General features: G+C 39.3%; 1 pseudogene; it reads right to left on the reverse strand.

Annotated features, from left to right (window-relative positions):
• Window positions 1–14,284: 14,284 nt before the first annotated feature.
• Window positions 14,285–44,549, reverse strand: LOC125831915 (uncharacterized; annotated as a pseudogene).
• Between the last annotated feature and the right edge of the window lie 27,540 nt (window positions 44,550–72,089).

A 72,089-nucleotide genomic window follows, 5' to 3' on the forward strand; every position in this document is an offset into this window, starting at 1 on the left:
CTTGAAGCAAACTTATTTATTTAGCTACAAATGTTTCTTCAAATAATTTATTGTGGCTAAAAGTTATTATTACTATGAATCTAAGGCAGATAATATTGAATTGCTACGATATTATATTATAGTGAAAACTCTATGGCTATTTCATTTAACTATAGCTACAATAGTATATAACTTGAAGTAAAAGTATTTATATAGCTACAATATATTGTGTCAAATAACTTATTGTGGCTAAAGGGTTACTATTGCTACAATGACTTTTATCGCGTGACAATAACGTATAATTAGCAATAGAGCTTTGTTGTAACAGTAAAATTATAGCTATTTAGGTCATTATTGCCACAATTTTTAGCAATTATAGCAAAAGTAAGGATTTAGCTTTATCAATTTAATTGTCGTGGCTGTGAAATTTGACGAATTTTTTGATAGCCACAAATTGTGAATTTTTGTGGCTATTACTAAGTAATAGCTACGATTTTCAAATTCATAGCTTAGATTTCATAGCTATAAATACATTTTCTTGTAGTGGCATATGGGACATACTAGGACCTTTCTAAACCTTGTGTTGTGAATACCATGTTTGTCATGACCCAAGGTACACCCTATGAGTAACATGACCTATAGAACCCCAAGAACCCCTACGCAAGACACTTAGAATACATAAAAAGATAATAGAAAATCAAGAAATATAAAATAGAATTCATATCAGAAAGAGTTTATATAATGAAACGGAAGTCTACATAGTCTTAATAGCCATCCATTACATCAAGAGTGACCGAGACGTAACCTTGACATCACGTACATTATCTGAAAGTAAAGACTAAAATCGATAAAAGGTTTGGTCCTCGAAACATGAGAACTTATCACTACTAAGTACAATCAGGGGACTCCGAGCCACAAGGATGAGAATCTGTAACGTTGGACCCTTCATCATAGAAAACAATATAGACAAGAGTATGTGTTAGTACAAATATGTACCAAGTATGATAGCAATGCATAGAGATATAAATCATTCTAAAAAAGGACCTTTTCATTCTCATGCAAAGGCAGATTTAAAGTCATAAGAAAAAGGTTAGAAAACATCATAATAGTCAGGGTCAAATGCAAGTAAATCTTCTCTTTTGAACACTTGGTAAATACTTCTGTAAGTAACATTAGTTCTTCTTTGGTGTGGGAATTAACCTTAACCGACATAGAGACCATGTTAGTTATAACATGGAATACGGTGTTTGATCCACACGGAAAAGGGGTGTTCTCACTTAGCAAGGCAAGAACCTCAAGTTCTAGCTTATGTGGATCCACTAGCTAATGTCTATCTAAGACAATTATGTCTATCTAAGCCAAGAACCTATGGTGGCAGATAGGTAAGGGAAAAGGATATTGCAACTAGAAACCCAGCGTCAAGCTACGGGAGAGCTTCCATCTCAATATCCTCTCGGTACTAAGCATAAATCCCACAGAATAATCATAATTCTTTAATGACTTATCTTTTACGGAAGGCACTCCAAATCATCAATCCAAGCGAACTTTCATTAGAATAGCTCCTAAATTTTATTCTAATTAGTTTAGAAAACCTTTCAACCTTTAAGAATCCTTATGTGAGAAAATCCTTTCACATGCATGTATTGATTATTATGTGAGCAATCCATTCACAACAATAACAACAAAATATAAGCTTTACTCTTAAAGCATCTTATCTCAAAGCAATCCTTTCACAACACTCATTTTCGGCACTTTGATAAAAAACATGCACATCTTCATAAACTTCTTCTATCATGGCTAAAATCCCACATTATCATCTTAGCTTAGAAAACATGAGGTATGCATTGGTTAATGGGGATTCGTCTTAAAATCACGGGATTATATAAATGCATGCTTCATACTTCATAAAACAATCAAATAAATCAATATTGAAAAGAACCCATAACATAGAGGAAAACTCTAACATCCATTGGGAAATTCTAAATTCAAAATTGTGGAATTTAGGAATTCTATGGAGGAGAGGACTCCATAGATGAATACTATCATACCTTAGTGCTCAAATCCCACAAGCAACGTGAATTGGAGACTTGATCTTGAAACCCTAGGTTAAATCCTTCTTCTTCTTTTAGAGAGAGAAATATTTTAGGGAAGATGAACTTGTTCTTCTCTTTGGTAAATTGAGGGAATAAATTAAATGGGTGATTTTGGCAGGTAAAACCCTTTATATAGGACTTTGGGTTAAGGGTAAAATGACATGATATTGAATTAAAACAATTTTTAAAAGAGTCTAAAGACCGTGACTAAACAAGCTAATGGACCTACCTCACGATGACCTTCACGGTCTATCAAGGGTTCCACGGTCCGTGAACTGGGTCATGAAGAGGCCCATGACTGAGGGTCTTCACTGTGCCACTTCCACGGTAGCCTTGACGGCTTATCAAAGGTACGCGGGGAGGAACACCTTCATGGTGGGTCAATTGACGACCTCTACTATGGCCCACCAACCTTACCATGAGACGTGTAGGCTTCCGTGGGAGGAGCGCTGGCCCTGGTAGCTTTGAAATCTTTCACGTGCCCCATAACAGGTTATGGTCCCCTTCATGGCCTGTCAAGGGCTCCATGGAGGTCTCATGGCCTAGCTTTGGGCTGTTGACTTGCCTGATTTGCCCCTTTTCTATCCTTCTATATTTTAGGTGTTACATAAACCCACCGTCTCCTGAACTTCAAAAAGTAGACTCAACTCTGCAGGTGTGATGCTTGGCCTTAAAGCCCATCATTGGATTTATGGTACATCATCTTTTCTATCATCTAAAGTTCAAAACTTTGGGATTTCTTTGCAAGTGTGACGGTTTACCTGGTGGCCCTTCATAGGTATGACAATCTATTGGGCTTGCCGTCAGATCTCTCTCTTGGTTGCACTTAGTTTCATTTTGCTTTCTTTCTCTACTTGGCCGATTTCCGGTCTAACACAGTAGAAAAATTATGAAAAGACATTATTGTTATTTCAGAACTAACAATTATTCATAGTTAAAAAGTATCAAATGGTCAGATGTTGGCACATTAGAATTTGAAAGAAAAAGGAAGAAATATTTTTTTAAAAAAAAATCTTTAATCCATTGTCTATAAAAGTAGAGATAGCTACAAATAATTAAGAGATAAGTGTCAAAAACACACCTAAACTATCCATTTTTTTTAATTTCATACCTAAACTATTGGGAGAGTGAGTTTCATACCTAAACTATCACTTTTTAGTTTGAGAAACACACCTCAGTGGTGTGTGTAATGCACTTTCTCTTTTATTTGAAAAAACCTTGACACATGGCATTCTATACGGATAAAATATTCCACCTTGACAAAAATTAAATAATAAACTATTAATATTAATTAAAAATTAATGATTAAAGTATTAATATCCATAAAAAAAAATTTAAAAAAAATTTAAATTAATTTTCTTACCTTACTCAACCACCTCCTCCACGTACCCCCCCCCCAAAAAAAATAATTGATATTATTTTATTTTTAAAAATAAAAAATTTTCCCCATCCTATTAAACCCTCCGCTCCTAATTTTCTTTTTTATTTTACATTTTTCTCATTTTGTGTTAGATATGCACGCACATTTATTTTTAGAAAAAACATTTCTACAAGTGCACCGAATATAACATAAATAAATAAAAAATTAACATGGTCTATGTCGGTTATGGCTACTTTTCCCTATATAATAAAGATAATGAATGAGACATGAACTATACTATGCCTTTTTGGTGAGGTTTGCTTAATAGGAGTGGGCGTATGGGATTTCACTTTTACATTGCACAAGTAGACTTAGTAGGATGTCATGGGATGATTCCTTTTTATTATGATGGGATTTGAATGCATTCAGGTGTGTTGAATAGATAGTTGTTATGAATGACATTCCTTATAATTCAAGTAATGTACATGACTATTTCCTTTTTTAGCGATATTTCTTATAATGAGGTCTAAGAATGAAGTGCTTAACTAAGGTAGCTTCAAAGGAGTACTTAGTAGGGTTGGTATTATGGGATGCCAACCATACATTGCAAAAGTGTTTCTTAGGGGTTGCTTATGTGATGATTACTTCATGATGACATGATCTTGGTAATTGACTTTGTATTCTTTTATGATTGGAGGCTATGTATTGTGAAGATTGGGACGTGTATTATATTGATGTTGGAGACTATGCTTGTTATTATAATGATATCTCTCATGTTATAATGAAATGTATGTGAGTTGCCTTATTGGTTGCATTCTCCAACTATTTCAAAGATGATGTTCAAAAATGGCATATAGCATGATTTAAAATGAAATGTCCTTTTTTATGCATGTTTTAATGGTTTTGTGCATGGCTTCCATACTTAGTACTTTTTGTGCTTACCCCATCTTTCTACAGTTTCTATAAGTGTAGGCTTTAGAGATATTGGATTCCATCCTCGTGGCTAGGTTAATAGGAGATCAAGAAGAAGAAAATTGGTGAGTCCTCATTGTATTCGAGGGCTCAACCATATGTTCCTTATGTCTTTACCTTTATGTTTTAGACTTTTTGTAAGGGTCGTGTCCTTAAAGTTGTATTCAAGTGTTTTAATTCAATGTTGTAGATGGTTTGAGACATAGTTTCATAGATTCTCTTTCATTTTACAAGAGACTTTGATTGTAAAGAAAAGTTTTAAATTCCGCTCTATTTTCCTATGTTTTCATGTTCATATATGCTATGAGGCCTGTATGCGACCCCTTTGGGGTCAAGTACTCTGTGTTACGTCTAGGGGGTACCCCTGATCGTGACACATTTAACTCCTTTTAGAATCAACAATTCATATCATAAGATCCACCTATGGGGAAATTAGGAATTACATGGGTTCTTGAGGGAATTCATCATAAATCAACAATAAATCATCAATTCCATCATAATTCATCCTAAATCAGCCATTAAAACGGTTTTGAGAAAGAACACACAAGATTGAAACCAAACCCTAACTTTGGAGAAGTTACTAGCTTTGAAATTGAATTTGAAGGGACTCCTTCAATGGAAATTATCTTAGGATGAAGACTACCATACCTTGGTAATGAATCTCCAACGAATTTGACTGAAATCCCCTTGAATCTTCAAGCCCTAGCTCCAATTCTACTATTCTTCTTCTTTGGGTTTTAGAGAGCGAAATATTGTGAGGAGTACAATGCCTAGGCTACCATGAGCCACACCACGATCCGTGGTCCCCTCCACGAGTCGTGGGGGTTGTCGTGGTCACTAGGACAGTGTCCTGGGGAGAGTGGATGGTTTTGATCCTCTCACTTGGCCCTTTCCCTTAACTCTTGTTGTTAAGCCTCATGTTTAGGCTCTAGTTTAACCTACTATTTTCTGGAGTGTTACATTATCTCCCCCTTGGGAGCATTCATCCTCGAATGACGATCTAGACACCTTATGAAATTAAAGACTCGCGACTAGCAGCCCATCATGTATGAAAGATCAAAATAATACACAATTAAAAGGAGGAACATCAACTCCGTCTCAAAACATAGTCAATGCAATTTCAAGGGAGTAGGAACTACATCTATCAACCATTATGCATGAAATTCAACATTACTCATGTTTGTAGGAGGAGCTACCTTCTTCAACAAAAAAAATCATGATCAACACAACATAATGGAGCCCATATGCAATTACTCTCAAAAGCATACTCAAGCATGTTCATTTGCACATCTCATGACGTCAAATAGGCAACTCACACCAAATGCACAACAACATGAGGAACATAGATCATGAAAGCTCATTTTCTCACTAAACATGATTTTCATCAATAACATGCATACCATAAGGAAATCATGTAATAACTCATTTACTCACTTGACTCCCAAAACACTAAAACTCAAGAGAGACTACTTTAACTCAAGCTTGATTAGGAGTAGAAGGAAAGATATGAGGGTATCGAGACTTCATATCTGCCTCGGCCTCCCAAGTAGCATCCTTAACTAGATGATTTCTCAATAAAACCTTAACGGAAGCTACTTCCTTGTTTCTCAATCTCTTGACTTGCCGGTCAAGGTTCTCTACCGGAACCTCTTTATAGGAAAGGCTTTCATCAAATCCCAACCTTCTAGGGGAATAATGGACATCGAGTCCCCAATACTCTTTTTAAGCATAGAAACATGAAATACCGAGTGAACCAGGGCCAACTCATTTGGCAAGTCCAATTCATAGGCAACATTCCCAATACACTTCAAAATTTGATATGGGCCTACAAACCGGGGACTAAGTTTTCCCTTTTTGCCAAACCTCATCACATCGTTCATGGGTGAGATTTTCAAATAAATGCAATCACCAATTTGAAATTCTAACTCCCTTTTCCTCACATCGGCATAAGACTTTTGCCTACTTTGAGCTGTTTTCAACCTCTATCTAATGAGTCGAACTTTCTCAATAGCTTCATCAACCGATTTGGGGCCAATAAGAGCAATATCACCTACTTCAAACCAACCAATATGAGACCTACATCTCCTACCATACAAAGCTTCAAAAGGAGCCATACTAATACTTGAGTGGTGACTATTATTATAGATAAATTCTATCAATGGCAAGTGGTCATCCTAATCACCTTGGAAATCTATAACACACGCCCTCAACAGGTCTTCTAAAGTTTGAATGGTACGTTCCGCTTGACCATCCATTTGAGGGTGGAAAGCGGTGCTGAGCTTCACATTTTTACCAAGCCCTTTTCGGAATGACTTCCAAAAATGTGAAGTAAATTGAGTACCCCAATCCGAAATGATGGACAAAGAAACTCCATGTAACTTTACTATCTCACTTATGTACAACTTGGCATAGTCTTCCGCCGAGTAAGATACCTTAACGGGAATGAAGTGGGCTGATTTTGTCATTCTATCAACAATGACCCAAATAGAATCATGTTGCCTTCGAGTACGAGGCAAACCCACAAAAAAATCCATATTCACCTCCTCCCACTTCCTAGTGGGAATTGGTATATCTTGCAAAAATCCTCTGGCCTTCGGTGCTCAACCTTAACTTGTTGACAATTAGGACATTTGGCTACAAATTCTGCAATATCCTTTTTCATACCATTCCACCAATAAAGTTCCCGTAGACCACAGTACATCTTGGTGGCTCCAGGATGAATGGAGTATCTAGAACCATGAGCCTCTTCTAAAATTTGCTCCCTCAACCCATCCACATCCGGAACACACAAACGACTTTGGTACCTAAGTACCCCATCTCACCCTTGGGAGAAAGCCTCAACGAACTTGTTGAGTACCAATTCTTTCAACTCCATTAATAAAGGATCAAGGTCTTGTGTAGACTTCACATCTACCATAAATGATTATTCGGAGCCACTATGAACTGTGAAACCACCCTTAGGATACTCTATTAGTTGGACACCTAGCTGGGCCAATCTATGCACTTCACGGACCAATTCCTTCTTCTCATCCTCCACATGAGCCACACTACCCATGGATAATCTACTAAGTGCATCATTTACTACATTAGCTTTGTCGGGGTGGTAAAGGACACTCATGTCATAATCCTTCAAAAGTTATAACCACCTTCTTTGTCGGAGATTCAAGTCTTTTTGGGTAATCACATATTGAAAACTTTTGTGATCGGTGAAAACATCTACATGGACGCCATATAAGTAATGCCTCCATAATTTCAAGGCAAACACAACTGCAGATAATTAAAGATCATGGGTCGGTTAATTCTTCTCATGTATCTTAAGTTGCCTTGAAGCAAAGGCAATCACCTTACCGTGTTGCATGAACACACACCCCAATCCCACTCTAGAGGCGTCACAATAAACAACAAACCCATTGGTACCCTCCGGTAAGGTCAACACCGGAGCAGAAGTAAGCCTATCTTTCAACTCTAGGAAACTTTTCTCACAAGTCTCCGACCACTCAAACTTAGCTTTGTTTTGAGTCAAAGTCGTCGACAGAGAAGCAATGGAGAAAAACCCTCAACAAACCTCCTATAGTAACCGACCAAACCCAAGAAGCTTCTAATGTCGGAAGGATTTAGAGGTCTAGGCCAACTCTTGACCTCATTCATCTTCTTAGGATCTACCTCAATACCCTTGCTTGACACTATATGACCAAGGAAAGCTACAGACCTCAACCAAAATTCACACTTCCTAAATTTTGGAAAAAAGTTGTTGGTCCTTAAGAACTTGCAATACTATTCTCAAATGGTCAACATGCTCATTCTCACTCCTTGAATAGATCAACATATCATCAATAAACACTATCACAAACATATCAAGATATTGTCGGAACACTCTATTCATTAGGTCGATAAATACCTCCGGGGAATTTGTCAACCCAAATGACATAACCACAAATTCATAGTGACCATATCGGATCCTAAAGGCCGTCTGGGGAATATCAACCCCTCTCACCCGTAGTTGGTGATAACCCGAACTAAGATCAATGTTGGAGAAACAGCTAGCCCCTTGGAGTTGATCAAACAAGTAATCGATTCTCGAAAGGGAATATGTTTTCTTTATGGTCACTTTGTTCAATTGATAGTAATCAATGCACATTATAAGAGATCCATCCTTCTTTCTAACAAATAAGACCGGATCACCCTAAGGAGAGATACTCGGACAAATAAAACCCTTGTCTAGCAAATCCCTTAATTGTTCCTTCAACTCCTTTAACTCGTCCGGAGCCATTCTATAAGGAGTAATGGAGATAGGTTGCGTATCTGGCAAAAGATCAATGCCAAAATCTATTTCCCATTCAGGAGGAATGCCGGGCAAGTCATCGGGAAAAACTTCCAAAAATTCATTCACCACAGGGACCGACTCTAGAGAAGGGGTTTCAGACTCAACATCCATCACCCTAACAATATGGTAAATGCACCCTTTGGAGATCATTTTCCTAGCTTTGAGACAAGAAACAAATTGACCTTTAGAGATAGAATTTTCCCCTTTCCACTCTAGAATTGGCTCATTTGGAAATTGGAATTTGACAACTCAGGTCCTACAATCTATAGAGGCATAGCATGCATGCAACCAATCCATACTTAAAATTACATCAAAATCAAGCATGTCTAACTCTACCAAATCAACTAAGGTGACTTTATGAGATAATGAAATAGGACAACTTCTATAAACTCTTTTTGCCACTACCGAGTCACAAAGCGGGGTAGAAACCGAAAAAGGTTCTAATAACACTTCGGAGAGTATTTCAAACTTCATGGACACAAAATGTGTCACAAAAGATAAAGTAGCACCGGGATCTAACAAGGTATATACATCAATAGAAAAGACTTTTAACATACCAGTTACCACATTCTAGGAGATTTCTTGGTCATCTCGGGATCCAAGAGTATAAAAGTAGTTTTGCTTTTGGGCATTGGAGTTTGAACCGCTTGGAGGAGCTTGCTTTCCCTCTTTTGCCCTTGCCGCAAGTGTTGGAAAATATATCATATTGTGGCCACTCTTTCCACAACCATAACACCTATCCGATCCAACTAAGAATTTGCCTTCATGTTTTCTACCACATTTTGCACAATTAGGCCTAGCAACATATGAACCACCACTATCGCCCCCTCGAGGCTTAGGGTTAGGCACCTTATCATTATTGACCCTTGGGGGAGAATTAGAGGAGGCTTGATTGGAGAACCTTTGCTTGAACCTTTGTTGACCTTGCCCATCAGACTTAGCATTGGAGAAATTCCCTTCACTGTTCTAGGTCTCTTCACTTCCCTATTCTTGTTTGGAGTTTTTCATCCTCCATTTGTTGAGCATACACCATAAGATGGGATGTATCCATGTTATTATGAAGCATATCCAAACGACATTCTTTTATTTTTAATCTAGACACACCCGTCACAAACCTATTCATCTCATCCCTAGGATCCGCCACCATAGCCAGAGCATACTTGGACAATTCGGTAAACTTTAGAGAATATGCTTCAACACTCATACCTTCTTGACGAAGGTTGATAAATTATTCCACCTTGGCTTCTCTGTTCTCTCGGAGAAAGAACCTATCAAGGAATGCCTTCTTAAACACCTCCCAATCTATGGGACCCGCTCCTACCGACTTATTCTTCTTCCATTGAGTATACCATACTTGGGACACACCTTCAATCGGTAAGAGGTTAGCTCCACTTTCTCTACCGAAGTCACCCCAGAGCATCAATTATCTTGTAAACCTCTTCCATAAATTCTTGAGGATCTTCTCCCACTTTGGAACCAAAGAACATAGGGGGATTCATTCTTGTGAAATCTCTCAACCTTGAAGCCACGGAGTTCATATTAGGGTTTCCATGAGCTCTAACATCCCTATTGGTTTGGGCCATCATGGCTTGAGCCAATGTTACAAAATCCGACCAAATCTCCATATTTTTCATAGTTGATACGCTCAAATTACACCTCCCTAAAGAAATACAAGTGATTGTTATAGAGTAAAGAACCCAACTTGGATGTTGGGGTCAATCCCATTAGGAATATGGTTTAGACTTAAGCTTAACTTATGATTATATTCTGTTAGTCAACGTATTTCCGAAACAAGTAAGTAAAATGGGGGGAGGGGGGTTGTGAGACAAATAATTGATTGTTGTCAAGTAACAAGTGAAAAGGATTCAAACTTTGTTGTTATCAATGAGAGAAAGTAACTAGGGTGTACGTGTTCCCCATAAGCTCATAACGTGGTAATCTTAGTAATAGTAATCCTTTCCTAGTGTATTACATGCAAAGTGATAAGTTAGGTATCTCTAATTTCTTGGTCCGACAACTAGAGAGTTGCATCCCGCACCTTGGTCCGGCTACATGTGTATAATTTACTAACCCTATCCTTTACCTCATATTAGACATCATGTATGGCTTAGTTTTTCACCCTCGCACCAATTGATATTAGACTATTAGATAGTATCACACTAAATCTATGTTGATAATTCTTTTCTTATTAACTACCTCCTTGGTCCGGCAAGTAGCAACAAGGTGAGTTCTAACGTTTGCAATCGCTAAAAAGACTTCTAAACGAAATAATTATCAATGCATGCAATAACACTATTCAAGAATTACTTAGTTACTATTCATACTTTGTTAGTTGCTCATGGTTTCCACAACCCTAGTTGTGGATTTAGTTACCCATAATAGCCAAAGCACAATTCATATTTTTAGATGAAGAAATCATGAATTTACGTAATAAGTAGAAGAAACCCAAAATCTCAACTTGAATTTCAAAGTCAAAATCTTCAAAATGAACTTAGAAAATCAAGAATTGCTAAAATTGCAAGTTAATCTCCAAAGCCAAAAACTAGAACTAAAATAATAAGGTCTAACCCCCAAAAACGAGGTTTACATGCCCTATATATAGAAAAACAAGTCCCAACTAAAAGGAAAACTAAATAAGGAAATAAAGTTTCTGGACGCGATTGCAGTTGACAACACTGACCTACGGACCGTGGACTGACCTACGATCTGTAGGTCCCTTCCGTGGTTTGGGACTTAGGCAATTTTTCAGAAGCTTGGAACTCCAACTCTTAGTAACGAATGACGGCTCAACAGCACGGACCGTGACTCGATCTACGGTCCGTGGATCCTCCTCCGTAGTTTCATACTTAGACTTTTGAAATCAAGTACTGGAACCCCTTTCTCTAAATTATTTGATAGAGCTGCAGGATGTCCCGTAGGTCAACCTACGGTCCGTAGTTTGTAGTCGTGGTTCCACACTTAGTCAGGAATTCCCTGATTTTTCCTTCAAGCTTTGCCTGTCCATCTACCTTCACTATCTACGGAATGTGACTGGACTTACGGTCTGTAGGTCACTTCCGTAGATGCCCTTTTTGGCACAATTCTTCAACTGTGTCTCGATACTTCCACGTTCGAACTTATTTCCTGCAAACATTATAAAAACACATTAATACCAATACAAAATGGCCCTAGACACACACAACTCTTAAGTGAAATGTATTAAAAATACCATAAATTCACGGTATATCAACACCTTCAATTAAATTAGTTGTTTGTCCTCAAGCGACGCATTAAGACTCTAAACGACACTTGTATAGAAGCAGGCATTCAAGCACAAGGAATCACATAGCTTTCTATCCCGACTCTCTTTTTGAATGCAAATCTTTTCTCTTAGACTCAACAAGCTAACTCATACGAATCAAAATATGACAAAGATGACCAATCAACACACAACATACATTGTTTCACTATCACCAAGGTACCAACTTTCCGACAATGTAACTATTGCCCTCACTTCAAACGAAATCCTTCACACACATAAGATATGAATTTTTGAATTTTAGGATTCATTCAACACTCGTGCTCAGAAGTGACTTCAAGTACAATTAGTGCTCAATACCATAAGCTTGCCCTTATTTTCACTGCTTAGCTCTCCAAACTAGTTGCTAGGATCACTATAGGACTTTTCTTAGATTGTAACGTAGGCTCAGGGTCAGGTGTGGTACATTTAGGTACTTTTTAGTGACTCTCTGTCCTCCTTGACATTACATTGATTATTTACCTTTTCCTTGGCCTATTTTTGGCAACTTTTCACCTCAATTGCTTTCCCTTAACTCTTTTCAACCAAGGATTGAACTTTTGACTTTTTGACTCTTATTTCTCATTTTCTTCCTTTTCTTTTTTCTTTCTTCTCTTTTATTTCTTTTCACACTTTTCTTTTGCTTGATTTGCACAAAGTCACATCATCTTTCATACTTTTTCCTCTTTTCAACACTAAACTCTTTTCATACCCTTTTTCCATTTGGTTTTCTTTTTCATAGCCACCCTCAACTTATGCATTTTGCATTAGTTGAGGTGAACAATGTTCGATGTCGGACCAGGGCCAAGATCAAGGTAACTTTTGGGCTTAGCCACCCTCAACTTAGGCTTTTGGCCTAAGTCAAGGTGCACATGTCCAAGGAGGGACCGAGGACAAGAAAATGTTTTTAAGGGAAGGTGAGTTAGGTTAATCAAAAGAATTGGCCAATTTTAGGCTCAAATATTTGGATCAAAAGGGAATAATGCTACCATTTTGTTAGATCATTTTAGGCTTAAGTGGACTAATTTGAACAATGGACTATGATCACTTCCTAACTTCTAGCCAAGATTATCCTAGCAGGACCAACGGGGCATGTTTTAGATTGACACAAAACTGTCTGAACAATCAACCATTCTCACACACTTTTGGCACATAGTTTCATTATCAAACTATCAAATTACCCGGTTCAAGTTTTAGCTGAAGTCATGAGATCAAGTTGGTTCTTTATCATGTCATACTCAGAGCCAACACATTCAACTCATTATAGCCTATAGATTTTAGAACATATCACAAATTTTGGACGGGTATCATTTTTCATACTTAATTATGCCATCGTGCTTCATTCTTTCTCATGATTCTACACATACACTCCTAACACATGCCGTCTCAATAGATATTAAAATAGTCTCTTGCGAAAAAAAAACACAGGCAAGAAAACCCCAAGAGAGGATTATGAGTTGCGTTACTCAGACTTCACCCTATCACTCATAATCCATTTACCCCACCCCCTAAAAAATAGAGTGCAATTGTCCCCAATGCACAAAAAGTAAAGAGTAAGGGATTGGGTGAAGCAAACCTGTGATGCATAGAACCAAAGACTCATCAATAAGTGGGTGGGTCCAGTTTCCGGGATCCCACTGGATAAACACTTTGGCCACCCTCAATGGTGCCCACATCATCTATCACAACACCTTTAGTAGTGCTATCAGTCACTCTAACCGCACCATCAGTGGTGATCTCATCATCTCTCACAGCAGCCACAGCCTTAGTGGTGGGCCTAGAACTCGAGGCTCCAAGAATACCCTTGTGAACCCTCTACTGGCGCAAGTCCTTTTCCACAATAGAGGCTTTCATAGTTTGCTCTCTCTGCTGGCTCTACTGTTTCTTAATCTGTGCATCCTTTGTAGCATCAAAAGTACGACTGGAGCGGGGCCTCTTCCCTTGGGAACACGTGTGCTCGAGCTGCATCACATTCTCTCCGAATAGAGTGTCTAGCACTGTATCATCAGCCAGTGCAGTAGGTGTAGACTCTGGCTCCTCTGTCAGTGGGGCAAGAATGGCACCAAGGTTGGCCCGGAGATTGTCCAACTCCTTCTGGAAAGATGAGAGATCTATGGTGGGGGCTAGTCACTTGAGGACTCTCAACAAAAAGGCATCCAGGCGCTTATGAACGACCTAGACCTTCTGGTCTATCATGGTCTCCATCCTCCGCTCCATCCTATCCGTGGACTCTGCAATAGACCATTGCATCCATGGCTTCACATGTTGGAGCAACGTAGCTATTTGAGCCTCCAATTTTTGAACTCGCGCCAAGGGCAGAACAACAGATCCTGAAGACGGGGTGGCTCTGGATGACTAGGGGCCTGACTGGAGGCCTGAGATGGGGAGACTGGGGCATCATCAGTGTGGACTGGAGGGGAAATGTCCTCACCCTGCAACGGCTCCACATGACCTACTAAATCTACTCCTAATGGTGGCACCTCAATCTGTGGACCATGTCGTGGGGCAGCTAGATTGGCCTCATCCCAAATAAGGCCTATGTCAAGGGTTCCGATCGCATGTACCAATTTGTGACAATGTTAGATAGGCACCTCAACATCCCTACACAACTAGAAGATCATACATTGGAAGGGTAAAGTAGTGGTAGACCTGAATTCCCTCTCATAGATCTCTGCCAACAACATGCGGGCAAAGTCTATATCGAACCCAGCTACCAAAGTTGCAATAATCACCGCTCTATCCCAAGTAAGCGCATTATCAGCCTTAGTGGGCGATACCCTATTCCAAACCAAAAGCTAGAAGAACTGGGCTAGCAATGTGAGAGTGGCCTTCTTGATGCTTAAGCCCGGGGTGGTGACCCACTCTACGCGTTCTCCATCAGTAGCAATGTATTGTTCCAGCCAGTGTATTACGTTCTCCCTTTTCTCTACACTTCGTTGAAACTCCCCACTCTGCATGATGTCCCATCTGAAGTCAAACTTGGTTCTATTGAGTGCCTAAGTGCGGCACCGTAGAGGAAATGGTGGATGGTGTTTTCAGATATATACACAGAAAACCCACACACTAGTGTTACCGTGAGTGGTGCCTGGGCTCTGGGTTTGGCATTTTTATGAATAGAGCCTCGGAGGGTGGCTGCGTATGAAGCATAAAACTCCCTTACTAACTCCTCACTATAGGTCCCAGGGAGTCGAGCAATTCACTCGCATTTGTGTTGCTGAAAGAGCCGATGGATGTCGGGTATGGTGTGGAGGCTCCACGTGAGAACCCTGTGCTCCTTTGTGATAAGTCGGTCCATCTTTTCTTTTTCGTTTAACATCCTAGCATCCCTGTATATTTGCCATTAACCCTCAAAGCACCATCTGTTAGGCTCCTCAGCAACCGGAGCAGGGTCGGTGTTTGGTGGCGCTGGAACCTCCCTCGAACTAGTAGCCTCATCAGAAGAGGCCGCCCTGCCATGTGAACTCGAGCCTATTGCAGAACCAAAAGCAGTCTCGGAAGCAGAGTGGGACACAGAGCCGGAACCAGACCTAGTCGGTAATCTGATCAGTGTATCCTTCTCATCAGACTGGGAGGTAGTGACTACGTCGGTAACCATCTGTTTGGATTGATTTCGAGTAGTCCGGGGTGTTGTGGGTGATGTTTTTCTAGTGGTGAGGACATATGCAGGGTCATTAGTATCTTCGTCGATTAGCCAATGGGTTGGTGCCGTTGATTTGGATATACCTTTTGCGGCGACGGTGAGAGCTTTCTTCGGGGCCATGGTACCTGTGGAGGAAGAATTAGTACCAATATAAATGAAAAACACACTCAAAAATATTTTAGAACAAAGAACGAACCAAACGAAAAACTAATTTTTTTCAGACAGTGGTTTCAGTGGCCACCTACGGTTCGAGGATCCCCTCGTAGGTCAGAAGTCCCAAAAAAATTGGGCTCTGATGGGAACCACGGATGTGCAGAACTGTCCATAGATTGATCTACGGACCATAGTCCACCTCCTTGGTTCCACACTTAGTGAAATATCTATGTGTCACAGACCACAGACCTAATCTACGATCCGTAGACGGGGTCTCGTGGATCAAGTCCGTGCCAGGCAGGTATCCTACATGCCTCATGTTTAAACCAATTTTCGACAATTTCAATCATTTGTCCTAAGTCTAATCATGCATTTCAAAACAATTTATGATAATTTGTCATCCCTAGGGCTCCAATTACTCATTTTTCAACATGTATTGCATACAAAACTAGGAAACCTAGGTCGAAACTTTCATTCATACCAAATTTTCACCATGTTATTTAATTACTAAGACTACACAATCACTATCTATCATCCCATGGGTATTTCTAACATACAATTCACGAGGAACACATAAAATATCACACCCAAGGTCAAGATCCACTTCCTGACTTTCAATAATAACAATGAACCGAAATTCAAAGTGAAGGGGAAGTCGATTACCTTACAAGCAAAGGAAGTGGGTGATGGTGTGATGACTTTAGACTTCCAACAACTTCTTACTAGCCTTTTCACCGAACCCGGACACCGGAACCTCTGAAAAATACGGAATGAAGAGATTTTGGGAGAGGGGTGAGTGAATTGGGAATATGAGGGAATGAAGGTGGAGTGATTTATGGGATATGGTGGTAATATGGAGGGATTTTAGGAGAGGGGACGTTTCAAAATGGTTGGGCGGAAGTTTTGGTAATAGGGAGATGTTTAAAAAAATGAGGGGTTTTATTAAAAAAGGTTTCGGGTCGGGTGAGACAAAAGCTAGGGTTTGGACCCACGAGACCCCGTCTACGGACGGTGGGTCGACTTACGGACCGTAGATGGGGTCCGTAGGTCACTTTCTTACTTCGACAAATTAGAGATCCTACCTGGGATCTACGGACACCATTCACGGTCCGTGGAACGAACCACAGACCGTTGATGGGTTCCGTAGACCTCTACAACAGACATTTTCTGCAGATTTTTGCTTTTCGTCCCTGCACATTTAGCAACCGTTAGGCCTTTATTTTTATATTTTCTGGACACTTTTTAGACATGGAGCCCATGCTATATCTAGCCAACACTAAAACAAAAATAAAACTTCTTCCTAAAGGAATACAGAAAGGCAAATAAACAAAGAGAACTACTAAACTGAAAAGAAAATCCTATAGTTGGATAGATTGTACATCTTGGGTTACCTCCCAAGCAGCGCTTGATTTAACGTCACGGCATGACGCAGGCCTCTTGATTACTCAGACTTCATCAAGATAGTAGGCCTCAATAACTTCATGCACACTTTTCGCGTTTCCTAGATAGACCTTGATCCTTTGCCCGTTTACCTTGAACCTTGTTCCCTCACTATTCTCATGCTCGACCGCTCCATGTGGGAGCACTTGCGTGACTAAGAATGGCCCGGTCCACTTGGACATGACCTTGCCCGGAAACAAGCGCAACCTAGAGTTGAATAGAGGCACAAGATCACCCACAACAAATTCTCGCTTCTCAATCCTTTGATTATGATACTTCTTCATCTTCTCTTTGTACAAGGTTGAACTTTCATAAGCTATTAGGCAAAACTCATCAAGCACATTCAAGTAACTCATTCTCTGATTCAATGCGGTGCCCCAATCCAAATTTAGCTTCTTTAGCGCCCACATAGCCTTATGCTCTAGCTCTACTAGCGAATGGAAAGACTTTCCATATACAAGTTGGTAGGGGGACATACCTATGGGAGTCTTGAATGCGGTGCGATAGGCCCATAGAGCATCATCAAGCTTTCTTGACCAATCAGTTCTATTAGCATTCACAGTCTTTGCCAAAATTTGCTTGATCTCTCTGTTGGACACTTCAACTTGCCCACTAGATTGCGGATGGTAAGGAGTGGATACAGTGTGGTGGACGCCATATTTGTCAAGTAACGTGTTGAACAACTTATTACAAAAGTGGGAACCTCCATCACTGATAATCGCCCTAGGTGTACCAAATCTGGAGAATATATTCTTTTTCAAGAATGCGGTGACACTTTTACCTTCATCGTTGGGAAGTGCAATTGTTTCCACCCACTTCTACACATAATCAACCACAACAAGAATATACTTCATCCCATGTGAACTCACAAATGGACACATAAAATCAATTCCCCATATATCAAACAACTCTATCACCAATATATGATTCATAGGAAGCTCTTCCCTTTTTGAAATTCCTCCTTCTCTTTGGCAACAATCACAAGACTTGGTGAAATCATGAGCATTTTGGGGGATAGTGGTCCAGTAGTACCCATACTGCAGAATCCTATGCGCAGTCCGAATACCACTATGGTGCCCACCAACAGGCAATGAGTGACACTCTTCTAGTATACTCAACATCTCAACCTCGGGCACACATCGAATAATAATCTCATCAGCACAACTACGGTACAAATAAGGCTCATCCCAAAAGAACATCTTTACATCATGCATACACTTCTTCCTTTTGTGAAAAGACAAATCTGATGGCACCAGATCACTTGCCAAGTATTTAGAAAAGCCTGCGAACCAAGGAATCAGATCATGAGAAGCAGTCAATACATGTTCATCTAGGAAAACATCATTAATTTCAGCCCTATCACCAAGCTTGAGCATAGCCTCTTCCTCCAATCTGGACAAGTGATCGCCAACCTGATTTTCTGTCCCCTTTCTATCTTTCACCACAAAGTCAAACTCTTACAACAACAACACCCATCTAATCAATATCGGTTTTGCATCCTTCTTAGCCATCAAATACCTCAATACGGAATGGTCAGTATGCACTACTACCTTAGTACCAAGCAAGTAGGATCGAAATTTCTCAAATGCAAAAACCACCGCAAGAAGCTCCTGTTTAGTCATTGTATAGTTCTTTTGAGCTACATTTAGAGCTTTGCTGGCATAGTAGATGGGATAAAGAATCTTCTCTCGCCTCTGCCCCAATACCACACCAAGAGCCACTCTACTCGCATCACACATTACCTCGAAAGCTTACCCCTAATCCGGTGAAATAATGATAGGTACGGAAACTAACTTTTCCTTCAACTCTCCAAATGCTCTCAGACAAGCATCATCAAAATCAAAGTTATACTCCTTTTCGAGCAGTTTGCATAATGGATGTGCAATTTTTGAGAAGTCCTTGATGAACCTCCTATAGAAACCTGCATGCCCAAGAAAACTTTTAATACCTTTCATAAAGATAGGTGGTGGAAGCTTTTCTATTACCTCAACTTTCACTCTATCAACCTCAATACCCTTCTAAGAAATCTAGTGACCTAGAACTATCCCCTCTTTCAACATGAAGTGACATTTTTCCCAATTGAGCACAAGATTGCACTGTTCAGACCGTTTTAGTACTTCGGCCAAATGGTCTAAACAACGATCAAAAGAATCACCTACCGCAGAGAAATCATCCATAAATACCTCAATTGTATCCTCCACCATATCAGAAATATCGACATCATACAACGCTAGAAGGTCATTGGAGCATTGCACACCCCAAATGGCATCCGTTTGAAGGCAAAAGTCCCATAAGGGCAAGTGAAGGTGGTCTTCTCTTGGTCTTCCGGAGCTATAGAAATCTGATTGTAGCCTGCATAACCATCAAGAAAATAATACCAACCCTTACCAGCAAGTCGATCCAACATCTGATCCATGAACAACATAGGGAAGTGGTCATTTTCTGTCCAAGCATTTAATTTTCGGTAGTCCATGCAGACTCTCCAGCCAGTCACGGGCCTCATCGAAAGAAGCTCATTTTTTACATTCGGAACCACAGTTATCTAACCTTTCTTGGGCACACACTGAACAAGACAAACTCAACTACTATCTGCAATGGGATAAATAACTCCAGCATCCAACCACTTGATGATTTCTTTTTTAACTACCTCTTGCATAGGTAGATTTAATCTTCTCTGGTGCTCAATACTAGGCTTGTGATCAGGCATGAGTTGGATTTTATGAGACCAAATGCTAGGAGGGATCCCAATAATGTGCGCAATAGTCCACCTAATAGCCCTTTTGAACCTCTTCAACATGGAAACCAATGCTTCAACTTGTGTCATATTCAAATCTGCCACGATGATGACCGATAAAGTACCATCTCTCCCCAACAATACATACCTCAAATGTGATGGTAGAGCCTTAAGCTCTAATTTTGGAGCCTCTTCAACAGAGGGTCTTGTAGGTGGAGAGTTCCGATTCTTCATGTCTAGCTCTAATCTCTTTGATTTTGAATGGAATTCAAACCTATCAAGTGCGACGACCAATTCATCATAGTCTTTAATACCATTATTTTCAAAGTTCATCATTACCGCTGCTAGTGCATCAACACCCAATCTCTCTTTAATAGGCACCTCAGAACCACTCTCTACAATATGATTCACCACTGATACCGACTTGAGCTCACTACTCTGCTTCATGGATCTGCAAATATTGAAAGTTACCTCTTCATTATTCAATCGGAACATCATTTTCCCATTCTCAATATCAACCAAGGCACGCCCAGTGGCAAGGAATGGTCTCCCTAGAATGATGGGAACCTCAAAATCAACCTCACAATCAAGTATCACAAAATCCGCCGGAAAGATAAAAGACTCCACTTTTACTAGTACATCATGGAGCACACCAATGTGCCTCTTCACAGTTCTATCGTCCATGAGGAATCGCATCGCAGTCGGTTTTGGATCTCCTTAACCCAACTTCTTGTAAATAGACAATGGCATCAGATTAATGCTAGCACCAAGATCACATAGTGCCTTAGCAAAATGCAACAACCCGATGGTACACGGAATAGTGAAAGCCCCAGGATCCTCCTTCTTCTGCCCAAGGGACCTTGTAGCAATAGCACTACAATGTTGCAACCTATCATCATCTTCAAAATTCACAACCCTTTTCTTTGTCACCAAATCTTTTATAAACTTCGCATACCCAGGCATTTGCTCTAGAGCTTCTATCAACGGAGCATTGATGGAAAGTTGTTTCAACATACTAATAAACCTACGGTATTTGCCTTTTTCAGTCTACTTCACTAACCTTTGTCGGAATGGAGGTGGAGGTCTAGGCATGGGGACAACTTTCTGGGTTATCTCCACTTCCTTCTCTGTCGCATTCTTGGACTCATCAATAACCTCTATCTCATCATCATCTTTAGTAACCTCAACTTCTACCTCAGATGGCATGGGTGGATCAATGGTCTACTTACCCCCTCGAGTAGTGACTGTTATACAATGCCCATCATTCTTTGGATTTTGGATGGCGTTGCTAGGAAGTGTGCCGGGCTATCGTGGATTAACTGTAGTGGACAAATGATTCATCTGCTTCTCAAGTTGCTTGATCGACACTGCATGGGCATCAACTTTTTGACCAATTCCAGACACGTCATTTCGCATCTCCTTCACATTCTCATCAGTTGAATCAAACCTCTTTATCATCTTCTGCATCATATCCTCAATACGTGACATACTACCCCCCAGCTTCCCTATTACCAGATTCCTGATTTTGAGGAGGAACATATGGCCCACCCCTATCGTTTCTGTTGCCATAGTTGTTCAGTTTGTATTTGTTGTCGCGATTATAGTTCCCATCTTGGACATAATGACCCACTCAGTTGTAGTTGCCATAGTTCCAACCTTGGTTTCCCAATTATCCAAACTGGAACCTTTGGCATTGTCTCGGAAACCCCCCGTCTAATCATTCACTGCATAAGTATCCTCTTCATTGTAGAACTCCTCAATCGGTGGTGGATTTTTAGTCAAATAATTCACACCATTCATATTTTTGGTACCTCTGCTCACATGCTTTAACACCTGTTTTATTTAAAATATATATAAAGGGAAAATGACTGAGTTTTCGAAAAACTGATTAAACTTATGGTTTAAGAGAAATCGGGTTTCCAAAAGGACAGAGTCGCCACTTAATTTTTAATAAAAAAATCAAGAAAAAATATAAGGTTTTCAAAAGATTTAAACAGATAAAATCAATTAAAAAATAAAAGGGTTCGGAGTTCAATGTACATTCTGAGAAGGTGTTAGGCCCTCGGAATGCCCGCTAACTCGCGGTTGACCGGCGATTTGACTAAAAATGATTTTGACTAATTTTGAAATTTTGACTAAGTAATAAAAAATTCATCACGGCTTTGACTAATTTTGAAAATTTAAAAGAACTCATTTATTTTGACTAATTTTTGAAATTATAAGTAGGTAAAGAACTCATTTATTTTAACTAATTTTTGAAATTTTAACTGAGTAAATAACTCTTTTTATTTTACCTTATTATTTTATTACTAATAAAATTTTCTAAAGGGGAATAGTTCATAAAATGTCAACAAGACTAAAAAAAGGGAAATAATATATATATATATATATATATATATATATATATATATATATATACACTTTAATTCGAAAATAAAACGAAATGACCATTCTTGGGAAATTTAATTAAATTAAATCATAAGATAATCGGAGTGTTAGTCAAATACAATAAATAGGAGAGGGAGAAGAGCATTGAACTTGGGCCTTTGACCCAAATTCCCAATCTTAATAACCTGTCCTAAATCTAAAGGTGGCCCAAAAACGGGTCTGGGCCCATTTAAATTCAAAAGGCTGCTGGTTGTTTTCATTTGGGCCTTTGAGGTCAAATTTGCTTGGACACGTATACAGCCTTTATATGGCCTTATTTTCATGGTTGTATACAATTAAGACATCGCTCATTTTCAATTCTTGTCGAACACCTGTACATCGTCTTCCACCTGTATTTCTTTAAATTTTCGGAAACCTGTAAATTTAATTTCTAGTCTTGCTTATCCTTCGGGAACCTGTTCTTCAATTTCTTTAACTCGAAAATGGAGTTGACTCGATCGAGAAAATATAATTAGGCCTCTAAGGCCCAATCAATGAAATGCAAGGAAGATGAGTTTCCAAGGACTCGGAGAGGCCGGTTCATACATGGAAAAGAATGAAACAAGATAAACATTAGTAATAGAGCACACTTTAAATCTATGTAATGCAACCAAGACATATAAAATAGAAATAGGGCAAAAATGCATGTGCTTAGTTTATTATACCATGGTCATACAAGAATGACAAAGAAATGCATACAATACTTGAAGAATCTTCATTCAGATTTAATCTAACCTCACATGACGAGATAACACTAAATGAGGGTCATAAATAAAATATATATATATATATATATATATATATATATATATATATATATAAGGGCAGTGGTCACAGGGAAAAGGCGGCAGGCACAAATATTGGACAAGAACAAGAAAAGCAATTATCAATTTGGACAAAAGCAAGCTACTGGAAATGTCTTCTATCTAATACTATTGTTGGAAGAAAAGTAAAAAACTTAACAAGAATAAATTCACGGGTCCAACAACACTGTAGGAGAAAAAAAAAATAGATCAGATTTTGATTAAGGCTAACATACAAGTATGACTACAAGCAAAAGTTAAGCTACTGCTTTGCTAAAAACGTAGGACAACCAAAATTTATTTATTTTATTTTATTTTTTCACAATCAATTGAAACTTTAAAACTTGATAGGATGCATGACGGAAGTGGAGTGAAAGGAATACAATCAAAGCAGCTCGGAATGGGAGAAATATGGGACAAAACACATTGACCCAAGTTGACCTTCCAACCGTTATTAATTCATTTTTTTTAACTTAGTCAAATTAAGATGGACTCGAGATGATTCGACTCAACATGAAAGGTGATGAAGCCTATACAATTAACGCTATCATGAATGAGATTTTAAAGCTGTAAATAACTAATATATGAACCATACTATTAAAATGAATACAGTCCTAACAGACACCCTACAAAGAAGATGTAAAACTACGCAACCTATATGATTCATGTTGGCAAAACGAGTGAAACAAGCACTGTGTAACGGACTGAGAGAAGCAACATTCTAGACCCAGAAGTTCCACGATCACACTAACCACATCCAACTAATGAGATTAACCATGAAATCATGAGAAAATAGCAAGGAGAACAACTCAAAACCATACAAAGAATCATCGAGACTTCCAAACAAATGAACCAAAGAACAATAGATAAACAAGATACTGATACATTACTGATTTTGCAGTTCACAGCAAGTCAAGATGTTTTCAAACATCAGCATTTTAAGCAACTTACATCTCTCGAGCAATGAACAGCCTACATCTAAAAAGTGTATGACAAGAGCAGGAATGAGGTTTACCTTCTTAGGTGCAGCAAACTGGACAGCAACGAGCAGGATGAGCTCTTTCGACACCACTAAAGCGATTCCGAGAACTTAAATGAACAGGCGAAAACCAACGATAACAAAGATTGAGCAAAAAATCAAGATTTCTAGTCCCTTTGTGCCTTCGAAAGCTATGGTTCAAGTATGTTTCTCCCTTTCTAGTGCCGGCTAATCTTTAGTATTTTTTCTACCAGAGAATATCCTTATCAAAACTCTATTTTTCAACCCCTTTTTTAAAACCTCCTTTCTCCAAAAAAAAAAAAAACCCCCCCAAACAGTGACTAGGAAGAGAATATATATAGGGGATTATTAGGGCATATTTTGGGGGGAATCGGATGGAATCCGGATGAGAATCCGCTCCATTCGAAATTCAAATTTCAAAAACTTTCACCATTGAAGGGAGGCATGCTTTTTCTGAAATTTTTGCCCTATTCCGGAAGGAGAAAGGCCAAATCGACGCCTCAAATTGACTCTAATGTCCTTGAGATGCCACGTGGAGCGATCTCACGTTGGCAAGGACGAAAACGCGTGCTTGATGGCTGGAAACGGACTGCTGAAATCGCACAGTGGAGAGGGACGTCGAAGCTGAAGACGCTGTACAGGGGATATGTACTGTTTTGGTACTGTAATGTTGCTGTTGCGTCTATTTTTGTTTAGAGAAATTAGAATTAATGAAATTTGGGCCGCTGAAATGATGAAAGAAATGGGTTTGGGCCGGGATTCGGAGAAAAATGGAAGTGGGGGAGTAAGGCTGCTGCACGTAGGTATTGCTGATGGTTGTATTGTTGTATTGAGAATTATAGTGGGCCAGGTTAATGCTGAAAATTATTGGCTGGAAGATTTGGATTTAAATTGATTTAAAAAATAAAAAATAAAATATGGGTTTGAGGAATTTGGCTAATAAGCTACAATTATAACCGAATTGAGTGGTCCATTGCATTACGACTTTAGCCAATGAATTAGGAATGTAGCCAAATCGAATTCATTTAGTAAACTCGGCTAGTGATTAAACAAGACGAATTAATATAAATTAATTAATGAGCTTCTTAATTTTAACAAAATAAAATAACTAACTTAATTATAAACTAATTAATTCAAAAGTGTAAACTATTATATAATTAAACCAATTAGTAAAACATTTAAGGAAGAATAAATAAAAAAAAATCTTTTTGAGGTGATTTTCAAATATTTATAAAATGTATTAATTATATATGAAATTATCTAAAACATATATAATATATAAATTATTTTTTATTTCATTTTTTATAAAAAGTGACAAAATTATTTAAAATAACTTGAAAAATATTTTGAAATTTATAAAGTCAATTATTTCAAATCATTTGGAATTTTAGAAGCTCGATGATTAATTTATATTGTGGAGGTTCAAAATTGGGTGTCAACAACTGTCCCTCATTTTACTTGAATTGATACAAGAAATTCGAGGAAAATGAATTTGACTAATCCAATTTTGACCGATCACATCTTCATCTTTTCTGAAAAAGGGATCTTGGTACGGACTTTAGAAATTACGGTCGAACCCCAAAAATGGGTTTCCTACATATCTCAGGCAATATGAGAATTCAGGCCACTTGTAGTTCGATACGCCTGATTTGACGCACGATTTTGAAAGAATTCAAAAGTTATTTCGATATCGAATTATGAAGAGACCGAAACACTTGGGAATAAGATTTAAAGGAGAATGTTGGAACACAGCCGAGTTTTCAACAATGATTTCGCCTACTTATCCTCAACTCAGGGAATCAGGCTGCTTGTAGTTCAACTCAATCGGTTGAAAAGGAAATCTATTATGCAAGATAACCTTCGGTTCAGAGAAATGACAAAGTAAGTCGAGTATGAAAAGGAGGCTTGCAACCTCTTAGCCATGAATGCAGAGCTCTTCACATCCATAAGTAAGAACTTACACAGACATAATTTCCAAAGCTCTTGGTGCATTGTCACTCGGATTGGAAAGCCGCTTCCGGTAGAGGCCAAAAATTTCCGCAAGCGAAACTGAAACCGACAAACCTAAGAAAAACCCACATGCCTTCTGATAGGGGTGCGGTTTGATTGTGGTGGAAGTCGCTCCTCTACTCGCGTCCTAAGAGTTTGACACTCCTCTTTGGACTATGTCCCAGTTCGCCGCTAAGAAAAAGTTTCACGTTGTGCTGCATCCTTTTTGATGTCGTCTGCACCTGTGGTTTGTTTTGAGAATTCATCCTCTTGGATGCTCTCGACAAAGACTGAGATAAACTCATTAGCATAAAAATACAATTCAAATGGGAGACAGTGTCTTTTACCGTATTGACACTTAATTGTTCTCTTTGAATATTTGACGTCAACTCTATCGGGTTTGACGTGAAGCAAATAAAGTTTGTGTCTTATATTTGCAATATGATCTTCAATGTAATAAAATAAGTTGATGTAAATATGTTGACAGTTCTCTTGACGTCGTTGTTGATAATTCTCTTGATGTCATTTTGTAAAGAAAAAATGATGCAGTCGATGTTGATCTTCTTGTGATGGGTAAATTTTCTCTTGCAATGCATAACTTCTTTTCCGCGATGCATGAATCCTTCTCTTGCTATGCATGAATCTCTTTCCCGCGATGCATGGCATTTTCTCTTGCTATGCATGGTTGCTTCTTCTTGCTATGCATAAATCTCTTTCCCGCGATGCATGACTTCTTTATCTTGCAATGCATGACTTTTCCCGCGATACATGAATCCTTCTCTTGCTATGCATGGTTCTCTTTCCCGCGATGCATGAATCCTTCACTTGCTATGCACGAATCTCTTTCCCGCGATGCATGACTTTTCTCTTGCTATGCATGGATTTCCTCTTGCAATGCATGACTTCTCCGTGATGCATGACTTTTCTCTTGCTATGCATGGATTTCCTCTTGTTATGCATGGTTTCTTCTTACCGCGATGCATGACTTCTTTCTCTTGCAATGCATGATTTTTCTCTTTTCTTCTCTTGTAATACATCAATCTCTTTTCTTGCTATGCATGACTTCTCCTCTTGCAATGCATAAATCTTTTCTCGCGATGCATGAATTCCTTCTTCCGCGATGCATGAATCTTTTCCCGCGATGCATGAATCTCTTTCTCGCGATGCATGACTTTTTTCTCTTGCTATGAATGATTTATTTCTCTTGTAATACATGAATCTCTTTTCTTCTCTTGTAATACATAAGTCTCTTTTCTAGCTATGCATGACTTCTCCTCTTGCAATGCATGACTTTCCCGCGATGCATGATTTCTTTCTCTTGCTATGCATGACTTCTCCGTGATGCATGACTTCTTTCTCTTGCAATGTATGATTTCTTTCTCTTGCTATGCATGAACCTTTTCTCGCGATGCATGATTTCTTTTGATGATGCCTCCCTGATACCAAATGAAGATAATGCTTCACCGAGCAACATATGTGATCTTCTGGGTATTTTTTGGGTAGCGGTATCGTCTCAATCGACAATATAAATAAAAATAAATGACCCTCGGAATAATGGTATCATCTCCTTTGACAATACGATATAAATGACTCTTCGGGTAGTGATATCGTCTCAATCGACAATATAAATAAAAATGACCCTCGGAGTAGTGGTATCATCTCATTTGACAATACGATATAAATGACTCTCTGAGTAGTGGTATCGTCTCTTTCGACAATACAATATAAATAACCTTCAAGGCAAGAGTTTATCATATCTGATAATATAATGCAGATAAATATCTTCCAGGTATCTTTAGTTGCTGGAAAATAATAATATTTCTCTCTTCAAGGTTTTCATTTGTCCCATCTCCGAACATAATTGCATGTTCGTTATGAACCTTGTCTTGCTGAAAATTTGAATAAATTAATGCTACTCATATTCCCAATTCTTGGTATAAGAAGCATGAAATATTTCCTGCATCCACAGAAAAGTTGTCAATTTGGGGAGCTCTTCACCCTTTTGACTTCTCCATATTCATTGAATGGAAGAATATGACGATCTTGAGTCAAACCTATAGACCTGCATCCACAGAAAAATTGTTAGTTTTTTACAAAATGAACTGATCTGTGTTGATCTCTTCGGTTGTCTGCTCCTTGTCTTGCTATCTCCGGTTGATTTCTCCGATCTCCCGCTTCTTGATAGATAAGACAAAACATTTTTATGTAAAAATAATTGAAACATGTAGGAAAAGTTTTAAGAAAAAATAGATTTTCAAAAAGTAGCATTTGGAAAATGTCACTGTCAAGTGTCATGTCACGCCAAGCTTAGTGGACGCCATTTGGAGTTGATGTTTTGGGATTTATCTGATTACTTGTTGGGAAGTATTCAAAGTTGTCCTAAACTGTCGATAGACCCAGTTAAAATTTTGAGGCTATCTCAAAATTTCTGTCCCAGTTAACTGTCTTGGTTTGTCTTCAGTCGTTGGTGAGCAAATCACAGAATTTTGAGATATTCTTAAAAATTCTGTCCCAGTTGCAAATATCAAAGTGACTTTAGTCTTGACTTTGTTGGAAAGATCTTTTCCTCGAGAATTTTTGAGTCCCTCTCAAAAATTCTGTCTCAGTTTCTATTGTGAAGAGAAATAGAAATCCTTACAGGAAATATGACCGAGCCTTTGTGGCGCCTACGTATCCCGTTGAGGCAGGAATCAGGTCAAACGTAGTTCCCCCTCAAGGATTAACAAAAATATGAATTTTACAAAGAAATTGACCGAGGCCGACATAGGCCGCCCTATGTATCTCATTCTTGAAAATTCAGGTCGAACGTAGTTCAAACAAAAGAAAGCATTAAAAAGGGATAAAGGGGTGACCGAGGCCGACATAGGCCGCCTACGTATCTCATTCTCAAGAATTCAGGTCAGACGTAGTTCATTACAAAAGAAAGCATTAAAAAGGGATAAAGGGGTGACCGAGGCCGACATAGGCCGCCTACGTATCTCATTCTCGAGAATTCAGGTCAGACGTAGTTCATTACAAAAGAAAGCATTAAAAAGGGATAAAGGGGTGACCGAGGCCGACATAGGCCGCCTACGTATCTCATTCTCGAGAATTCAGGTCAGACGTAGTTCATTACAAAGGGATAGATTCTAAATAATGCGATTACAAGCAAATAGAACGATTACACGGAAATAACAAAAATACAAGCTGAAGTTTCACACATAATATCTCTTGACAGCATCTGAGTTGATCGGCTTCAGCCATTCAGTGCCATCCATCTCCGACAGGACTAAGGAACCTCCAGATAATATTTTGTGGACCATGTAGGGTTCTTGCCAATTTGGTGCAAATTTCCCTTTATACTCATCCTGATGAGGAAAAATGCGTTTGAGAACTAACTGACCAATTTCGAATATTTTGGCTCTTACTTTCTTGTGGAAAGCACGAATCATTCTCTGTCGATATAGTTGTCCATGACAAACAGCAACCATTCTTTCTCATCAATCAGTGTTAACTGATCAATCCGCTTGTGAACCCAATCAGCATCACTCAATTCAGCTTCTTGGATGATTCTTAATGAAGGTATCTTAACTTCGGCAGGTATGACTGCTTCTGTTCCATATACTAGCAAATATGGAGTAGCTCCAACTGATGTTCTGACAGTCGTTTGGTAACCCAACAAAGCATATGGCAACATCTCGTGCCAACCTCTGCGATTATCAATCATTTTCCTCAAAATCTTCTTTATGTTCTTGTTGGCGGCTTCTACAGCTCCATTCATTTGGGGACGATAGGCGGTTGAGTTTCGGTGAGTAATCTTAAATTGTTCACATATCTCTCTCATCAAGTGACTGTTGAGATTCGCTCCATTATCAGTGATGATGGATTCTGGTACTCCAAACCTACATATCATATTGTTGCGAACAAAATCAGCTACAACTTTCTTGGTTACCGATTTGTACGAAGCTGCTTCTACCCACTTGGTGAAGTAGTCAATGGCAACCAAAATGAATCTGTGTCCGTTAGAGGCGGCTGGCTCTATTGGACCAATGACATCCATGCCCCAAGCTACAAATGGCCAAGGTGAGCTCATGGCATTGAGTTCATGAGGCGGCACTCGAATCAAATCTCCATGCACTTGACATTTGTGACATTTCTGCACAAACTTGCAACAATCATGTTCCATAGTCATCCAAAAATAACCAGCTTGAAGGACCTTTCTCGACAAAGTGAGTCCATTCATATGAGTACCACAAACTCCGGTATGTATCTGTTCAAGAAGTTTTGCAGCTTCACTAGAATCCACGCATCTGAGAAGACCTAAATCTGGAGTTCTCCTATAAAGGATTTCCCCACTTGCAAAGAAATTGAGGGCCATGCGGCGTATCGACTTCTTCTGGTTGGACGTTGCATTCTCAGGATAAGTCCCGTCCTCTAAATACTTCTTGATGTCAAAATACCAAGGCAACCCATCTGGTTCTGCTTCAACATGTGAACAATGAACAGACTACTCTTTTACCTCTATATCTACTGGATCGATATAACTTGTATCTGGATGTTTAATCATTGAGGTGATGGTGGCAAGAGCATTGGCTAACTCATTTTGTGTTCTGGGAGTGTGTCTGAACTCAATTTTACGGAATCTTTTTCACAACTTCTGTATATACTGCACGTATGGTGTGATCTTTGGATTCTTCACAGCCCATTCACCTTGAACTTGATGAATTAGCAAGTCTGAATCTCTGATAACCAACAACTCATGAATATTCATATCCATTGCCATCTTCAGACCGAGGATGCAAGCTTCATACTCAGCCATGTTGTTCGTGCAATTAAATTGGAGTTTGGCTGCCATAGGATAGTGCTGACCGGTTTCTGACACTAAGACCGCTCCGATTCCTTTCCCTTGATGATTCGCCGTTCCATCGAAGAATACTCTCCATCCGGGGTACGCTTCAGAAATATCTTCACCCACGAATGAAACTTCCTCGTCAGGAAAATAAGTCTTGAGCGGTTCATACTCCTCATCAACTGGATTCTCTGCAAGATGATCGGCTAAGGCCTGTGCCTTTATCGCCTTCTGAGTCACGTACACGATGTCAAATTCACTCAAAAGCATTTGCCATTTAGCCAACTTCCCGGTCGGCATTGCTTTCTGGAAAATATACTTCAACGGGTCCATCCTGGAAATAAGGTATGTGGTATAAGAAGACAAGTAATGTCTTAATTTCTGAGCAATCTAGGTCAAAGCACAACATGTCCTCTCCAACAGAGTGTAACGAGCCTCGTAGGGAGTGAATTTTTTGCTCAAGTAATAGATGGCTCGCTCTTTCTTCCCAGTTTCGTCATGTTGACCAAGCACGCATCCCAATGCATTATCTGAGACAGACAAATATAACAATAATGGACTCCCTTCTCGCGGAGGGACCAACACCGGTGGATTGGACAAATAGTTCTTGATAGCATCAAAAGTCGTTTGACATTCTCCGGTCCACTTGGTCGAGGCATCTTTTTTCAATAACTTAAAGATAGGCTCACACACCACAGTGGATTGAGCTATGAACCGACTGATGTAGTTCAACCTTCCCAAAAAACTCATCACCTCTTTCTTGGTCTTTGGAGGAGGTAATTCTTGGATCGCCTTGATCTTGGAAGGGTCAAGCTCAATGCCCCTCCTGCTCACTATAAATCCCAACAACTTGCCAGCTGGCACTCCAAAAGCACATTTGGCGGGATTTAATTTCAAATTGTATCGGCGTAAACGATCAAAAAATTTCCTCAAGTGAGTCAAGTGATCCGAACTCTCGCGGGACTTGATTATGACATCATCTACATACACCTCGATCTCCTTGTGAATCATATCGTGAAAAATGGTCGTCATAGCCCTCATGTAAGTAGCACCGGCATTTTTGAGACCAAATGGCATCACCCGATAATGATATACACCCCAAGGCGTGATGAAAGCTGTCTTTTCTGCATCCTCTTCGTCCATCAGGATCTGGTGCTAACCCGCATAACAATCCACAAATGACTGCATCTCATGCTTAGCACAGTTATCAATGAGGATGTGAATGTTTGGCAATGGAAAATTATCTTTCGGGCTAGCTTTGTTGAGATCTCTGTAGTCAACACAAATTCTGATTTTTCCATCTTTCTTGGCAACCGGAACAACATTAGCTAACCAAGTTGGATACTGCGTCACTTCCACTACTTGGGACTCGATCTGCTTTGTAATCTCCTCTTTGATCTTCAAACTCAACTCAGGCTTGAACTTCCGAGTCTTTTGTTTTACTGGACCGAAATTTGGATTGATTGGCAATTTGTGGGACACCATATTTGTGCTTAGCCCTGGCATGTCTTTTAAGACCAGGCAAATACATCAATGTACTCCCTAAGCAAGCGAACCAGGTCTCTTCTTTGAGCTTCCGTCAGATGGACACTGATTCTTACTTCTTTAACACATTCCTCATCTCCGAGATTCACAGTTTCGATTTCTTCCAAATTTGGCTTATGTTGATTTTTGAATTGTCGAAACTCTTCAGCAACATGTTCAGGAACCTCATTTTCTTCTTCATATTCCTCACACTCATCATCACCTGCCTCATTTTGTACACTCAGTTCATGACACGACATGACATTGGCGGGTTTTAAATTAATATTACTGAAATCATAAACAAACAAAGTTAGGAAATAAAATATAAACAGATAAGTGACAAATTTTTATTTTTTTTTTAAAAAAGAAGCTTTCATTTAAATTGCGAAAAGACAAGCACAAACTTTAGCCATGGCCGAGGGCCATTGCTTTTTTAAACATCACAAGGGAATTTAAAAACTTCAAACAAATAAACTGCATAAATGGTGGGTCTCGGGCCTCTTCTGAACTACCACCGATTTTAAAATAAACAAAGACACATGTCTTTTCTACCCAGATGAGCGGGAAATCAGGAGTGGTGTGGAGGTCCAGTTTTGCAATCGCTCCTCAGGCTCTGCATCATGGATGCCTGATGTCCCAGCCTCTTCCTCAATGACCGCATCAATCTCCTCAAAAAGGCTACAGATTCCTTCCCTGATACCATCATCATTGACCTATCCTCGCACCGGGAATGACTGGTACAGATGAGGAATTGGCCTGGCCAATGCTTGATCAACATTCTTGTTCTTCATCTCTGCTTCGTCATCTGTTGGGACATATCCCAAACCAAACTTTGCTCCTTTGGCAGGAATTTGGATAGGCTCGACGATTCCTTGGAGATGCTTCCCTAATCCAAAACCTGGTTCGAAACCATTCTGGAGCATAACAGCAGCAATCATCTTGTACACGGCAAGCATAGGAGGTTGCGGAACCAAATCATCACCGGTGGCATTTACCAGCTCCACCGTGTAGAAATCACAACCTCGAGAAACCTCGTGAACGACCGGTGCATACCCATTGGAATGACTCCCCTCACCATGAATGACCAATTCCTGATCCTTCCAAACAAATTTCATCAATTGGTGAAGGGTAGAAGGCACAGCCCCAGCCATGTGGATAAACGGCCTTCGCAGAAGCAAATTGTAGCTGGTATTGATGTCCAACACCTGAAACTCCACATTGAATTCTGCAGGCCCCATCTGAACATCCAAATTTACTGCCCCTATCGTGTCTCTTTGTACTCCATCAAAAGCTCTCACATTGACCTGGTTTTGTTGAACCTTTCCCAAGTCGAATTTCAGCTGCTTGAGAGTTGAAAGCGGACATATGTTGAGACCGGACCCATCGTCGACCAAAACACGATTTATAACTTTTTCCCGGCACTTGATGGTGACGTGCAGAGCTTTGTTGTGCATCCTCCCTTCAAAGGGCAACTCTTCGTCACAAAAGCTGATTTGATGTCCCCGAATGACCTGGTGTATCATGGCTGCTAGATTGTCGCTGTTAGTACCCACAGGCACATAAGTGTCATCCAAAGCTCTCATCAAAGCCTGTCTATGCAACTGTGAACTCATCAATAAAGCCCACACAGAAATCTGAGCTAGTGTCTTCTCCAAATGCTTCACAATTGAATAATCTTTCGGTTGCATCTTCCTCCAGAACTCTTCGGCTTCAGCTTCACTAATCGGCCTTTTAGTCTGATCCTTCTTCTGCCCCCCTTGAGCTAACTCTTCAGGTGTGTAGCACCTGCCGGATCTGGTCTTACCTTGGGTGGCAGCCGTTTCAATCACAAACTTTGGTTGGGTAAGAGTTTCCCGTGGCACCAAGGCAATAGCCTTCTCGGGTGTCAGAATCACAAACTCTTTCTTCTGTCTGATGCTCAACGAAGCTACAGCCCTTTCCAGTTCATCAGGAGCAATCGGAACCATTGCCTTTGTCATGCACCAATCATCATCTGTCTCTATCATATTGATAGTGGCGCCTCCATGATTTGGTAAAGGATTACTATTGACATTGGGCGCAACTGTCTGAAGAGAGACCACATTCTGGTCGATCAGGTCTTGAATCTTATGCTTTAGGTTGATACAGTCTTCAGTATCATGTCCAACACTGTTGGAGTGATACGCGCACCTCTGATCAGGTCTGTAAAACTTTGAGCTAATGTCAACCGGCTTGGGACCCACTGGGTGAATATATCCTGCCGCAGTTAATCGCTCGAAAAGCTTTGCTCGGCTTTCAATAAGCGGAGTAAAAATTCTGGCAGGCTTCTTCTCAAATCTAGGACGGGGGGGATCGTAATTTCCTTGTTGAGGAGGAGGCATTTGATGATAATTTGGAGCGTTTGGACGGGGGGCTTGATATCTGGGATATGAGTTGGTTTGGTAGTTTGGTTGTGAAGCTTGGTAGTTCGAGGGGGTATTTTGGTAAAGTGGAGCTGGGGTTTGGTACATTGGGGGAGGCGTTTGGTAATTTGTCTGAACGTTGGCACAGTTGGGGGCGGCATTTTGGTAGTGATGAGATGGAGTCTGGTAAACTGGAGGGGGAGTTTGGTAGATAGTAGGGGGAGTTTGGTAGTTAGGAGGGGGAGTATTTTGATAGCTGGGAAGAGGGGTGTTTTGGTAACTGGTGGAAGGGGTATTCTGGTAATCGGCTTGTGCATAACAAGCCGGGTATGAACTTTGTGAAGGTCGAGAACGACCTTGGTATGATGATGGTTTCTTTGGGGTCTTCTTCCCCTTATAAGAGATAGAGGACACATCCTCTCTTTTCTTCTTCAACAAGCCCGAAGATCCGGGCGAGGTAGCAACACGGGCAATCTTCCCGGTTCTCAATCCATCCTCGATAGTCTCACTTACCTTGACTATCTCAGCAAATTTTGCTCCAACGAGCAACATAATTCTGTCATAATATTCGGGCTCCTGCACCCGCACAAACACTTCGACAATTTCCTTTTCTGACATAGGAGGTCTAACTCTAGCTGCCTCCTTTCGCCATCTATATGCGAACTCTCTATAGCTTTCAGTCGGCTTCTGCTTCATCTTCTCCAAGGAGTAACGATCAGGAACAATCTCCACATTGTAAGCGAATCGTTCTACGAAGTCCTTAGCCAAAGTGTTCCAGCTAGACCACTGTTTCGTTTCATGAGACGTAAACCATTCTAGAGCCTCTCCGCTCAAACTTCGGCTAAAAAGCCGCATTAACAAAGCTTCGTCTCTCCCAACTCCCACGAGTTGATCACAGTAGGCCCTCAAGTGCGCTAAGGGGTTCCCCATTCCTCCAAAGATGTCGAATTTTGGCACCTTGAACCCTTCCGGGAGGTCCAAATTCGGATGAATGCATAGGTCTTCGTAACTCAACCCGACAACCTCAGGAATGCAGTTCAACTCCTTCATGGCTTTCCTAATTTCCTCCTTCATATCTATCTTGGCGGTATCTTTTTTTGACCTCCACTCTCTCTCCCTCTCCTCATAGTGGTCGAGCTCCGAACCATGGGCATCATGCTCGTTGGGAACTGGTATTTGGAAAATGGGCTTTTGCGGTAGTGGTGGAGCGATAGAGGGACTCTGGCCATTTAAAGGGGCGTGATAGTTTTGGGGATAAGTCTGGGGGTTGGTGTACAGGTTTTGGTGAGGGAGGGAAGTACGTGGGTTGTTAGCGTTTTGGCTGTGGGGGGGTAGGCCAGTTTGGTGGTTTGCATTAGGGGGAGGGAGTGGTGCTTGGAGGTTGGTATTTTGAGGAGGGGGTGGTGTCTGATAAGAGGCTGAGGCGTAGTGGGGGTTTTGGGTGGTAAGGTCAATGATGGAAGTATTACGAGCAGGACTTGAAGGCGGGTTTTGAGCTTGTTCCACGTTAGGAGGGGGAATCTGAGCTGGAGGTCTTCCGTCAGGTTGAGTGTTGACAGCAAAAATCGGAGGAGGCAAATCTTGTCTTTTCTGCATCTCGACCCTCATCTCAGCAATTTGTTGCATCAACTACACGATCAGTTCATTCTGATCAGCAAGGGCGGGCTGAGCCACCACGACATCAGTAAGGCTAGTTTCTTCGTTGTTATCACCCATTGCAGCTTTTCCCTTTTGTGAATTTTGGCTGGGAAAGGAATCTGTAGGCCCTTTTGATCTAGTAAAATAAGGATGATCGGCCAGTGTATCAACACAGATCAGTTCTAACTACCTGTAGAGAAAAACAACTCAAAGGCGAATCTGTCAGTATTAGTCGTAGATAAATAATGCAAGATATCACATAGAAAGCAGATAAACACATAAAAGTTGCTTTGTCTGAGGACACGTTAACCCACGAGTAATGGGGACTGATTTTTTGAACAAGCAGGAATTTGCTCGTTTTATTTTGGGGCTAGTGACTCAGAAAGGCTAAATTGCGTTGAGCTAAGGTCTTCTTGCTGCATCTTCTGTCATCTGTTGATCTGAACTCAATGTTTCCTTGTAGAATGAAAGAGAGGGAAAAGAAAATTTGAAAAAGATAGGGCCCGGGCCTTGAAAGGCTGCCTACATATCTCCGAAGGAGAATTCAGGCCCTACGTAGTTCGAATACAAAGGAAATTTTCATTTTCATTCATTCATTTCTGGTGATTACAAGGAAAGTGAAAAACATATAAGAAAGCTCCTAAAGGATAGATGGTGCCTTCACCGAGGCTCCTTCCTCTGACTGTCGTATTAATCACGGGGGGTAAACTCATATGCTTCACGGGTGGTTTTCTCATTCCCTTTCTTCCACCGTCCCTGAAGAGGAGGCCTATAGACAATTTCCTCCCCAGTATCTTCTTCAGTAGCTTCGGGTCTAGTGCCTCTGGTATCACTATTGGTGGCCTCTTGGCTGAAGAAAGAGTGCTTTCCACGTGGCTTCTGAAGCATCACGGTTATCTCTTTGAGGGCATCTCGCTTCTTCCACACAGCAGCTGTCTCTTCATCTATAACAGCACATTTTGTCATCTTTGCGGCCAATTCCACGTCTAGTGCCGCATTTGCTGTTCGTGCGATTGCGGTGGCAAACTCCACTTCTATTCTCCTTTCTCTGGTTTCTTGGATCTCTCGCCTGAGCCGCTGCAATTCCATCCTCAAATCCTCCTCGGTTAGCTCTATGTCGATACCCTTGCCCTTTTCCATCTTAGCGGCAATTTCACCTTTCCTGAGACGATAGAGTAGTATTTTAGGATTTGGCTGGTAGGATTTTATTTCCGGATGAGAAACTCAAGACTCATGGAATTTTGGTTGGACATTTTGGTAGTGACTTGTATTTGGATATTGTAGGAATTTATTTATTTTTTGGAAATTTTTGAAAAGGAGTGGGTTAAGGGTGTCCTCATTCAAAGCAACGTACCACATAAACAGTTAAAGCACACAAGTAAACAGACAACTATCGCGTCCTAAACATGCATGTGACCCTTTTGTGCCAAGGGTAAGCCTAGCGAATTGAGGGATGTATATGTCTTTTTAAGCCAATTCATTATCCCCAAAATATTTCATTAATAGCATTCAAAAATGTTTGACAAACATAAAATTGGGGAAAAGAGTTCGAAAAATAAATTACAAGACAAAGTACAAATAAAGCAGTCCCACACAGGGGATGATAACAAACTCTAAGCTCATCCTGATCCTTCACCAAGTCTGGTTCTTTTGGCGATGCCGACTTCTTCCCACATAGCGTATATGTTCGCCCATAGGTGATCTCTAGCCAACCGAGCCCCTTCTTGATGTCTGAACCTCTCGACCGACCGAATCTGCTGCTCCATGCTATCATCTAGTTCTGACATACATTGCCTGGCTCTTCGTAGCTCCTGCTTCAACTGAGTTATGACTTTGGCGTCCTCTGAATGTCGGCGTTGATGGTCCAACTCATTCTTGTCATACTTCTCTTGGAGTCGATGAAGTCGAATTTGATGCTTGGCCCCAACATCTGCAATAATATGGGGAACATTTGGACCAGGCTCGATAGTGTCGGCGAGGCTCTTCTTCAACCATTCCTTGTAATCCCTAGAACATTCAGGACGGAATCTATTTGGTACCGGTTCGCCCAATATCCTTCGAGTCTTCCATGCTCTACGTATGTCTTCAGCATAAGAGACTCGTCCATTTTCATGATCGGTTGCAAATTTCTTCATGTCCACAATTTGGGGAATCTCCTGTTTTCCTCCCAGCTGTCTAAGGACTCGACCGGGAGCATATGGTCTAGTCCCTCTTAACCCGACAAATATCAAGTAAGGGGTTTTTTCCGCTCGAATCACCATTCGCTTTGTTACTACCAAGCATTGGATCGACCACTGCACATTTTCATCTCTCAAACCCTGAAGTCTCAGGTACCAAAATTCTTGGCCTCCAACCCTGTTGAAATGATTACGTTGCACCCACCAATCGTGACTTTCGAGTCTGTTCGATCTTTCCAAGGGATCTGGTTCTGTTGGCTCATGAGCTTTGATCAAGTGTCTCATCATCCACCATTGCAGTATCAGGTTGCATCCCTGAAAGAAACGTTCTCCGCTTTGACACTTGTCCAAAGCCCTATAAATGTCTGCCAAAATCATGGGCGCCAAAGTGTAGTACTTGGTTGCCGACCCGTAATCCACCCCATAAAAGATGGCGTGGGCGACCATTACTACACTTGGATGGATAGTGTAGTTTGGTCCTTGGGGAAATATCATCGTCCCGAGTAGGCATATTGCAAAGGCAAGAGGACCTGTCTCCTTCCATTTTTCTTCTGAGACGAACTCTTCTTTGAATTTTTCATAGGCTCTTGCACGCCCGAATCGGTAATAAAGCTTTCGAAGAGGAATGTTTGGCCCGGGCATTTTGTCCATCCAATCGGCTTTAACGAGTGACAATTTTTCTCTAATTTCAGCGAAATCCCATGTTTTTGGGAAAAGGAGATCCGTATCGGGTTTGAACCTCCTTTTGTTGCACATACTGACACTTTCGTAGCTTGCAAGGATTTCTTCAATAGTCGGCGTCATTTCCACTTCCCCGAACCGAAATACCATATTGTTGCTGTCCCAAAACTTAACCATTGTTCCAATCATGTCGGGATAGGCCACCATTTCCATTAATGACGGAAGATGACCTATGTGTCTTTGAACTATCTTCTTGTCTTCTGTGTTAATAAATTTCCACCAAACCTGTAAGTAGGGATGTGGTATGGTCACCATCCGGGTCCTCAGAGGCTCATGTACTGGATTCATCCTTCATGAAAAAACAGACAAAGGTAAGCTACCCCCACCCCTATAGATAATTTATTTGTTTTAAAAATACATATACATCCTTCAATTAACACATAAGTATGATTGTATTTTTATTGGCAAATGAGCCAAATAGACACAAGGTGGACTTCTAATGGGCCTAACACGCCTTGGGTGTTGGGTCGACTTAGTTCAAAATGCGCTAAAAATAGGGATTTGGTTTCGCTCTACGCTAGTTGACTAAGAGTGGTTTTTGAAAGACCGGGAACCCAAGTGGACAACTTAGGCTGGAATTCACGACAACCATTGGACGCATGACGAACCAATAAATTGTCGATCATTCCGGAAAAGGGTTGAGTATAAAAAAGTCCGGTTGCGGTTCCGCAAAACCGTCCTTTAATATACTATTCATACAAAAGAAGATGCCATGAAATGCAATGACAGTTATAGCAGTTAAAACATGTTAAGCACAAATGAACAGTTTCAACAATTAATAACAATTAATCAAATAAGTCAAATCTTATGGTTAGAACTTAATTAAATCCCCAGCGGAAGTCGCCATTTCTGTTTTATTTAAAATATATATAAAGGGAAAATGATTGAGTTTTTGAAAAACCGATTAAACTTATGGTTTAAGAGAAATCGGGTTTCCAAAAGGACAGAGTCGCCACTTAATTTTTAATAAAAAAATCAAGAAAAAATATAAGGTTTTCAAAAGATTTAAACAGATAAAATCAATTAAAAAATAAAAGGGTTCGGAGTTCAATGTACATTCTGAGAAGGTGTTAGGCCCTCGGAATGCCCGCTAACTCGCGGTTGACCGGCGATTTGACTAAAAATGATTTTGACTAATTTTGAAATTTTGACTAAGTAATAAAAAATTCATCACGGCTTTGACTAATTTTGAAAATTTAAAAGAACTCATTTATTTTGACTAATTTATGAAATTATAAGTAGGTAAAGAACTCATTTATTTTAACTAATTTTTGAAATTTTAACTGAGTAAATAACTCTTTTTATTTTACCTTATTATTTTATTACTAATAAAATTTACTAAAGGGGAATAGTTCATAAAATGTCAACAAGACTAAAAAAAGGGAAATAATATATATATATATATATATATATATATATATATATATATATATATACTTTAATTCGAAAATAAAACGAAATGACCATTCTTGGGAAATTTAATTAAATTAAATCATAAGATAATCGGAGTGTTAATCAAATACAATAAATAGGAGAGGGAGAAGAGCATTGAACTTGGGCCTTTGACCCAAATTCCCAATCTTAATAACCTGTCCTAAATCTAAAGGTGGCCCAAAAACGGGTCTGGGCCCATTTAAATTCAAAAGGCTGCTGGTTGTTTTCATTTGGGCCTTTGAGGTCAAATTTGCTTGGACACGTATACAGCCTTTATATGGCCTTATTTTCATGGCTGTATACAATTAAGACATCGCTCATTTTCAATTCTTGTCGAACACCTGTACATCGTCTTCCACCTGTATTTCTTTAAATTTTTGGAAACCTGTAAATTTAATTTCTAGTCTTGCTTATCCTTCGGGAACCTATTCTTCAATTTCTTTAACTCGAAAATGGAGTTGACTCGATCGAGAAAATATAATTAGGCCTCTAAGGCCCAATCAATGAAATGCAAGGAAGATGAGTTTCCAAGGACTCGGAGAGGCCGGTTCATACATGGAAAAGAATGAAACAAGATAAACATTAGTAATAGAGCACACTTTAAATCTATGTAATGCAACCAAGACATATAAAATAGAAATAGGGCAAAAATGCATGTGCTTAGTTTATTATACCATGGTCATACAAGAATGACAAAGAAATGCACACAATACTTGAAGAATCTTCATTCAGATTTAATCTAACCTCACATGACGAGATAACACTAAATGAGGGTCATAAATAAAATATATATATATATATAAGGGCAGTGGTCACAGGGAAAAGGCGGCAGGCACAAATATTGGACAAGAACAAGAAAAGCAATTATCAATTTGGACAAAAGCAAGCTACTGGAAATGTCTTCTATCTAATACTATTGTTGGAAGAAAAGTAAAAAACTTAACAAGAATAAATTCACGGGTCCAACAACACTGTAGGAGAAAAAAAAAATAGATCAGATTTTGATTAAGGCTAACATACAAGTATGACTACAAGCAAAAGTTAAGCTACTGCTTTGCTAAAAACGTAGGACAACCAAAATTTATTTATTTTATTTTATTTTTTCACAATCAATTGAAACTTTAAAACTTGATAGGATGCATGACGGAAGTGGAGTGAAAGGAATACAATCAAAGCAGCTCGGAATGGGAGAAAAACGGGACAAAACACATTGACCCAAGTTGACCTTCCAACCGTTATTAATTCATTTTTTTTAACTTAGTCAAATTAAGATGGACTCGAGATGATTCGACTCAACATGAAAGGTGATGAAGCCTATACAATTAACGCTATCATGAATGAGATTTTAAAGCTGTAAATAACTAATATACGAACCATACTATTAAAATGAATACAGTCCTAACAGACACCCTACAAAGAAGATGTAAAACTACGCAACCTATATGATTCATGTTGGCAAAACGAGTGAAACAAACACTGTGTAACGGACTGAGAGAAGCAACATTCTAGACCCAGAAGTTCCACGATCACACTAACCACATCCAACTAATGAGATTAACCATGAAATCATGAGAAAATAGCAAGGAGAACAACTCAAAACCATACAAAGAATCATCGAGACTTCCAAACAAATGAACCAAAGAACAATAGATAAACAAGATACTGATACATTACTGATTTTGCAGTTCACAGCAAGTCAAGATGTTTTCAAACATCAGCATTTTAAGCAACTTACATCTCTCGAGCAATGAACAGCCTACATCTAAAAAGTGTATGACAAGAGCAGGAATGAGGTTTACCTTCTTAGGTGCAGCAAACTGGACAGCAACGAGCAGGATGAGCTCTTTCGACACCACTAAAGTGATTCCGAGAACTTAAATGAACAGGCGAAAACCAACGATAACAAAGATTGAGCAAAAAATCAAGATTTCTAGTCCCTTTGTGCCTTCGAAAGCTATGGTTCAAGTATGTTTCTCCCTTTCTAGTGCCGGCTAATCTTTAGTATTTTTTCTACCAGAGAATATCCCTATCAAAACTCTATTTTTCAACCCCTTTTTTAAAACCTCCTTTCTCCAAAAAAAAAAAAACCCCCCAAACAGTGACTAGGAAGAGAATATATATAGGGGATTATTAGGGCATATTTTGGGGGGAATCGGATGGAATCCGGATGAGAATCTGCTCCATTCGAAATTCAAATTTCAAAAACTTTCACCATTGAAGGGAGGCATGCTTTTTCTGAAATTTTTGCCCTATTCCGGAAGGAGAAAGGCCGAATCGACGCCTCAAATTGACTCTAATGTCCTTGAGATGCCACGTGGAGCGATCTCACGTTGGCAAGGACGAAAACGCGTGCTTGATGGCTGGAAACGGACTGCTGAAATCGCACAGTGGAGAGGGACGTCGAAGCTGAAGACGCTGTACAGGGGATATGTACTGTTTTGGTACTGTAATGTTGCTGTTACGTCTATTTTTGTTTAGAGAAATTAGAATTAATGAAATTTGGGCCGCTGAAATGATGAAAGAAATGGGTTTGGGCCGGGATTCGGAGAAAAATGGAAGTGGGGGAGTTGGGCTGTTGCACGTAGGTATTGCTGATGGTTGTATTGTTGTATTGAGAATTATAGTGGGCCAGGTTAATGCTGAAAATTATTGGCTGGAAGATTTGGATTTAAATTGATTTAAAAAATAAAAAATAAAATATGGGTTTGAGAAATTTGGCTAATAAGCTACAATTATAACCGAATTGAGTGGTCCATTGCATTACGACTTTAGCCAATGAATTAGGAATGTAGCCAAATCGAATTCATTTAGTAAACTCGGCTAGTGATTAAACAAGACGAATTAATATAAATTAATTAATGAGCTTCTTAATTTTAACAAAATAAAATAACTAACTTAATTATAAACTAATTAATTCAAAAGTGTAAACTATTATATAATTAAACCAATTAGTAAAACATTTAAGCAAGAATAAATATAAAAAAATCTTTTTGAGGTGATTTTCAAATATTTATAAAATGTATTAATTATATATGAAATTATCTAAAACATATATAATATATAAATTATTTTTTATTTCATTTTTTATAAAAAGTGACAAAATTATTTAAAATAACTTGAAAAATATTTTGAAATTTATAAAGTCAATTATTTCAAATCATTTGGAATTTTAGAAGCTCGATGATTAATTTATATTGTGGAGGTTCAAAATTGGGTTTCAACAACACCAACCCAAGTTCTGTACTCATCTAAGCCATCTCCTCAAGAATGTCATCGCCAGATTGACTAGGTGCAGATTAAACTGCAAAAGTGCTTCTTCCAATGTCTGACTTTAGAGTGCTCCATGCTTTATTATTCTGGGAAATCTTCTCCAGTTTCTCAGCGATCTCCTCAAAAGTGCACTCACCATATGATCCTTCGTTGATAGTATCAAGCACTGCATTACCATTGTCATAATGGCCTATGTAGAAATACTCCTTTAGTGACTCATCATCAATATAGTGGTTTGGAACACTTCTTATGAAAGCAGTGAACTTCTCCCACGAACTACTCACAAACTCTCCAGGCAGTGCTACGAAGTTGTTAAGTTTTTCTTTGTGGTTCAGCTTCTTTAACACTGGGAAGTACTTTTCCATGAACACTTTAAACAATTTATCACATGTGTGAATTAAGTTACATGGAAGCTCAGTAAACCATACAGCAGTATCTCTGGTTAATGATAGAAGGAAGACTCTCAACCCAATGACATCCATGTCTAAATCCGGTAGACCCACACAAATCTTGCAAACACTCCTCAACTTGGCCATGTGACTATGTCGATCGTCTGATGCCATACCAGAGAACAAACCCCCACTGTAAGCATCTGCTTCAGACTACTTGTCACCATGAATGTATGCCCTGCAGGTAGAGGAGGTAGAACAATAGGTCCTTCAGATTAAGTGGCATTGAATTCGAACCTATAGTTATCACGCAGTGTCGGTTCTGGTGGATTATGTACCCTCAATGCATCTCCCAATAGATTTCCACCTTGATTTTCAGCATTCTTATTATTAACCCTAGGAGGTTGTAACTCAGATCCATCACCTAGATTTCCTCTGATAGGATTTACTAGGACCCCTTGATTATTCATCCTTCGCAAAGTTCTGTTCAATTCTGGATCATAAGGAGTCAGTGGTTCACCTTGACTCCATGTACTTGGCATACACTAAAGTAGGAACCTGAGAGAAACAAAAACAAAAAAGAAAAATTAAAATTAGGAAATAATTGACTAAAGTCAATAATGTAGTTAAACTTAATCTAAAAGCCTTATTCCCCGGCAGCGGCGCCAAAATTTGATACACTCAAATTACACCTCCCTAAAGAAGTATAAGCGATAGTTATCAAGTAAAGAACTCAACTTGGAGGTTAGGGTCGATCCCACGAGGAATATGGTTTAGACTTAAACTTAACTGACGATTATATTCATTTAGTCAACGTATTTCCAAAACAAGTGAGTAAAAAGGGGGGGTTGTGAAACAAATAACTGATTGTTGTCAAGTAACAAGTGAGCAGGATTCAAACTTTATTGTTATCAATGAGAGAAAGTAACTAGTAATAGTAATGTTTTCCTAGTGTTTTACATGCAAAGTGATAAGTTAGGTCTCTCGAATTCCTTGGTGCGGAAACTAGAGAATTTCACCCCGCACCTTGGTCCGGCTACATGTGTATAATTTACTAACCCTTACCTTTACCTCATATTAGACATCACATCAATGTATGTCTTAGTTATCACCCTCGAACCAATTGACATTAGACTATTAGATAGTATGACACTAAATCTATGTTGATAATTCTTTTCTCATTAGATACCTCCTTGGTCCGGCAAGTAGCAACAAGGCGTTTAAAATTTGCAACCGCTAAAAAGACTTCTAAATGAAAGAATTGTCAATGCATGCACTAACACTATTCAATAATTTCTTAGTTCCTATTCATACAATGTTAATCGCTCATTGTTCAAACAACCCTAGTTGTGGATTCAGTTATCCATAATAGCAAGAACACAATTCATAGTTTTAGATGAAGAAATCGTGAACTTACGTAATAAGTACAAGAAACCCAGAATCTCAACTTGAATTTCAAAGTCAAAATCTTCAAAACGAACTTAGGAAATCAAGAATTGCTAAAATTGCAAGTTAATCTCCAAAGCCAAAAACTAGAACTAAAATAATAAGGTCTAACCCCCAAAAACGAGGTTTACATGCCCTATATATAGAAAACCAAGTCCCAACTAAAAAGGAAACGAAATAAGGAAACAAAGTTTCTGGATGTGGTTGCAATTGACAACACTGACCTATGAACCGTGGACTAACTTACGGTTCGTAGGTCCTTTCCGTGGTTTGGGGCTTTGGCAATTTTTCAGAAGCTTGGAACTCCAACTCTCAGTAACGAATAATGACTCAACAGCACGGATCGTGACTCGATCCACGGTCCATGGATCCTACTCCGTAGTTTCATACTTAGACTTTTGAAATCAGGTACTGGAACCCCATTCTCTGAATCATTTGACGGAGCTGTATGATGGCCCGTAGGTCAACCTACGGTCCATAGTTTGTAGTCGTGGCTCCACACTTAGTCAAGAATTCCCTAATTTTTCCATCAAGCTTTGCCTGTCCATCTATGTTCACCATCTACGGAATGTGACTGGACATATGGTACGTAGGTCACTTACGTAGATGCCCTTTTCTACACAATTCTTCAGGTGTGCCTCGATACTTCCACGTCCGAACTTATTTCCTGTAAACATGATAAAAACACGTTAATACCAATACAAAATGAACCTAGACACACACAACTCTTGAGTGAAATGTATTAAAAATACCGTAATCTCACGGTATATCAATAATCGGAGGATCAACCGGAGCTTGCTCATCTTGAGGAGCTTGTTCATCTTGAGGAGCTTGTTTACCTTGAGAAACTCCTTGGTTCACATTTTCCTTGTCCATCCTTCTAGAATTTGCCCTTCATGTATTCATTTCCTAAAGATACAAGAGAAGGATTAGAATGAAGACTTTATAGAGTTAAACTTTATGGCACGACTTAAGAGTTAGGAAAGAAGTGTAATTTCCTAAACATCGTATAGCCTCTTATTCATAAATGTGGCGCGCTTCACACTCATGAACAAGACTATACTAGATGTGGCTTATGAGACATCATCCTAAAATCATTCTAAACCTTTTGTTCTGATAACCAAGTTTGTCACGACCCAGGGGTACACCCTAGATATAACACGACGTACTTGACCCCAAAGGAGTCTCATACAATCCCTTAGCATTCATAACATAAGATAAAAGAATAATGAAGAGCAGAAGCACATTTTCCAAGTCTTAAGAACTTTTTTATAAAAGTAATGTGGAAGTCTAGACTTGTCTCATAATTCCATCTATTACAATAAGAGTCTCAAAATAGGGTCATAGCCCTTAACAACATAATTCTCAAATGAAAATACAAGAATAAGAAACTAGAATATAATCATCCATCCTCAAACCATGAGGACTCACCAATAGCTAGGAGAATAGTCAATCCAAGATTTGAACAATAGAAGAAGCACATCTCAATGACGGAGCCTACACTTATAGAAAATGTAGAAGAAATATGGGTTAGTACAAAAATGCACTAAATATGGTAGCCATGCAAGAAATCATTGAAATATGCTAAAAAGTACATTTTGGTTGAAAACCATACATTTTACCAAGTTTGAACTCATCATGCATAAATCGGAATCATAAGTCATAAACCATATCAACAATGCATAAAGCATTATCTCATAGTGGCAACATATCATAAATACTATCAAAGGCTACTTGTGCAATGCATGAGTAAATTCCCATACCCCTACTCATACTAAGTAAACCTTCTTGAGTAGCTATGGTCTATATATCATCTTCTTGTTCCTATTAACATATTAGGGAGTTAGCCTTAACCCACATAGACCATGTGAGCTAACATGGAATCCGGTGTCTACCCCACACCGAAAAAGGGATGTCCTACTTGCCTAAGGTAGAACCAAACTATTAGCTTACGTGGATCAACTAGCTAAAGACCTATGTGGGCACATAGTTTATGGGATAATGAGATTGCTTCTAGAAAGCCGCCCTCTACTAACGGAGGAGCTTCCATCTCATTGTCAATATCTACTCGGTACTAAGCATAATCCCTATTGAGTTCACATTAAGTCTTGACTTAAGTTCATAATCATGGTAGAATGTCTTGACAATCTATCCAACAAAACATATTATGGCTCCTAGATTCATGAGGTGAGACTAGTCTTCCAACCTTAGAATCATCACATGTGACAAACCTTTCACATCATATCATAATCATACATAAATTTGTTCATAAGGATAACAACCCAACAAAACAACAACTAGATCATAAACATATTCACTTTACTCTCAAAGTATTCTTGTAGCCCTTACATATCCCTCACAACCATGTATAATCAACATGATTGCCCTTGAAGGCCATAAGCCATCAACATATCAACAACTACTAAAATAAACATAATTGTTAGCATGATTCAAGTAACCCAACTATAATAAGCATAATCTCATATAACTCCTTTTAGAATCAACAATTCATAACATAAGATCAAAATTTGGGATAATTAGGGCTTACATGGGTTCTTGGGGGGAATTCATCATAAATCATCAATTTCATCATAATTCATCCTAAATCAGCCATTAAAACCGTTTTGAGAAAGAACTCACAAGATTGAAACCAAACCCTAACTTAGGGGAAGTTACTAGATTTGAAATTGAATTTGAATGGACTCCTTGGGTGGAAATTATCCAAGGATGAAGACTACCATACCTTGATAATGAATCTCCAATGAATTTGAGTGAAATCCCCTTGAATTTTCAAGCCCTAGCTCCAATTCTACTCTTTTTATTCTCTAGGTTTTAGAAGGATAAATATTGTGAGGAAGATGAACTTTTGGTCTTGATTTCAATATTTGAGAAAATGACTTAGTTTTAGGTGAATTTGACTTAAAAACAACTTATATAGTGACACTAAACTTACCCAAAATGACCTTAATTTGATTGGACTTAAAAAGTAAAAGACTAATTTACCCTTCATTAAGTGACCACGCCTAGGTGCCACAAGGGGCCCCACGATCCATGGTCATGACCACGAGTCGTGGTCCCTCACGTGGTCCTTGAGGCAGTGGCTAGGCATTTGGTGCCTTAAGCTCCACGCCCATGGCATCTTCACGAGGGGATCCATGAGCTGTGGTCAAGACCACTGGCCATGGTCCCTTTCGTGGACCTTGAGGCAGTAGCTAAGATACTTGGTCTCCACCTCCACATGCCCAACTCTTCTCCACGAGCTTTCTCATGAGCCGTGGTATTCACCACGAGCTGTGAAGAGCCAATTCTGGCAGATTTTGAGGAGTACACTGCCTATGCTACCACGAGCCACACCACGATCCGTGGTCCCCTCCACAAGTCATGGGGCTGGTCATAGTCACTTGAATAGTGTCCTGGGGAGAGTGGACTATTTTGGTTCTGTCCCTTGGCCCTTGCACTTAACTCTTATCGTTAACCCTCACATTTGGGCTCTAGTTTAACCTACTATTTTCTGGAGTGTTACAATTATGTATGGCTATCATACTTTGTACATGTTTGTACTGACGCATACTCTTGCCTACATTTCCCCAAATGTAGGATCTGAACTTACAGATTCACACTTTCGTGGCTAGTGACCTCATTTAGAAGATTGAAGATTGGTGAGTCCTCATCACCCAAGGATCGTTCTTGATTTCATTTTTATTATTACTTTCAATTTTTGGACTTTATGTACGAGCTGTGTCTCAAGCAATCGTATGTATTAGATGCCTTGAGACAATGTTTGGGCATCCGCTTTACTCTATAAAACTTTTCTATGTTGAAACTGTCTTTTATATCATTTTATTGTATTAACTTGTATGATGAAAGCTAAGTGGATTGTATGGGATCTCTCGTGGTCTTATACGACATGTTACGCCTAGGGTCTACCTTGGGTTGTGATAGGTACAGTTGTGGCATTAGATGTGTTATTGGTGTTCTTACCATTTGCATGAATAAGGCATATTTATTGATTAATCATGAATTGAACTTATCGTATGTGGCTTCATATTATGCTCTTGACTTAAGAGTAGAACTTGAACAATTGTAAGAACTTTTTCATGTATAATCCTATTGATGTTCCTGTTCTTGCATCTAAAGTCTATAGAAATTTTGTAGTCATGGTCAAATGATGATATACAATCATTAATTTAATTGAATTATAAATGGTGTAATTTGATGTGATAATGCAAATGTACTTTCTTTTCTCTTATTATGCAATTGTGGATTGTTGATCCATGTTGGTCGAGTTATAATTTCCTAATGAACCTTCGAAAGAATAGAAGGGTGATATCGCTAAGCCTTAAGATATATTTATTTCTTATCTTAAGTCTAGAAAGATGATTTCAAAAGGGTGTATATACTATTTAGTTATTGTGAATGACACTCAGGCAGTACTAACTAAATTTAATTCAGGGTTTATAGTTAATGAGTTTCCCATATTATTTTTTAAGGAACTACCCGGTATTCCACCTAATAGAGTTATGGATTTTTGAATTAATGTTATTATCCATTCTCAATATATTTTAATTCCACCTTATATATTGCTTCATTAGACTTTTGAGTTGCATCTTGAGCTAGTTATTCATTCATAGAGGCTCCATGGATATATATTGTGTAATGGATACCATGTAAAGTTATTTTTTGGTATATTAAGGGCACACTTTTATGTTAAGTTGCAAGCTAATTTATCACATCATTTATATAATCCTTTGCTTCCATAATATAATTATCTTAATTATACATGCCTTATTAGATCAAGTAATAATAACGGGCAACGGGTTGAACTATTATATCTATAAGGTGCTTCTAATGTGGTTCCGTAACATCTGATGTTTGTTTTGCCAAGGACAAATTTAGGCTTATACAAGAATGGTATTAGAGATCTAGGTTTAAAAGTGTCTTGGGATGTGTATATGGAGTTGTGTCAAGTGGAGTATTTCTCTAATGACCTTGATCAGTTGCATGACCTACGGAATCCAAGGACACTTATAGGTGTTTCTAATTCCTCATGATTCTAGATTGTGTTGTAGAACTTTCAATCCTCTTTAGGATTATGCTAATACACTCATTATTCATGCCTTAAAAAATGGTGTGAAGACGCATTGGAACATCTAACAGGGCTAACATTGGTTCTTCAGATGTAGAATGGAGAGGACATATATATGTTGACCCTACTACTACAGATTTGAATATTGAGGTTAAGGCTGAAACTAGAAATCAATGTAACAACTCATAGCTATTACCACATGTATGATTAAGTTGATTTCAACAAAAATACTTGAACTTGAAGTATTTGGAAAGTATTTGAGCCTAAGCCACTAAGTGCATAAGTGACTTAAAGCCAATTAGAGAAATCTCATAATTTCGAATTAATTTTAGGGGATTATGTTTGTTGTATGACTTTAGTAGTGGTCAGGCAGTTAAAAAGTAAAAAAATGTTCTCATCGATTTCCTCATGTTTAGCCCCCAATAGAGTGTAATCCTACACGATGAATATGTGGAGAGCTTGTTCTATCTCACTGATCTGATGTTCCTAATAAAGGCTTTCATCATGACTTAACATTTGAAACAATAGTTCCTCTTCATGTTAACACTCCAAAAGGAAGATATCAGAATGTTTGCCCTTATTTTTCAGCTTACTAAAGATCAAAAAGGTCTTTCTAAGGCTTGTAATGGGGATGAGCAGAAAGGTACGGAATTTAGGCTCAGTGACTTCTTCCTCGTGAGATGTGGTACTCTCAAGGAATTCCCTTATTTTCCTTTATCAATTCTTTATCTAGTGCTTCTAAGTCATCTTTTTATTCACCTCCATGGATTGCTTGGAAACCGAATTTCTTTTGTACTTTATTCCACAGTTTTTTTTTTTTGGGCGTCTATCGTTCTGCAACACCATGGGTAAAGAGGGCCTTTTCTTGCACTTTTTGACTTCTCCTTTTCCTTTTTCACCACACCCCCAACTTAGGCTTCTAAGTTGGCTATTTGCTAAACCACAAATCAAGAGGATTATAGGTAGTGGGTCAAGTAAGGTCTAGGGTTCATCAATGTTCTTCCAAAGAAAGGTAAGGCTCAAAGGGTGTTCAAAAGAGTTTCACACGCTGACGGGTAGGCATCAAAAGTGGTATATGTCAAATTTGGATCACACTCTTTAAAGTTGCCTAAGATCATTTCAAGAGGACACCTTTCTAAATCAATCAGACTAACAGGACAAATTCTAGGTTTATTCATGCATGGTTCAAAGCAAGCTAATCACACAAGGCATCGACACTTAAAGCAAACAAAACTACACACTTTTGCTAGTGTGCAATGGTCATTACAAGAGAATCAATTCGATAAATGGCTAATCGCAATGAGATGTAAAAAGTTCACATATTGTTTACGCAACTTCATTTGGCCTCATCGTAGCCGTACATTCATGTTCGTTCAATTGAGAGCACTATTCAAGTCATCGTTATTGATCGAAATCGAAACTCAATTTTTTGCTAAAGAACAACAACATTCAACTCGCGAAGAGTGGCAAAAATGTGCAAAAAATTCAAAAAAAATTTGGAAGGGTCAAAATCATTTTGCAATTAAAAATAAGCAGAGCCACAAGCGCAAACAATCGCAAAGTAGTTTTAAAAACATAATTAAAAATAGATAACCCAAATGTACACCAAAACACAAGTATCCAAAACAAGCAAAACACGGTGGGCCTCATCCCACCACAATTAAAAAAAATATGTGTCCTCAAATATACAACAATAATCCGGAGGTCAAATTAAAGAAAGACAGAGATAGGGCTAGAGAATAATCCTGGTTAGGTAGCTATTTCGAGTTGGAGTCCTTCAACGGATGTCTCGTAAAACAGAAGGTATGTTGGGAATGTTTGGTGCATTGCCAAGTGATTCATCAAGCTCTGTGCAACTTTTCTTAGCATTCCAATAAGCCTATCTTCAACCCACGCTCTCGAGTGATTAATTAGCTACCTTTTTGTGCGTTGGTCTGCAACTTATCTAGTTCATTCCAATTTGGTCACAGCGCTTTGACTTCTTAGTGATTCGACGCTTCGCCAAACAAATTTTTACTTCACCGAGTTTTAAAGAACTTCTCAGCAGATGTGGATGTTCAAACGGCGGTGATCACCGGGGATGCCAATGAGGTGGACGAATCGCCGAAACCTTCCTGACCTCACCCAGTTTTACAGACTCCAGGCTAGGAGGGTGCCTGAATCAAATGGTGAAATAGCATTGATCACCGGTGTCTTCGACGATTCGCCAACTAGGTTTGTTGCTCGCCATTCTGCACCTCTTTGGCACCTACCACACTTCAATCTGCAAGACTAAGCCACTATTATTTTACTAGTATACAAATAAAAGGTAATATGGGGTTTTGGGTTACCTCCCAAACAACACCTGAGTTAACGTCGCGGCACGACGTAAGTCAAAGACTACTTTTCGTCCTCAGAATCAACCATGGTGTAATTAGGTGAATCTTCGGCGAACGGAGGATAGTGACCCGTCATCAAATGGGTGAGTTGAGCATCCTGCAGCTGAATGGTCATGGAGTTCGAAGTAGTTTCTTCGTTTAGCATATCAATGTTGTCCTTCATGTCATTCAGTTTCTTGTCATGCTCATCAGGTTTTTGTTGGATGAGTGAGTAGGTATCGTTACTTTGCACACCCTCATGCCTCTTTCACTGTTTGCACTCTCGAAGGGAGAAGTTATTTTCCTTCTCCCTGGCTTGCTCTTCCAATCTCGTCACCCGTTTGGATAGAACATCTACTTGTGCCACCAGTTTATCCCATTCATGTTTCTTTTGGGCTTCTTTGTTGGTTTCAGCCATTTTATCAAATAGTGTTGCAACAACTACATATGGTTGGTTTAGCATTCCGTCTTTAAAAAGGTGCTCAGCTATGCTTCTATTTTCGGGTTCTAGACCCTGATAAAAGCTATCCAGCAGTGTCTTATCAGGCATTCCATGAGTTGGGCATGTCTGCACAATTGCTTTGAATCTCCACCACAATTCTGGAATTGTCTCCTCCCCTGCCTGTTTGAACGTCAATAGTTTATCCCCGAGGTTCAATAGCTTCAGAAGAGGATGATATGTGTGATATCCATAGTGCTCATCCATTTTTATTTTTCTGTAATGATCTTCACACAAGCAAAACAAAACTACAACTAAGATTAGTAAAGTTAAAACTAAGTAAAACCAAAAATTCTACTTAACTAAGAATTCCCAAATAACACCACTCCCCAGTAGCGGCGCCATTTTGATGCTTATCGTGACCAATGACACTAAACTACGGTATGAGTGTCTACGATCATCAATAATATAGTAACCCAACTAAAGGATGGGGTCGTGTCCCAAGGGAATGGTTTTCAGAATAGATAGCAAAGTAAAATTTAATTCTAACTAGTCGTAGCTAAAGATATTAACGATTAAACACAAAATAAATCAAAGGGGGGTAACACAAAAGTGTCAAATATCGATATGGGGGTTTGATCACAAGTAGTATAAACAGTGAAAATAACAAGAAAATGGAGTATGGGGAAGAATTCTTGGGGTGTGACCGCAATACAATTTGAGATAAATCGTTGGGTACATACTTTCGATAGGAATTTTGTAAAATAATAGTGACTAGGATAAGCTTTACATGGAAATAAGTTCCCTCTTGAGCAACTTATCCCATTTCAAATGCGATCCTCTCGGACACCCATTTGCCGTATGAAAGCCATTCTACACCTTACCCTACTCACTCTCTCGAGCTAGGTGTTAGGATATGGGACTAGGGCACACCCTCTCGAGCTGAACCTCATGTTGACCCACTCCTCAGACCATCAGTCTAGTGGTCTTGGTTTTGCGACCTCCCTCTCGGGCAAGCCGAAAACACATAGGTGGTTTTATATTTGCAACTACAAACCCATTAAATCAAACAACAACCACTAGGTGAAATCACCATTAAAATACATCTAACCTATCAGCAAGCCCAACAACAATATCAACACATATTTGCTAAATCACACCCTATGAATGGAGGTTTTTAGCCACACATCAAAAAATAACAAAATACAACTAAAATGATAATAAAATCAAATGGGTATAAGGAATTAAACCTTGATTTAATAAAAGGAAGAATAATGGAGAAGACCCACTTCCAACTTGGGGAAGATGAAATCCTTTTTTCTTCAAATCTCCCACAAAACCCTCTCCAAACTTGAGAGAAAAAATATCCTAAAAAGTACTATTCTATTCTGAATATTATAATAATAATTTGACTCCCTAAAATTAATAAAGAATTTAGTATTTATAGACTTCAGAAATTAGTGTTGGCGGATCGCTCGGCGAGATTAGTCGATGTCGCCGAATGGCTCGGCGACTCGCCCTTCTTCTATTTCATCGTCTTTTCGTGCTTGCCTTCAGCATCTTCACGTTCTGGACCATTGGGCGGTATAGTACTACTTCGCAGAACTATTCGGCGAAGCACCGACTGCTCCTTTCATCGCATTATTGATCCTTCTCCATCAGGGCTTCACGTACTGGAACAAAGGGCAGAGTGCATCCCTTCGGCGAATCGCCAAGTGTGCTTGGCGATGCTCAAGCTTCAGCTTCTTCGTTCTTTTCGGCCTTTTTGTTCCTTTCTACGCCTAAGTCTCCGTGCTTCCACTAAAACATCAAATACCTGAAACTTAAGAGTTTTCATCATATATTGAGACAAAGTAAGCATATGAGGGAACTATTTCTCTCAAAATAAAGCCATAAATGAGTCCAATTTGTGGACTCAACACCCCCAACTTAAAATTTTGCTTGTCTTCTAGCAAACTTAAGTTCAGTCATTCAAAAATGGTGTCTCAAACAGTTTTACACAAGACTCAATCATAAATGCACACAACAAGACTCAATTTGCTTATGCAAGGATCAATTGTGTACTCAAAGATTCAAGTTGTGACACACCATTACCAAAGATTCTCATGCTCGCAATACTATCTACTTGTGCAAGTTCAAGCTCAACAAAAATTCCCGCACATAAAAGATGATTCCATATTTACACACAAAATTTAATCAATTCAAGATCAAGAATCAGATGCAACGCTCACACTAAAAAATGAGGAACACAATGCATGTTTTCACATATAGGTTTACCCTTATTTTCCAATCGACTTTCGATTCAGCCTACTCAAGATCAAAAAGGTCTTTCTAGGGCTTGTAATGGGGATGAGTGCAAAGGTATGGTCACTTAGGCTCAGTGACTTCTTCCTCATGATAAGTGGTACTCTCAAGGTATTCCCTTCTTTTCCTTCATCAATTCTTTTTCTAGTGCTTCTAAGTCACCTTTTTATTCACCTCCATGGATTGCTTGGAAACTCAATTTATTTTGTACTTTATTCCACCGTTTTTTTTGGGTTTCCATCGTTCTGCAACACCATGGGTTAAGGGGGACTTTTCTTGTACTTCTTGACTTCTCCTTTTCTTTTTTCACCACACCTCGAACTTAGGCTTTTGGCCTAAGTTGGCTAGTTGCTAAACCACAAATCAATAAGATTATAGGTAGTGGGTCAAGTATGGTCTAGGGTTCATCAATGTTCTTCCAAAGAAAGGTAAGGCTCAAAGGGTGTTCAAATGAGTTTCACACACTCACGGGTAAGCCGCAAAAGTGGTATATGTCAAATTTGGCGCGCACACTTTAAAGTTTCCTAATATCATTTCAAGAGGACACCTTTCTAAATCAATCAGACTAACAAGGTAAGTTCCAGGTTTATTCATGCATGGTTCAAAGCAAGCTAATCACACAAGGCATCGACACTTAAAGCAAACAAGACTACACACTTTCGCTAGTGTGTATGGTCATTACAAGAGAATCAGTTCGATAAACTACAAATCGCAATGAGATGCAAAAAAGTTCACATATTGTTTATGCAACTTCATTTGGCCTGATCGTAGTCGTACATTCATGTTCCCTCAATTCAGAGCACTATTCAAGTCATCGGTATTGATCGAAACCGAGACTCAATTTTTTGCAAAAGCATAGCCACATTCAACTAGCAAAGGGTGGCAAAAATATGCGAAAAATTCAAAAAAATTTGGAAGGGTCAAAATCATTTTGCAATTAAAAATAAGCGGAGCTACAAGCTCAAACAATAACAAAGTAGTTTTAAAAACACATTTAAAAACAGATAACCCAAATGTACACCAAAATACAAGTATCTAAAACAAGCAAATAACGGTGGGCCTCACCCCCACCACAATAAAAAATAAATATTTGTCCTCAAATATATAACAATAATCCAGAGGTCAAATTAAAGAAAGACGGAGATAGGGATAGAGAATAATCCTGGTTAGGTAGTTGTTTTGAGTTGAAGTCCTTCAACAGATGTCTCGTAAAGCAGAAGGTATGTTTGGAACGTTTAGTGCATTGCCCAGTGATTCATCAAGCTCTGTGCAACTTTTCTTAGCATTACAATGTACCTATCTTCAACCCACGCTCTCGAGTGATTAATCAGCTACCTTTTTATGCTTTGGCCTGCAACTTATATAGTTCACTCCAATTTGTTCACAACGTTTTGTCTTCTAAGTGATTCGGCGCTTCGTCAAATAAATTTTTACTTCACCGAGTTTTACAGAACTTCTCAGTAGTTGTGGATGTTCAAACGACAGTGATCACCGGGGACGCCAATCAGGTGGGCAAATGCTGAAACCTTCCTGACGTCACCCAGTTTTACAGACTCGAGGCTCAGAGGGTCCCCTGAGTCAAACGGTGAAATAGCAATGATCACTGGTGTCTTCGATGATTCGCCAACTAGGTCTGCTGCTTGCTATTTTGCACCTCTTTGGCACCTACCACCCTTCAATCTGTATGACTAAGCCACTATTATTTTACTAGTACTCAAATATAAGGTAATATGGGGTTTTGGGTTGCCTCCCAAATAGCGCCTGAATTAACGTCGCGTCACGACGTAAGTCAAGACTACTCTTCATCGTCCGAATCATCCATGGTATAATTAGGTGAATCTTCTACGAACGGAGGATAGTGACCCGTCATCAAATGGGTGAGCTGAGCATCCGGCAGTTGAATGGTCATGTAGTTCGAAGTAGTTACTTCGTTTAGCATATCAATGTTGTCCTTCATGTCATTCAGTTTCTTGTCATGCTCATCAGGTTTTTGTTGGATGAGTGAGGAGGTATCGTTACTTTGCACACCTTCATGCCTCTTTCCCTGTTTGCACTCTCGAAGGGAGAAGTTATTTTCCTTCTCCCTTTCTTACACTTCTAATCCCGTCACCCGTTTGGATAGAACATCTACTTGTGCCACTAGTTTATCCCATTCATATTTCTTTTGGACTTCTTTGTGGGTTTCAACAATTTTATCAAGTAGTATTGCAATAACTACATAGGGTTGGTTTAGCATTCCGCCTATAAAAGGTGCTCAGCTACGCTTCTATTTTCGGGTTCGAGACACTGATAGAAACAATCCAGTAGTGTCTTATCAGGCATTCCCTGAGATGGGCATGTCTGCACAATTGCTTTGAATCTCTGCCACAATTCTAGAATTGTGTCCTCCCCTGCTTGTTTGAACGTCGGTAGGTTATCCCTGAGGTTCAATAGCTTCAGAAGAGGATGATCTGTGTCATATCCATAGTGCTCATCCATTTTTGTTTCTCTGCGTTAGTCTTCACACAAGCAAAACAAAACTACAACTAAGATTAGTAAAGCTAAAACTAAGAAAAACCAAGAATTCTACTTAACTAAAAATTCCCAAATACCGCCACTCCCCGGCAGCGGCGCCATTTTGATGCTTATCGTGACCAACGACACTAACCTACAATATGAATGTCTATGATCGATAATAATATATTAACCCAACTAAAGGTTGGGGTCGTGTCCCAAGGGAGTGGTTTTGAGAATTGATACAAAAATAAAATTTGGTTCTAACTAGTCGTAGCTAAAGATATTAACGATTAAAAACATAATAAATCAAAGGGGGTAACACAAAAGTGTCAAATATCGATATGGGGGTTTACTCACAAGTAGTATAAACATCGAAAATAACAAGAAAATCAAGTATGGGGAAGAGTTCTTGGGGTGTGACCACAATACAATTTGAGATAAATAGTTGGGTACATACTTTGGATAGGAATTTTGCAAGATAATAGTGACTAGGCTAAGCTTTAGATGGAAATAAATTCTCTCTCGGGCAACTTACCCCATTTCAAATGCGTTCCCCTCGGACACCCATTTGCCGCATAAAGGTCAGCATATGCATTACCTCACTCACTATCTCGAGCTGAGTGTTAGGATATGGGACTAGGGCTCACCCTCTCAAGCTGAAACTCATGTTGACCCACTCCTCTCAGACCATCAGTCTAGTGGTCTTGGTTTTGCGACCCCCCTCTCGAGCAAGCCAAAAACACGTGGCTGGTTTTGTATTTGAAACTACAAACCCATTAAATTAAACTACAACCACTAGGTGAAATCACCATTAAAATACATCTAACCTATCAGCAAGCAACACCCAACAACAATATCAACACATATTTGCTAAATCACACCCCAAGAATGGGGGTTTTTAGCCACACATCAAGAAATAACAAGATACAACTAAAATGATAATAGAATCAAAAGGGTATAAGTAATTAAACATTGATTTAAGAAAAGGAAGAAGAATGGAGAAGACCAACTTCCAACTTGGGGAAGATGAAATCCTTCTTTCTTCAAGTCTCCCACAAAACCCTCTCCAAACTTGAGAGAAAAATATCCTAAAAAGTACTATTCTATTCTGAAAATTATAATAATAATTTGACTCCCTAAAATTAATTAAAAGTTTAGTATTTATCGAATTCAAAAATTAGTGGTGGCAGATCGCTCGGCGAGGTTAGTCGATGTCGCCGAATGACTCGGCGACTCTCATTTCTTCTATTTCATCGTCGTTTAGTGCTTGCCTTCAACATCTTCACATTCTGGACCATTAGGCGGTGTAGTACTGCTTCACGAAACTATTCGGCGCAACACCGACTGCTCTTTTCAATGCCTTTTTAATCCTTCTCCTTCAGGGATTCGCGTACTGGAGCAAAGGGCAGAGTGCATCCCTTCGGCGAATCGCCAAGTGTGCATGGCGATGCTCAGACTTCAACTTCTTCGTTCTTCTCAGCCTTTTTGTTCCTTTTTGCGGCTAAGTGTCCATGCTTCCACTAAAACTTCAAATACCTGAAACTTAAGAGTTTTCATCAAATATTGAGACAAAGTAAGCATATGAGGGCACTATTTCTATCAAAATAAAGCCCTAAATAAGTCCAATTTGTGGACTCATCAACATCCCAACTTAAACTTCTGCTTGTCCTCAAGCAAACTTAAGTTGAGTAGTTCAAAAATGGTGTCTTAAACAGTGCTACACAAGACTCAATCATTAATGCACACAACAAGACACAATTTACTTTTGCAAGGATCAATTGTCTACTCAAAGATTCAAGTTGTGACACACCGTTACCAAAGATTCTCATGCTCGCAATACTAGCTACTTGTGCAAGTTCAAGGTCAACAAAAATGCCCACACATAAAAGATGATTCCATATTTACACACAAAATTTAATCAATTCAAGATCAAGAATCAGATGCAACGCTCACTCTCAAAAACAAGGAACACAATGCATGTCTTCACCCATAGGTTTGCCCTTATTTTCCAATCAACTTTCGATTCGACTTACTCAAGATCAAAAAGGTCTTTCTAAGGCTTGTAATGGGGATAAGTGTAAAGGTATGGTCATTTAGGTTCAGTGACTTCTTCCTCTTGAGATGTAGTACTCTCAAGCCATTCTCTTCTTTTCCTTTATCAATTCTTTTTCTAGTGCTTCTAAGTCATCTTTTTATTCACCTCCATGGATTGCTTGGAAACCCAATTTCTTTTGTACTTTATTCCACAGTTTTTTTTTGGGTTTCCATCGTTCTGCAACACCATGGGTTAAGGGGACTTTTCTTGCACTTCTTGACTTTTCCTTTCCCTTTTTCGCCGTACCCCAACTTATGCCTAAGTTGGATATTTGTTAAACTACAAATCAAGAAGATTATAGGTAGTGGGTCAAGTAAGGTCTAGGGTTCATCAATGTCCTTCCAAAGAAAGGTAATGCTCAAAGGGTGTTCAAAAGAGTTTCACATGCTCACGGGTTGGCCACAAAAGAAGTATATGTCAAATTTGGTTCACACTGTTTAAAGTTGCCTAAGATCATTTAAAAAGGACACATTTCTAAATCAATCAGACTAATAGGACAAATTCTAGGTTTATTCATTCATGGTTCAAATCAAGCTAATCACACAAGGCATCGACACTTAAAGCAAACAAGACTACACATTTTCGCTAGTGTGCAATGGTCATTACAACAGAAACAATTTGATAAACTATTAATCGCAATGAGATGCAAAGAGTTCACATATTGTTTATGCAACTTCATTTGGCCTCATCGTAGCCGTGCATTCATGTTCGTTCGATTGAGAACACTATTAAAGTCATTAGTATTGATCGAAACCGAGACTCAATTTTTAGCAAAAGAGCAGCCACATTCAACCCGCGAAAGGTGGCAAAAATGTGCGAAAAATTCAAAAAATTTTGAAAGGGTCAAAATCATTTTGCAATTAAAAATAAGCGGAGCCACAAGCTCAAACAATCGCAAAGTAGTTTTAAAAACACAATTAAAAATAGATAACCCAAATGTACACCAAACCACAAGTATCCGAAACAAGCAAAACACGGTGGGCCTCACCCTCCACAATTAAAAAAAATATTTGATTTCAAATATATAACTATAATCCAAAGGTCAAATTAAAGAAAGACAGAGACAGGGCTAGAAAATAATCCTGGTTAGGTAGCTGTTTTTAGTTGAACTCCTTCAACAGATGTCTCGTAAAGCAGAAGGTATGTTGGGAATGTTTGGTGCATTGCCGAGTGATTCATGAAGCTCAGTGCAGTTTTTCTTAGCATTACAATACACCTATCTTCAACCCACGCTCTCGAGTGATTAATCAGCTACCTTTTTGTGCATTATCTTGCAACTTATCTAATTCGTTCCAATTTGGTTACAGTGCTTTGACTTCTGAGATTCGGCACTTCGCCAAACAAATATTTACTTCGCCGAGTTTTACAGCACTTCTCAGCTGCTGTGGTTGTTCAAACGGCAGTGATCACCGGGGACGCCAATCAGGTGGGATAATCACCGAAACATTCCTAAGCTCACCGAGTTTTATAGACTCGATGCTCACAGGTTCTCTGAGTCAAACAGATAATAGCATTGATCAATGGTGTCTTCGGCGATTCACCAACTAGGTCTGTTGCTCGCCATTCTGCACTTCTTTGGCACCTACCACACTTCAATGTGCAATACTAAGCCATTATTATTTTACTAGTACGCAAATATAAGGTAATATAGGGTTTTGGGTTGCCTCCAAACAACGCATGAGTTAACGTCGCGGCACGACGTAATTCAAAGACTACTCTTCGTCCTTAGAATCACCCGTGGTCTAATTAGGTAAATCTTCGGAGAACGGAGGATAGTGACCCATCATCAAATGGGTGAGTTTAGCATTCTGCAGCTGAATGGTCATGGAGTTCGAAGTAGTTACTTCGTTTAGCATATCAATGTTGTCCTTCATGTCATTCTTTTCTTGTCATTCTCATCAAGTTTTTGTTGGATGAGTGAGGAGGTATCGTTACTTTGCACACCCTCATGCCTCTATCCCTATTCTCGAATGGTGATGTTATTTTCCTTCTCCCTGGCTTGCTCTTCCAATCCCGTCACCCGTTTGGATAGAACATCTACTTGTGCCACCAGTTTATCCCATTCATATTTCTTTTGGACTTCTTTGTGGGTTTCAACAATTTTATCAAGTAGTATTGCAATAACTACATAGGGTTGGTTTAGCATTCCGCCTATAAAAGGTGCTCAGCTACGCTTCTATTTTCGGGTTCGAGACACTGATAGAAACAATCCAGTAGTGTCTTATCAGGCATTCCCTGAGATGGGCATGTCTGCACAATTGCTTTGAATCTCTGCCACAATTCTGGAATTGTGTCCTCCCCTGCCTGTTTGAACGTCGGTAGGTTATCCCTGAGGTTCAATAGCTTCAAAAGAGGATGATCTGTGTCATATCCATAGTGCTCATCCATTTTTGTTTCTCTGCGTTAGTCTTCACACAAGCAAAGCAAAACTACAACTAAGATTAGTAAAGCTAAAACTAAGAAAAACCAAGAATTCTACTTAACTAAAAATTCCCAAATACCGCCACTCCCCGGCAACGGCGCCATTTTGATGCTTATCGTGACCAACGACACTAACCTACAATATGAATGTCTATGATCGATAATAATATATTAACCCAACTAAAGGTTGGGGTCGTGTCCCAAGAGAGTGATTTTGAGAATTGATACAAAAATAAAATTTGGTTCTAACTAGTCGTAGCTAAAGATATTAACGATTAAAAACATAATAAATCAAAGGGGGTAACACAAAAGTGTCAAATATCGATATGGGGGTTTACTCACAAGTAGTATAAACATCGAAAATAACAAGAAAATCAAGTATGGGGAAGAGTTCTTGGGGTGTGACCACAATACAATTTGAGATAAATAGTTGGGTACATACTTTGGATAGGAATTTTGCAAGATAATAGTGACTAGGCTAAGCTTTAGATGGAAATAAGTTCCCCTCTCGGGCAACTTAACCCATTTCGAATACGTTCCTCTCGGACATCCATTTGCCGCATGAAGGCCAGCCTACGCCTTACCCCACTCACTCTCTCGAGCTAAGTGTTAGGATATGGGATTAGGGCTTATCCTCTTGGGCTGAACTTCATGTTGACCAACTCCTTAGACCATTAGTCTAGTGGTCTTGGTTTTCCGACCTCCCTCTCGAGCAAGTTGAAAACACATGGGTGGTTTTGTATTTGCAACTACAAACCCATTAAATTAAACTACAACCACTAGGTGAAATCACCATTAAAATACATCTAACCTATCAGCAAGCAAGACCCAACAACAATATCAACACATATTTGCTAAATCACACCCCCAGAATGGGGGTTTTTAGCCGCACATCAAGAAATAACAAAATACAACTAAAATGATAATAAAATCAAATGGGTATAAGTAATTAAACATTGATTTAAGAAAAGGAAGAAGAATGGAGAAGACCCACTTCCAACTTGGGGAAGATGAAATCCTTCTTTCTTCAAGTCTCCCTCAAAACCCTCTCCAAACTTGAGAGAGAAATATCCTAGAAAGTACAATTCTTTTCTGAAAATGATAATAATATAATTCGATTCCCTAAAATTAATAAAGAGTTAAGTATTTGTAGACTTCAGAAATTAGTGTTGGCGGATCGCTTGGCGAGGTTAGTCGATGTCGCCGAATGACTCGGCGACTCGCCCTTCTTATATTTCATCATCGTTTGGTTCATCCCTTCACCATCTTCATGTTCTGGACCATTGGGTGGTATGGTACGGCTTCGCGGAACTATTCGGTGAAGCATCGACTGCTCCTTTTATCGCCTTTTTTATCCTTCTCCTTCAGGGCTTCGCGTATTGGAACAAAGGGCGGAGTGCATCCCTTCAGAGAATCGCCAAGTGTGCTTGGCGATGCTCAGGCTTCAACTTCTTCGTTCTTTTTAGCCTTTTTGTTCCTTTTTGTGCCTAAGTGTCCATGTTTCCACTAAAACTTCAAATAAATGAAACTTAAGAGTTTTCATCAGATATTGAGAAAAAGTAAGCATATGAGGGCACTATTTCTATCAAAATAAAGCCCTAAATGAGTCCAATTTATGGACTCATCAACACCCCCCAACTTAAACTTTTGCTTGTCCTCAAGCAAACTTAAGTTCAGCCGTTCAAAAAGAGTGTCTCAAACAGTGCTACACAAGACTAAATCATGAATGCACACAACAAGACTCAATTTACTTATGAAAGGATCAATTGTGTACTCAAAGATTCAAGTTGTGACTCACCATTACCAAACATTCTCATGCTCGCAATTCTTGCTACTTGTGCAAGTTCAATCTCAACAAAAAGGCCCGCACATAAAAGATGATTCCATATTTACACACACAAGTTATTCAATTCAAGATCAAGAATCAGATGCAACGCTCACACTCAAAAACGAGGAACACAATGCATGTTTTCACCCATAGGTTTGCCCTTATTTTCCAATCGACTTTCGATTCGGCTTACTCAAGATCAAAGTGGTCTTTCTAAGGCTTGTAATGGGGATGAGTGCAAAGGTATGGTCCTTTAGGATCAGTGACTTCTTCCTCGTGAGATGTGGTACTCTCAAGGCATTCCCTTCTTTTCATTTATCAATTTTTTTTCTAGTGCTTCTAAGTCATCTTTTTATTCACCTCCATGATTGCTTGGAAATCCAATTTCTTTTGTACTTTATTCCACAGTTTATTTTTGGGTTTCCATCGTTCTGCAACACCATGGGTTAAGGGGGACTTTTCTTGCACTTCTTGACTTCTCCTTTTCCTTTTTCACCATACCCCTTTGGCCTAAGTTGGCTATTTGCTAAACCCAAATCAAGAGGATTATTGGTAGTGGGTCAAAAAAGGTCTAGGGTTCATCAATGTTATTCCAGAAAAAGGTAAGGCTCAAAGGGTGTTCAAAAGAGTTTCACACGCTCACGGGTAGGCCACAAAAGAGGTATATGTCAAATTTGGCTCACACTCTTTAAAGTTGCCTAAGATCATTTCAAGAGGACACCTTTCTAAATCATTCAGACTAACAGGACAAATTCTAGGTTTATTCATGCATGGTTCAAAGAAAGCTAATCACACAAGGCATCGACACTTAAAGCAAACAAGACTACACACTTTCGCTAGTGTGCAATGGTCATTATTAGAGAATCAATTCGATAAACTGCTAATCGCAATGAGATGCAAAGAGTTCACATATTGTTTATGCAACTTCATTTGCCCTCATTGTAGCCGTACATTCATGTTCGTTCAATTGAGGGCACTATTCAAGTCATCGGTATTGATCAAAATTGAGACTCAATTTTTTGCAATAGAACAGCCATATTCAACTCGCAAAGGGTGGCAAAAATGTGCAAAAAATTAAAAAAAAATCATAAGGGTCAAAATCATTTTGCAATTAAAAATAAGAGGAGCCACAAGATCCAACAATCGCAAAGAAGTTTTAAAAACATAATTAAAAACAGATAACCCAAATGTACACCATAACACAATTATCTGAAACAAGCAAAACACGATGGGCCTCACCCCACCACAATTTTAAAAAAAACATTTCTCCACAAATATATATCAATAATCCAGAGGTCAAATTAAAGAAAGACAGAGATAGGGCTAGAGAATAATCCTAGTTAGGTAGCTGTTTCAAGTTGGAGTCCTTCAACGGATGTCTCGTAAAGCAGAAGGTATGTTGGGAACGTTTGGTGCATTGCCGAGTGATTCATCAAGCTTTGTACAGCTTTTCTTAGCATTGTAATACGCCTATCCTCAACCCACGCTGTCGAGTGATCAATCAACTATCTTTTTGTGCGTAGGCCTGCAACTTATCTAGTTCGTTCCAATTTGGTGACAGTGCTTTGACTTCTGAGTGATTCGGCACTTTGCCAAAAAAAAATTTACTTCACCGAGTTTTACAAAACTTGTCAGCTACTGTGGATGTTCAAACAGCGGTGATCACCGGGGACGCCCATCAGGAGGGTGAATCGCCAAAAACTTCCAGAGCTCACCGAGTTTTACAGACTCGAGGATCATAGGCTCCCCTGAGTCAAATGGTGAAATAGCAATGATCACCGGTATCGTCGGCGATGCGCCAACTAGGTCTGTTGCTCGCCATTCTGCACCTCTTTGGCACCTACCACACTTCAATATGCAAGAGTAAGCCACAATTATTTTACTAGTATGCAAATATAAGGTAATATGGGGTTTTGGGTTGCCTACCAAACAGCGCCTGAGTTAACGTCGCGGCACGACGTAAGTCAAAGACTACTCTTCGTCCTCAGAATCACCTGTGGTGTAATTAGGTGAATCATCAGCGAACGGAGGATAGTGACCCGTCATCAAATGGGTGAGTTGAGCGTCCTGTAGCTAAATGGTCATGGAGTTCGAAGTAGTTACTTCGTTTTGCATATCAATGTTGTCCTTCATGTCATTCAGTTGCTTGTCATGCTCATCAATTTTTTGTTGGATGAGTTAGGAGTTATCGTTACTTTGCACACCCTCATGCCTTTTTCCCTGTTTGCACTCTCGAAGGGAGAAGTTATTTTCCTTCTCCCTGGCTTGCTCTGCCAATTCCGTCACCCGTTTGGATAGAACATCTACTTTTTCCACCAGTTTATCCCATTCATATTTCTTTTGGGCTTCTTTGTTTAGTTCAACCATTTTATCAAGTAGTGTTGCAATGACTACATAGGGTTAGTTTAGCATTCCGCCTTTAAAAAGGTGCTCAGCAATGCTTCTATTTTCGGGTTTTAGACCCTGATAGAAGCAATCCTGCAGAGTCTCATCTGGAATTCCATGAGATGTGATTGTCTAAACAATTGCTTTTAATCGTCGTCATAATTCCAGAATTGTCTCATCCCTGCCTGTTTGAACGTCAGTAGGTTATCCTTGAGGTTCAATATGCGGAGCCACAAGCTAAAACAATCGCAAAGCAGTTTTAAAAACACAATTAAAACAGATAACCCTAATGTACACCAAAACACAAGTATCTGAAACATGACAATAATCTAGAGGTCAAATTAAAGAAAGACATAGATAGGGCTAGAGAATAATCCTGGTTAGGTAGCTATTTCAAGTTGGAGTCCTTCAACAAATATCTCGTAAAGCAGAAGGTATGCTGGGAACATTTAGTGCATTGCGAAGTGATTCATCAAGCTCTGTGCAACTTTTGTTAGCATTCCAATACGCCTATCTTCAACCCACGTTCTCGAGTTATTAATCAGCTACCTTTTCGTGTATTGGCCTGCAACTTATCTAGTTCGTTCCAATTTGGTGACAGCGCTTTGACATCTAAGTAATTCGGTGCTTCATTAAACAAATTTTTACTTCGCCGAGTTTTACAGAACTTCTCATCAGTTGTGGATGTACAAACAGCAGTGATCACCGGGGACGCCAATCAGGTGAGCTAATCGCCGAAACCTTCCTGAGCTCACCGAGTTTACATACTCGAGGGTCAGAGGGTCTCCTAAGTCAAACGGTGAAATAGCATTAATCACCGGTGTCTTTGGCGATTCGCAAACTAAGGCTACTGCTCGCCATTCTACACCTTTTTGGCACCTACCACACTTCAATCTGCAAGACTAATCCACTATTATTTTACTAGTACACAAATATAAAGTAATATGGGGTTTTGGGTTACCTCCCAAACAGCGCCTGAGTTAACGTCGCGGCACAACGTAAGTCAAAGACTATTCTTCGTCTACAGATTCACCCATGGTGTAATTAGGTTAATCTTCGGCGAACGGAGGATAGTGACCCGTCATCAAATGGGTAAGTTGAGCATCCTGCAACTGAATGGTCATGGAGTTCGAAGTAGTTACTTTATTTAGCATATCAATGTTGTCCTTCATGTCATTCAGGTTTTTATCATGTTCATCAAGTTTTTGTTGGATGAGTGAGGAGGTATCGTTACTTTGCACACCCTCATGTCTCTCTCCCTGTTGCATTCTCGAAAGGAGAAGTTATTTTCCTTCTCCCTGGTTTGTTCTTCCAATCCCGTCACCCGATTGGATAGAACATCTATTTGTGCCACCAGATTATCCCATTCATATTTCTTTTGGGCTTCTTTGTTTGTTTCAGCCATTTTATCAAGTAGTGTTGCAACGACTACATAGGGTTATTTTAGAATTCCACCTTTAAAGAGGTGCTCAGCTATGCTTCGATTATTGTGTTCGAGACCCTGATAGAAGCAATCCAATAGTGTCTTATCAGGCATTCCATGAGATGGGCATGTCTGCACAATTTCTTTGAATCTCCACCGCAATTCCGAAATTGTTTCCTCCTCAGCCTGTTTGAACGTCAGTAGGTTATCCCTGAGGTTAAATAGCTTCAGAAGAGGATGATCTAGTGATATCCATAGTGCTCATCCATTTTTGTTTCTCTACGTTGGTCTTCACACAAACAAAACTAAACTAAAACTAAAATTACTAAAGCTAAAACTAAGAAAAACCAAGAATTCTACTTAACTAAAAATTCCTAAATAACACAACTCCCCGGCAGCGGCGCCATTTTGATGCTTATCGTGACTAACGACACTAACCTACGGTAATTGTATCTACAATAGTCAATAATATAGTAACCCAACTAAAGTTTGGGGTCGTGTTCCAAAGGAGTGGTTTTGAAAATTGATAGAAAAATAAAATTTAGTTCTAACTAATCGTAGCTAAAGATATTGACAAATAAAAACATAATAAATCAAAGGGGGTAACACAAAAGTATGAAATATCGGTTTAGGGGTTTAATCACAAGTAGTATAAACAGCGAAAATAACAAGAAAATCAAGTATGGGGAAGAGTTCTTGGGGTGTGACCGCAATACGATTTGAGATAAATCGTTGGGTACATACTTTCAATAGGAATTTTGCAAGATAATAGTGATTTGGCTAAGCTTTAGATGGAAATAAGTTCCCTCTCAGGAAACTTACCCCGTTTCAAATGTGTTTCTCTTGGACTCTCATATGCCGCATGAAGGTCAGCCTACGCCTTACCCCACTCACTCTCTCAAGCTGAGTGTTAGGATATAGGACTAGGGCTCACCCTCTCGGGCTGAACCTCATGTCACCACTCCTTAGTCCATTAGTCTACTGGTCTTGGTTTCGCGACCTCCCTCTCGAGTAGGCCGAAAACACATGGGTGATTTTGTATTTGTAACTACAAACCCAATAAATTAAACTACAACCACTAGGTGAAATCACCATTAAGATACGTCTAACCTATTAGCAAGCAAGACCCAACAACAATATCAACACATATTTGCTAAATCACACCCCAAGAATAGGTGTTTTTAGCCACACATCAAGAAATAACAAAATACAACTAAAATGATTAAAAATCAAATGGGTATAATGAATTAAACCTTGATTTAAGCAAAGGAATAAGAATGGAGAAGACCCACTTCTAACTTGGTGAAGATGAAATCCTTCTTTCTTCAAGTCTCCCACAAAACCCTCTCTAAACTTGAGAGAAAAATATCCTAAAAAGTACTATTCTATTCTGAAAATTATACTAATAATTTGACTCCCTAAAATTAATCAAGAGTTTAGTATTTATAGAATTCAAAAATTAGTGGTGTCGGATCGCTCGGTGAGGTTAGTCGATGTTGCCGAATGACTCGACGACTCTCATTTCTTCTATTTCATCGTCGTTTCGTGCCTGCCTTCAGCATCTTCACATTCTGGACCTTTGGGCGGTATAGTACTGCTTCGTGGAACTATTCGGTGAAGCATCGACTGCTCCTTTCATCGACTTTTTTATCCTTCTCCTTCAGGGCTTCGCATACTGGAACAAACGGAGGAGTGCATCCCTTCGGCGAATCGCCAACTGTGCTTGGCGATGCTCAGGCTTCAGCTTCTTCATTCTTTTCAGCTTTTTTGTTCCTTTTTGTGCCTAAGTGTCCATGCTTCCATTAAAATTTCAAATACCTGAAACTTAAGAGTTTTCATCAGATATTAAGACAAAGTAAGCATATGAGGGCACTATTTCTATCAAAATAAAGCCCTAAATGAGTTCAATTTTGTGGACTCATCAAAATAATAGTGTCTTAGCTTTATAGATTGAAGTGTAATAGGTGCCAAAGAGGTGCAGAATGGCGAGCAGCAGACTCAGGAGCTCGCCGAGTATACCTCTCTACTTCTTCCTATTACTACATTCTCGAAAGGAGAAGTTCTTTTCTTTCCCCTTGGCTTGTACCTCTAATTCCGTGACTCTGGTAGATATAGCATTTAACTGGGTAGCTAGTGTGTCCCGCTCCTGCTTCTTTTTGGCTTTCTTTGTTGGCTTCTACCATGCCATCAAGGAGTTTTGCAACAACTTCATAGGGCTGGTGTAGCATACCGCCCTCACAAATTTGATCGACTATATCCCTATTCTCGCGTCCTAGACCCATGTAGAAGCACTCTAGTAGCCCCTTGTCTATCATCCCGTGAGAGGGGCATGGGTGTAGCACCGCTTGAAACTTCAGCCACTTTTCTTGAATAGTCTCATCCCCTTCCTGTTTAAAGGTCGGGAGGTTGTCCCTGAGGTTCAAAGTTTCAGAAGGGGATGATCTGTGTGGTATCCATAATCATTTTCCATCCTTAGTTCCCTGCTTTGATATTCAAACTAGCAAAACAAAACTACAATTTAGATTAGTAACATTAAAACTAGAAAGAATCAAAAATTTTATTAAACTACGAATTCCCAAATAACACCACTCCCAGACAGCGGTGCCATTTTAATGCTTATCATGACCAACGACACTAACCTACGGTATGAGTGTCTATGATCGTCGATAATAAAGGAACCAAACTAAAGGTTGGGGTCGTCTCCCAAGGGAGTGGTTTTGAGAATTAATAGAAAAATAAATTTTAGCTCTAATTAGTCGTAGCTAAAGACATTAACAAGTAAAAACATAGTAAATTAAAAGGGGTGACACGAAAGTGCCAAATATCAATTGGGGGTTTTGTCACAAGTAGTAAAAATAACAAAAATAACAATAAAATCAAGTATGGGGAAAAGTTATTGGGGTCTGACTGCAATACAAGTTGAGATAAATCGTTGGGTACATCCTTTCAATAGGAATTTTGCAAGATAATAGTGACTAGGCTAAGCTTTAGATGGAAATAAGTTCCATCTCGGGCAACTTACCCCGTTTCAAATGTGTTCCTCTCGGACACCCATATGCCGCATATAGGCCAGCCTACGTCTTAACCCACTCACTCTCTCAAGCTGAGTGTTAGGATATGGGACTAGGGCTCACCCTCTTGGGCTAAACCTCATGTCGACCCACTCTTTAGGCCATCAGTCTAGTGGTCTTGGTTTCACGACCTCCCTCTCGGGCAAGCCGAAAACACATGGGTGG

Source organism: Solanum verrucosum, unplaced genomic scaffold (genome assembly GCF_900185275.1).
Source record: "Solanum verrucosum unplaced genomic scaffold, falcon-dt-bn FXZP01000185.1, whole genome shotgun sequence".
Classification (NCBI taxonomy): Eukaryota; Viridiplantae; Streptophyta; class Magnoliopsida; order Solanales; family Solanaceae; genus Solanum; species Solanum verrucosum.